We start from the raw sequence: 60,524 nt of genomic DNA, 5'->3' as shown, positions 1-60,524 counted from the left end.
GATCCAAACTTTTGGTCCTCATAATTGCATAGAAGTGTTCTTAACCACAGAGCCATCTCTTGAGAGAGAAAGAGCGAGAGCGCGTGCATGCATGCATGCATGTGTATGTATATATATAATTATTTGTGTGCGTGCATGCTGGAACTCAGAAGACATTGCAGGAGTCAGTTCTTGCCCTCTACCATGTGGGTCCAGGGATCTAACTCAGGTCATCAGCCTTGGTGTCAAATGCCTTTATCTGTGAGCCATCTTAATAGTGCACTCCCTATCCCCCACCCCATGATGGTACTATAAAAGACACCAGGCAAGTAGGCTTAAAGTAGTCAGAAAGGCCTTGGGGACAGATGTGAATGCAGGGACACAGAAGAGGTTTTCTAATTTGCAACTTGGGGAGGAAAAGGTTTATTTGGCTTATAGCTTTCAGTCAGTCATCTAGGAAAGCCAAGGCAAGAACTCAGAGCAGGAGCTTGAAAAACCCACAGAGGAATGCTGCTTACAGGCTTGCTTCCCTGGACTTCGTCTTCTTTCTTTTTGTTTCTGTTTTTGGATTTTGAGACAAGATTTCTCTGTGTAACTTTGGCTGTCTTAGAACTTGTTCTACAGACCAGGCTGACCTCAAACTCTGAGATCTGCCTGCCTCTGCCTCCCAAGTGCTGGGATCAAGGGTATGTGTGCACCACCACTGCCTGGCCAGCCATCATTCTTACACAGCCCAGGACAACCCCAAGGATGGCATGGCTCACAGAGGACTTGGCCCTCCTACATCAGTCACTAATGAAGAAAATGCTGTTAGACGTGCCCACGGGCCAGTATGAAGGAGTCAGTTTCTCAGTTGTGATTCCTTCTTCCCTGGTATGTCTAGGGCTGTGTGAATTGATGGACACTAACGAAAGGGGATCAAGCTGGCCCTATAACCCTCCTAATGACTTCCAAACTCGAGGATTATAGACACAGTCTGTTCTCACTGGAGAGAAATATAACGCTTACTTTTTAGTTGTACTTTTTAAGGAGGGCATTGGCAAAGTTTGGGTTTGGAAAAGTCTGGGTCCGATGGTGCACCAGTAGGAGAATCTCTGAGTTAGAAGCCATCCTGTTCCTGGTAGGAAAATCTGATGTGTTTTCTGGACTTCCTGTTTTCTCTGTGTAGTAGTTCTGTATGACCCATGACCCGGAAGGTTTCAGGTGGTGCCCTCCTGTCCATTCCCTTCATTATACGTGCAGTGGTTGATGCTTCTGAGTGTGTCTTCACAGATCTTGATATTTTCATTTATTAAGTTAAAAGCTTCTTAAATGGATTCCAAGGAGTTTGTAGTGATGATTTATAGTTTTTCAGAATCTCACATAGAAAGAGTAGCTGGCAGGTAGGGGGGCATATGCCTGTCATCCCAGCACTCGTAAGCAGATGAAGGCAGGAGGATCAGAAGGTCTAGGCCATTCTGGGGAACATTCTGGGGAGTGTTGCAAGTAAGAAGCAAGCCTGGGAGACAACTCTTATGTGTGGAGAGACGGAGAAAGAAGCCAGCGAGATCGTTCAGCAGGTAAAGGGACTCACCAAGCTTGGCACCCTGAGTTGTCCTCTGACCTCCACATGTGCACATATGCACACATGAAATAGAGCGGTTACACAGAGTAAAAGGTTTCTGTGGATAACACTGGAAGGCTGTGGCGGGAAACTCACTCGAATCACAAATCCAAGGTGGTAGAGAGAAACCACAAATGCAGGACGTCTGTGATCTTAGTGTCTGCACAGGAAGAGGGAGTGGGAGAAGAGCAGGCATGAGAACGGGAGGAACCCCCAGTCATCAGCAGATGCTCTCCAGAAAGCACTATGGAGCAGTTTGGAAATAGCAGTAAAATTTTGGGGGGTCCCATCAGTGCTGGTTGAACACAGGGGTGGGGGGGCGGGCAGCGAGTGCTTGCAGTGTTCAGGGCTGCCCTCAGAGCTGGTCCAGGGAGTTGTACACCTGTAATCCCAGCATGTGGGAGGTCAAGGTAAAGGCATCTGGAATTTCTGCCCAACACAGGCTTCACAGTGAGGCCCTGTCTCAAAACTAAAGGGGCTAGAGCAGTGACTCTGGTTAAGAATACGAACTGCGGGCTGGTGAGATGCCTTAGCGGTTAAGAGCACTGACTGTTCTTCCAGAGGTCCTGAGTTCAATTCTCCCAGCAACTACATGCTGTCTCATAACCATCTATAATGAGATCTGGTGCCCTCTTCTGGAATAAAAGTGTACATGCAGATAGAACACTCATACACATAAATAAATCTTAAAAAAACAACTGCTTGCGGGGGTGGGGGGGTGGCGCACGCCTTTAATCCCAGCACTCGGGAGGCAGAGCCAGGTGGATCTCTGTGAGTTCGAGGACAGCCTGGGCTACCAAGTGAGTTCTAGGACAAGCTCCAAAGCTACACAGAGAAACCCTGTCTCGAAAAACAAAAAGAATAAATAAATAAAAATTAAAAAAAAAACTGCTCTTGCAGAGGACGTGAGTTCATTTCCCAGCAGGCATGTCAGGCAGCCCACTACCAACTGTAACTCCAGCTCCAGGAGATCCAACACCCTCTTCTGACCTCTGTGGGTACATTTGCAAACATGTGTCCGTACACAGACACACACATTAAAAATGAGCAGCCTGCCCTTAGGCTGAGTGTCTTGCTGGGACACAGAACTCAGGAAAGCTGCTGTTGTGTTGAGGACATGGCCTGGTGAACAGAAGTGCTTGTCAGGTGATGATGACCTGATTTCAAATTCCCAGAACCCGTGGTAAAGCCAAATGTAAACACCTGTTGTTATCCAGGGCCAGCAGAGGAACAAGGAGACCCAGGCTCTAGCAAGGTGTATGGTGGGACTGGCACCTGAGTTTGTCCCGACCTCCACGTTCCCTCAGGAACGTGTGCCACACGTACTTTGGCCCTGTACACATAGCAGAGCTGTTGAAAGTCGTGGTTTTGATGAAGACTGCAGTCAAATACGAAGAAAATCAGCAACATTGAGGGATCATGTCAGAGAAGCCCTCCCACATCGATCGGCTCCAGTTTGTCTGAGGGCCTCTCTTTCTCTTGACCCTGTGCTTACAGTCAGTATTAAAATGTCTTTGGGGCCAGAGAGTTGGCTCAGCAGTTAAGAGCACTGGCTGCTCTTCCAGAGGACTCCATTTTCAGCACCCACCTGGCAGCATGCAGCCGTCTGTAACTCCAGTTCTAGGAGATCCGATGCCCACTTCTGGCCTCCTTGTGCACCAGACGTACATGGCATAGGCAAGCATTCCTACCCATAAAAGTAATAAGATACCCTAAATAAATCCCAGTTCCACAACTCTGGCCAGGCAGTGATAGCACACACTTGTAATCCTAAGTACTTAGGAGGCAGAGCCTGGGGGGATCTCTGTGAGTTCAATGCCAGCCTGGGCTACACAAAGAAATAATTCAAACAAACAGCAAAAGATGCAGAAAACAAACAAAAAACAATGGTGGGATCAAGAGGGACCAGGTACCTTCCAGTTAGTGTCTGTTGTCTTTCATTCAGTTTGATCATTCTAGGCATTGATAAGAAAATGAAGTTTCTACCGATATGTGGACATTTGGCTGGTCACGGTGATGGAATCTCAGCCCCAGAGGCTGAGCCTGCCTGGCTCCTTAGCCACGTTCTGTCTGAACTAACCAGAGAAGCTAGAGAGATGGCTCAGTTGGTAAAGTGTGACCACGAGGACCCGAGTTTGATTCTCAGCCTCGTGTGAGAGCCTGGCATGGTGGTACCTGGAACTACAGCATCATGGAGACAGAAAGGATCCCCAGAGCTCATTGGCCAGCCAGTCAGCAAGACACTATACCTTAAAAAAAAAAAAAAAAAAGCCGGGCAGTGGTGGCGCACGCCTTTAATCCCAGCACTCGGGAGGCAGAGCCAGGCGGATCTCTGTGAGTTCGAGGCCAGCCTGGGCTACCAAGTGAGTTCCAGGAAAGGCGCAAAGCTACACAGAGAAACCCTGTCTCGAAAAACCAAAAAAAAAAAAAAAAGATAATAGTTGAGGAAGATACCTGGTGTCCACCTTTTTTCACATGTATGTACACACATTTTTACATGGACACGTAAACAACAAAAAGTAAATAAATGGCCACTTTTTAGTTATAAGACTCTAGACCATACTCAATCTTTGCCGTGTGTGTGTGTGTGTGTGTGTGTGTGTGTGTGTGTGTGTGTGTGTGTACACTCACCCACCTGTGCATCTGGAAGCCAGACTGTGTGTCTGGAAACCAGGGGAATGAGTGTTGGATGTCCTCTATCATTTTCTGCCTTATTCCGTTGAGGTAGATTCCCACCCTGAACCAGAAGACTCAGTGATCCCTGTCCAGACCCTCACTGCCTCACTGCCTCAGGCACAGGAGGCCACACAGGCCTTGTTATGTGGGTGCTGGGATCCACCCTGGAGTCTTCAGGGTTGTGTAGCAATCACTCTCAACCACTGGACATCTCTAGCCCCACTTATTAAATCTCTTTGCTGCTGACATTCAGTCGGGCCTGCAGTAGGGGAAGTGTTAGGGAAGGGAAGGCCTGCCTGTTCCTGATAGGGAAGTCTAGCTCGCCCTCAGTGGCCAGGCTTGGGAGGTCAGGGCCGTGCAGCTGTGGGCTGTGTGTAGCTTTGCTGACACTGCCGTAGAGATGGGCTGGCTGCTAGGCCACAGGTAAAGTACTATCAGGCGTCTTCTACAAGACACCATGATGGGTCCTGGATTCCGGACTGGGGTGCAAGTCCAGCCCCATGCGCCTTCATTGGTATTGCTAGGCTGTTACTCACTGCCTGCAGATTGCCAGTCCTGATTCTGAGCTGGGCTGTCATTCGTCAGGAGAAACTACTAGTATATGAAAGGGCTGTGTGTAACCCTCACCATCATACAAAAAAAAAAAACCCTCGGAGCTGGAGAGATGGCTCAGCTGTTAAGAACACTGACTGCCCTTACAGAGGTCTTGAGTTCAATTCCCAGCACCCACATAGCTCACAATCATCTAATGAGATCTGGCACCCTCTTCTGGCCTGCAGATATACATGCAGACAGAATACTGTAAAATAAATAAATAAATAAATAAATAAATAAATAAATAAATAGTATTTTTTAAAAAAAAAAAAACCTCTTTAATACCATTCTGACAGATCTGTTAAGCACACTTCAGTGTCTTTTCTTTTTAAAGAGAACTAGAGAGATGGCTCAGCAGTTAAGAGCACTTGCTGCATTTCCAGAGGACCTGGATTCAATTCCCAGCACCCATATGGTAGCTCACAACCATCTGTAATTTCAGGTCCAGGGTGGAGATCCAACAGCATTTTCTGGCCTCTTTGGGCAACCAGGCATGAGTATGGTGTATTGAAGAGAAGGCACAACAGCATCCTGTGACTCAAGCTCCGAGGGACCCTGGTCCTATTTCTAGACTGTAGACACCTGTATGTGCATGGCATACGTTATGCTACCACATACACATGATTAAAATTTGTTTGTTTGTTTGTTTTGTTTTTTTCAAAACGAGTTTCTCTGTGTAGCTTTTGGAGCCTGTCCTGGAACTTGCTCTGTAGAAAAGGCTGGCCTCAAACTCACAGAGATCCACCTGGATTTGTCTCCTGAGTGCTGGGATTAAAGGCATGGGCTACCATCACCTGGCAATTAAAAATCTTTTTTTTTTTTAAAAAAAAAAAAAAAGATTTATTGTGTATACAGTGTTCTGCCTGCATGTGTCCCTGCAAGCCAGAAGAGGGCACCAGATCTCATTACAGATGGTTGTGAGCCACCCTGTGATTGCTGGGAATTGAACTCAGGACCTCTGGAAGAGTAGTCAGTGCTCTTAACCACTGAGCCATCTCTCCAGCCCTAAAAATCTTTTAAAGCAATCACACAGTAGTGGCTGTCCATTGACACCTTTCAGAGGTAGGTTTGTTTGTTTGTTTGAAGACAGGGTTTCTATGTAGCAGTTCTGGCTGTCCTGGAACTTGCTTTGTAGACCAGGGACATTGTCCTTATTATGTGATCTACCTGTTGTGTGCATGTTGCTGCTTGACTATCTGGTCTCATGAGTATGTATTGTGTGGCTGGAGAGAGCATTAATAGCACTGGCCGTTATGCCCAGATTACGGGGACCCCCAAAAGATCACCACGGAGACCAAATCCCATATGTAAAAGCAAAAAGCCTTTATTTTCGAGCTCCGAGCTTGGTCTCTCTGTCTGTCCAATATAGCGGTGAGAGCAGAGAACCCTGAGCTCAGGCAGGGTAGTTTTAATCATGGCAGAGATTGGGGTGAGGGGATTCCCAGGGTTCAGGCCCCTGACTGGCTGACATTTGTCTAGTGGTATCTGTAAAACAAAAACAGGTGTGTGCTAGACTCAGGGACATCTGGCCACCTTATCGAATGGTCGGAATGTTTGAGATGTCAGGTAATTCCCTTTACAACTAGGCCCTCCCTGGGTGGGGTCAGCTTATGGCTTTTCCTGGGTCTGGGTGTTGCCTACCAGTAAGCCTGTCCCAGAAGCTGTGTCTGGGCCAGAAAGCCTGTCATGGCAGCTGTGTGGTCAAACTGTTTTGGGCCCCCCACACCCAGCACTCCCATGGCAGCCGACAACTCTCTGTAATTCTAGTTTCATGGAATCCAACACCTGCCTTCTGACCTCTGTGGCCACTGCACACATGTGGTACACACACATAAATATATGTTATGTAAACTCAAACATAAATTTTCTTTTTTTTTTTTTTTTTTTTTTAAGTTTTCTGAGACAAGGTTTCTCTATATAACAATCCTGGCTGTCCTGGAACTCACTCCATAGACCAGGCTGTCTTCAAACTCAGAGATCTGCCTGGCTCTGCCTCCAGAGTGCTGGGACTAAAGGCGTGCGCCACCACTGCCTGGCTTGGCCTGTTTTTATATGTTGTTTTTTTCTCATTGGAACTCCTTATTGTGAATCTTCTCATCATTTTAAGCTGGTATAATGCCACTCAGCTGCTGCCTTTCTGGATGTTTGTGATACCTGTGTAAAGCAGGGCATTGTAATGCTTTGAGGCCTTTCTCTTAGGGAAGTTGTTCTCACCAGGCTGCACTTCACAATCACCTGGAGAGCTCTTTAAGCAAGAAATTCTTTTTAATTGGTCTCCTGAGGATGTCCCCATCCACTTCCCCCTTTTTTCCCTTTAAGAAACTAGATGATTCTATTGTGAGGATCAATTTAGGAGTTAACTTGTTCTAAAGCAAACATTTCCATAGAGAATTTTTTGTTGTAACCCTAATTACTATATTTAAAGAGTATGTATTAGTACCCATCTTGCTTCTTTTGCATTGCTCTTTTACAGAGTAATCTGTAGATGATAGGTTACTTTTGTATGACAAAGACTAAGCTATTATGTATTTAAAATTATGGAAACAGGGTCATCATGGCTCAGCAGGTATATGCACTTGCTGCTGGTCCCCTTAGGCCTAGTTGGATTTGGTTCCTGGAGAGGCCCCAAAACTTGACCTTAGGGGCCTAGACACAGCTTCTGGGACAGGCTTACTGGCAGCTAACACCCAGATCCAGAAAAAGCCTTAAGCTGATACCACCCAGGGATCCACCCAGGAGTAAGTACCTGACATCCCAAACATTCCAACCACTAGATAAGGTGTCCAGATGTCCTTGAGTCTAGCACACACCTATTTTTTGTTTTACAGATACCCTAGACAATTGTCAGTCAGTCAGGGTCCTGGACCCTGGAAATCCCCTCACCCCAACCTCTGCTGATAAAAACTCTGCCCCCAGCTCAGGGATCTCTGCTCTCACCGCTGTGTCAAAGCTTGAAATAAAGGCTCTTTGCTTTTACATGCGGGATTCAGTCTGGTGGTCTTTTGGGGGTCCCCGAGATCTGGGCATAACAGCACAGACAAGTTGTCCTCTGACCTTCACACGTGCACAGTAGCACACAAGAAATGGAATAAAGCTATTTTTTTTTTAAAGATTTATTTATTTATTATGTATACAGTGTTCTGTCTGCACATATCCCTGCAGGCCAGAAGAGGGCACCAGATCTCATTACAGATGGCTGTGAGCCACCATGTGGTTGCTGGGAATTGAACTCAGGACCTTTGGAAGAGCAAGCAGTGCTCTTAACCTCTGAGCCATCTCTCCAGCCCCGGAATAAAGCTATTTTAATTTATACATTTTTGCTGGTTTGTGAGGGTCAAAGGTATGGGACATACCTACCTCTCTAGGTATACCGATAACTGATAAATAGTTCTAAGACTTTAGCTTTACTTTCTTTTTCCTAATAGTCTTGTCATGTAGCCCAGGCTCACCTTGAATCCACTATGCAGCCTCTGGTGGTTTTGAATTCCGGACCCTCCTGCTTCCACCTGCTAAGTTCTGCAATGCAGGTTTTTTTTTTTTTTTTTTTTTTTCCCTTTCTTAGTTTGGATGAGGATACATTTCAATAAAGCCATCCTTGAGCTGAAAAATCTCAAAAGGAAAACATTTATCACAGCCAACCAGTATTAGGAAGAGCGCACTACTGACTGGCAATTACCAACATGAATAAGTGGCTGCATGGAGACTTAGTGCCATCTATCACCAGCCCAGGAAAAGGTAAGAGGAGTCCATATGAATTCATTCTATCAGTTTTACACCATGCTAAAGTAGACACCACTGTAAACCAATCATTTGCTTATGTTATTTACCTGAATTCCTACTCTCTAATGTTTTTGAAGGCCAAGATAAATACAATTTTTTTTTTTTTGTTGTTTTTTGTTTTTGTTTTTCAAGACAAGGTTTCTCTGTGTAGCTTTGCGCCTTTCCTGGAGCTCACTTGGTAGCCCAGGCTGGCCTCGAACTCACAGAAATCCGCCTGGCTCTGCCTCCCAAGTGCTGGGATTAAAGGCGTGCGCCACCACCGCCCGGCGATAAATACAATTTTTATTAGAAACACTGGAAGAAGTTGCCAGACATGGTAGTGCATACCTTTGATTCCAACACTCTGGAGGCAGAGGCAGAGGCAGGTGGATCTCTGAGTTCCAGGCCAAGCCTGGGACAGCCAAGGATACAGAGAAACTCATTCTTGGAAAACAAAGTATTTTTTAAAAGTCATGTGTGGGACTGCATACCTTTAGTCTCAGCACTCTGGAGGCAGAGGCAAGTAGGTTTTTCAAGGCCAACCTGGTCTACAGAGTGAGTTCCAGGACAGCCAGGGCTACACTGAGAGAAACCCTGTCTCAAAACAATAACAAAAGGACACACAAGACAAAGCACACACACACACACACACACACACACAAAATCTACACCTAAAGATGCCAGTGTGGTTTACTGGCTTTGCTCTGCACCACATACTTAGAAAACAATTTGGGGCCAATAATTTTTCTTTTTTTTTTTTTCCATTTAACTTTTTTTTTTTTTTTTTTTTTTGGTTTTTTAAGACAGGGTTTCTCTGTGTAGTTTTGCGCCTTTCCTGGAACTCGCTTTGGAGACCAGGCTGGCCTCGAACTCACAGAGATCCGCCTGGCTCTGCCTCCCAAGTGCTGGGATTAAAGGCGTGCGCCACCACCGCCTCAATAGAGATTAACAGCACAGGCAAGGCTCCAGTTCCACACCATGCTCAGCACATACAGAATCACTGTCAATGACAGTCTATTGCCTGTGAACGTTGACAGCAGGTTTTTTTTTCTTTCCCGATTCCCTTATTAGCTCTTCCATCAACCCAATATACTTTTCTGGATCCTTCCTAAGCTATCTAAGCAAAAATCTAAATGTACACATGCAGACCATGAATGAAGAAAAGCAGAATACAGCTTTATATTATTGAACTTTATGTACAAAATCATTTGATTTCAAATAAACATTTAATGTAAAAACAAACGTTTCTTTTAAACTGAATTTTTTTTACATCTATTGTACCATTCAAATGCTTTATCATCTTACATGATTTCTTCAAAATCTGTTATCAAGGGTACATATAGAAAAGCTTTTTTTTTTTTATAAATAGAAACAAAGGGATTTTTCAGCTTTTATTATAAGATGACATAAAAAGTTTACTCAACAGAAGTAATTTCATTACTATTCGGGGAGGGAAATCACCAATTTTTTTGTGCAAACAATGCTAGCCTTCTTTTAAGCATTAAGAGCATAACTGCTTAAGAAATGACATAAGCAATAATTCTACATCTACATCTTCCCTAAAATAATCTATTTTTTTTTAACAAATGTGCACAGCTTTAGCAAATTAAAGCCCAAGAGAAATGCTCAGAACCCACACCCAGAGGCCGAACGAGAGCTCAGTGAAGTCAGGAGGAGAGCTTCCCAGCCAGGGAGTCCACAGTGAACACTGCAGTTCCCCTCTTCCCTAGATTTTAAACACAGAAACCAGTAACTAAGAACTTAGACTGGATGACAAACCACATCCACACTATTTAAATAGCCTCACAGTTAAACACATCGTAAAGACCAGCCAATCAGTATTTACATTTATAAATCTCTGAAGACACCATAAGAAAGCTTGTGTCCCTTTACTAAACAAAACAGGGAACTGCATCTGATGGTGGTGGAATGAAATTAAAACATTAAAAATACCAGTATTTACAGCAGCATTGATCCTTTATAAATAAAGAATATGAAAATGCAATATCTTTAAAGGATAATAAAAAATTGAGGTGATGTCATTCAACCACAGTGCTTGGAGTTGGAATAAAAATCTATTGGTGCCTATTAACAATATGCCAGTAGTGAAACCACTTTCTGTTGGAGTAAATCCAACCGCAAATAATGTGCATAAAACACACAACACAGGAAAAATTTCTCAAAACAATTCAAGTCAGCTTATTGGCATTGGGTAAATCATAAAGTACATCACAAGAAGGTAAGGTATAATGTCTGGTTCATTCTCAGGGATAACCCCCCCCAAAGTGGCATCTTATAAAATCTCCAACTGTTTTCTTGCTTTACAATCCCACTGCAAAGATGTGCACAGGAGAATTTTCCATGGGATTACCTAATTGAAAAAGAAAAACTAAAAAACGTGTTCAAGTAAAAAAATAGAGTGGGTAAGCGAGCACTAAAATTATCCACTTGAAAAACAAATGGTAACTTCATCAATGCACATGACACCGAATGGTCTACCTGGAGAGTTAATGTCATTTGCAATAGGCAGATGAATAGGCGCTACTTTAAAATTGCAACATGAACTGATGCAGAACTTGCATTGTAACTTTCCATTCCAAATGTAGAAATGATTTCAGAATCAAGGGTCAACTTCTGGGAAAAAGTGGCAACGTAACAATTTGACAAAAATCCTCCATTTCTAAGAGGGAATGATACCCCAACCTCCCTGCCCCAGAAAACATCTCATAATTACAAAGCCGAAAAACAGCCAGTCACAAATACAAAAAGCATTATAATTTAGGTGTAAAATTTCTAGATTAACCCAATGTATTTCATAAGATGACTGTTACAGCTGACATCACTAAAGCTGATGAGCATGTGAGATGAAGTGAAGCCAACCCACAGACCCTCCACGCTGAAATCACTGACTTCTTCTAACACTGCCTGTCCCGAATCCATGATTAAAAACCAACCAACCTAAAACCACAGCTCTTCTCAGAGGCTGAGTTCCCAGAAGCCATTTCAGTGTCTGTCCACAACATGGGGCTAGACCTCAGAGTTTTTGTTTCTTGCTCTGTTTTGGAACCCCTGAGACACCATCTGTTTCCAAAGCTTTCTCTTTTGAGTTAGTTTCACTGAATCCATTTGCTGTCCCGTTTTGTTCCTCAGTTATTTCTTCATTTGCAGGGGTTGCAGATTCTCCTTTTTCTAGTTTTTGCTGCATTTCCCGGAGCTTGGTAACCGCTTTATCTATTGACATTATGCTAATAAGATTAAAGTCATGCATGCTGACTAGATGAAGCATGAAGTTTCGACATAAATTCTTCTTAATTATTTTCTGTCCATAATTTTCTACAAACAGCATACAGGCATGATTCATTTGATTGTCAGCAATAAATCTATTCAAGAAAAACAAAGCATTAATAGTGATACAGATCTTTTGTGAAAACAGAGATAAGCAAAGTGTAACATGACAAACACACCCAAGCTTAGCAAATGACTTAGTACAGAGTCACCAGCAAGACATGACATTTTCAACCATGATTGAGCCAGGTATTTTAGAATATAAAGAAACATGATCTAAATAGACTTTAACCAGCCTCAGTGGCTGTCATACTTACAGGTTTGGGTCAGGGAACTGAAACATAAATCAAGGTAACCTGACTAGAACCATGACTTCTGTGGTGTGAGGGATGAGCCTTGTATATTCTACACAAGCCATCTACTTAAGATCATTTTCTACATTTCCCAGTCTAAAATTACATTTTGAAATGGGCATATCAAGAAAAAAGGAAAATACATTTAATCCAATTTCTATTTTCTTAAATGTATATGGATGCTTTGCCTGCACGTGCACCCTGTATGTACCTGGAATTACAGACAGCTGTGATCCACCATGTGGGTGATGGGAATTAATCCCGGATGTTCTGCTCTTAGTCACTGAGTCATTTCTCTACTTCTTCATTTCTAAAAAAACATTTCTAGCATTGCATATGTACGTGTGTGGGTCAGGCCATCTTTGGGGAGTGGGTTCTTTCCTTTCATGTTTTTATCAATTTCAGAGATTGATCTCAGGTTAGCGGGCTTGTACCCTATACCTTACAATTTTTAAGCATATATTATTTTTGTATTCACTGGCAATAAAAAGGAAAAAAGGAATCAAGGATGGTGGCACATGCCCATAGTTTTAGCTATCTGGGATGCTGAGTCAAGAGGATGGGATAAGGCGCTCAGTGGTTTAAGAGCATTTGCTGCTCCTCCAGAGGACTTGAGTTTGGTTCCCAGCACCATGTGAGGTGGATCACAACCACAGGTAACTCAGCTCCAGGGATCTGATCTTTTGGCCTCTAGAGGCAAACACACACATGAACGCCCAAAAAAAAAAAAAAAAGAAAGAAAAAAAAAAGGGGGTGGGGGGTGGGGGTGGGGGAGAGAATGGGTTGAACCCACAAGTTTAAGATCACCCAGGGAAAAGTACTGAGATCCTGTGTCTGGAAAAATGTAAAAAAGCTGAGCAAAGTGGTACACACCCATGATCCCAGAGTATAGGAGGAACATGAGTTCAGGTCCAGCCTCTAGTACATGAGCCCCCACCTCAATAAACAACTAAACAAGGTAATAACACATTGTGTTAAGCTTTTAGGAATTATTATGTCTGCACAGAAAGTCACAGTATATTAGTGTTCAACTCAACTAGTATTAAACTGATGCATCAAAAATAAATACTTAAAAGAGTCCCAAGGCCCCTTATGCAGTTCTCTAAGCATCATTAGATAATTCACACAGTCAATATATTTTTGGATGAGGGTAATATTTAAGACACATGTCTAAAGTAATAGTTTAAAATTCTGGGAGGTGATTCACCTATCATTACCACATCCCTGCAATCTTTGCAGGGCACTAAAGAAAAAATGATCTTTGATGGTGTGATGGTACACGCCTCTAATCCCAGCCCTTGGGAAGCTGAGGCAGGCAAATCTTTTGTGAGTTTGAGGATAGCCTGATCTACAAAGTGAGTTACAGGACAGCCAGGGGTATGTGTGTAGAGACCTTGTCTCAAAAAGAAAACAAAACCCAAAAAATTTATCTTCTTGTCTACTCAAAAAAGGGGATAGGAGAAGGCTCAGTGGAAAAGCACTTGTGCTATGCTCTTTGAATCTACAATAGGAGACAATCAATTCCCAAAGAATCTTCACATGTGAACAGTGCATCCTGTGTGTGTTAACATCAACATAATAGTAATAATAATCATAAAAGGGGAGCCACACATGATACTGCACACCTATAGTTGTAGCATGGAGGCAGGAGTGTAAGGATTAAAGGTCATCCTAGCTTGATAGGGAGTTCAAACCTCACCTAAGCTACATGAGGCATTGCCTCAAAACAAAAGGGAGATGAGTATTGAAGAGGTTTTTCAGTGGCTAAGAGCACTTATTGTTCTTCTAGAGAACCTGGGTTCAATTCCCAGCACCCACAAGGCAGTTTACAACCATCTAAACTCCAGTTCCAAGGGGCCAGACACCCTCTTTTGGCTTCTGGAGGCATTGGGCACACAGGGGTACACAGACATACATACTGACAAAACAGCCATACACATAAAACAATAACTAACTAAAAAAACTGGACAGACTCAGAATGAGAAGCAGCAAAACGAACGAAGTAATGGAACAGAAACACTCTACCCATGCTTCATGACATGGAGATTCCACAGTTTCATTACTTCTTTCTCTCCTTCATTCACATCAGAAAACTCTTCAATTTGCTGAAAGAGAAAGAAAAATACCTATTAAACATGTAACATGTATTTCTAAGAAAAACAGGCTGTCAAACTAGAATAATATTTTGGAACTGAAAAATAGCAGACAGGGTTTCTGCATAGCCCTGGATTTTCTGAAACTCATTCTGCAGACCAGGTCGGCCTCCCCAGTGCTGGGATTAAAGGCGTTGCCACTACTGTCAGAAAGTCTCTCTCCTCAGTCCTGGCTGTCCTACAACTATGCAGCAGACAAGGCTGTCCTCAAATTTAACCCACCTGCCTCTACCTATCACATCTGGCAGCATTTCTGTTTTTGGTTTTTTGAGACAGGGTTTCTCTGTGTAGGTCTGCTCCTTTCCTGGAACTCACTCGGTGCCACCAATGCCTGGCTCCTGGCAGCATCTTTTTTTTTTGTTTTTTGGAGGCAGGGTTTCTCTGTGTAGCTTTACGCCTTTCCTGAAACTCACTCTTTAGCCCAGGCTGGCTTCAAACTCACAAAGATTCACCTGGCTCTGCCTCCCAAGTGCTGGGATTAAAGGCGTGCACCACCACCGCCAGGCCTGGCAGCACCTCTTAAAACCAACTTTTCTAAGTTTCAAAATAGGAATAAAACAAAAACAAAAACAAAGTACCCAATACGAACTCACACAAGGAAAATAAAATTTTAAACATTCAAATAACTTTTTAAATGAAATAGTTACAAAACTTGTATGAACACTGCTGAGAAGGAGGAAAACAGTGGTAATTACAGTAATCGTTTTCTCTCTCAGCCATTCAGGATCTTTTTCATCTTCACTATCTACTTCCATTTCTTGTGGCCGGAGAGGTAAGCAGGTATCACTGTGGAAATAGAGACGATTGTGGCCACTACTGTATGTTCTTTGCTGTTCTACTTCTCCATCTTCAGATTCAAGAAACTCCGACATGCTTGCTTTTGTTCGTTTTGGCCTAGTGAAAAGAAATCAATGCTGATACAAGACAACTTCTATACCCATATAATACTAAACATATGCCAAGATCTAAAATATTCTATTTTGTAAAACAAAAATCATTAACATTTGAGGCAGCATCCCTTTATACTGGTTTTTTTTTTAATTTTTATTTTATATATGCATTAGTATTTTTTGCTTTCCTGTATGTCTGTGTGAGGGTGTTGGATCTCCTAGAACTGGAGTCACAGACAGTTGTGAGCTTGGATGCTTGTAAATGAACGAGGGCCTCTGGAAGAGCAGTCAGCTCCTTAACCACTGAGCCATCTCTCCAGCGTGTTTTCTTTCAATATACAATGCAAAATGGACAAAGACACTTTTCCCCACAAGAATTAGAGATCAAAGCCTAAACTATAGCCCCCATACTATATATTAAACATCAAAGTTTCAAAGAGCAGCAGCCACTAGAGAGACTTACCTCTAGGAATCCTGACTGGGATTGGGCTGAAATGGCTGGGGATCCTGTCTCCACCCACTTTATATTCCTGTCTCTACCTCTCTAGTGCGGGGATTAGGGCGTGCGCCACCCCCCCCCCCCCCCCAGCTTAGTTTATCTTTTAGACTGGTTAAATCTTGTATAGCCAAGGGTGGCCTTGAACTCCTGGTCTTCCTGCTTCTTCCTCCCAAGTCTCTCTAGTGGCTGGCTGCTCTGCTTCTCTGATCTCCAGGCAAGCTTTATTTGTCAAAACACAAACAAAAATATCATACAACAGACAAAAGTATGTTTCTGGGTCTGAAAAATAAACTTAAAGAAAAAAAGGAGTTAAAAATGTATACAGGGGCCAGGTGGATCTCTGTGAGTTCTTCCAGGCCAGCCTGGTCTAGACTGTGAGTTTCAGGACAGCCAGGGCTACACAGAGAAACCCCATCTTTAAAAACAAAAATAAAAACAAAACAATAAAAAAAACCCAGCCACAACAAAACAACAACAAAAAACATTTGAGTGAGAAGTAGACATGGTTCAGTGGTTAAATGTACGCACAAAAGATCCAAGATCAGCTCCCAACATCTACATCTAGATCACAACTATGTATTTCTAGATCCAGGGGACCGGACACCCCCTTCTGGGGTCTTGGGCATCCACATTTACCTGGCATTTACTTAGACATAAATTCGAGGGTAATACATAGCAAAACTGTCTCAAAAATAAATATTATGTATCAAAACTGTTGAGTATAATATTTATATTGTTTTGGTTGTGAGCCTAGTCTTTGATGGCTGAGCCAAGTATTTATTCTAAACTCATTATGTAGACCAGGCTGGCCTTGAACTCACGAGATCCACTTGCCTCTGCCTCCCAAGTGCTTGGGAGTAAAGGCATGCACCACTAATGCCTGATTGTTTTTTAGGTTTTATGAAGATGAATTTTTCATCACTGTAGTGAAATCTGCTGTTTCAAACTCACCACTACTATGTGTTTATAATGCTCAATGAAGGGAGAAATAATGTCAGTTCTCTTAGGATAGCATCATATGGGACCTTAGGTAACAGGGATATAGAATCATTTACATTTCATACTATCCCTTTTCGGCAGGTTCCTATGTATGTACACACAGATCTGGGTCCTCTGCAAGTGCAACTGATTTTAACCATCGAGCCATCTCTCCATTCCCAATGTAGAGAATTCTCTAAGTCCACAATACAATGAAGGAGTAGCAACATTAGTAAATAAATGCCAGTCACTATTGTGGTGCACGTCTTCAATCTCAGCACTTGGGAGGCAGAGGCAGGAAGATCTCTGAGTTCAAGGACAACTTGGTCTACAAAATGAGTTCCAAAACAGTCAGGGCTACACAGCTGTCTTGGGAAAAAAATGAAAATCTCTCTAGATAGATTTATTAAATGCTAAAAACTTGAAAGACAGGTTACATCAATAGAGTGCTGTCTAGTATGTACACAGCCCCGAGCTTAATCCTCAGCAGCACACAAACGATAAAACTTGGGAAAGTTCAAAGTTAAAAAAGGAAAAACCTGGTAGGAACAGGGTCTAAAAGGGTTATGAAATAGTGCACTACTTCAGAGACTTAATACTGACACATTCCTACCCAAACACCAGCTTTTCCTGGATCCTCTGCTATTCTACATCAATAAAAGCAAGGCATAAACTGCCAATCCTGACTGCCTAAATTAATCCCTTGGACCCACACAGTGGGAGGAAAACCCCCCTTCACCCCGCAACACACACACACACACACACACAGAATCAATAACAAATAAAAGTCTGAGTATAAGCTTTCTGCCTACCTGCACACAAGAATGTGTGTGATAGGTGTTCTCTTTACTGGTCCATTTCGACTAAAAGCAAATCCAGGTTGGCGATGAATATCCTGAGGATTTCCTGCATAGGAGCCATCATAACACTCATTGATAGAGACATCTATCCTAGCACCTTTTGGATGATACTATAAAAAACAAACAAACAAACAAACAAAACAGGGTGTTTAAGGAAAGAAAATATTAATAACCCTATTCTAAACATATTCTTCCAATTTAATTAAAATACAGCTATTAGGTTCTTAACGTTTTGAAAACTAAAATAAGACAAACATTATCAGGTTGATAGAAAACATACCATAAGACAAAAAAAAAAAAAAAAAGGCAGGACAGGCATGGTGGCTTCACATGCAATCCCCAGAGGAAGGAAGACAGGGCAATCTAGCTACAGATAAGGCCTGGTTTCAAAAAACAAAAACAAAACCCTACAAAAAGTAAATTAAGCCAGGTGTATCTCCGTGAGTTCGAAGCCAGCCTGGTCTAGAGTGAGTTCCAGGAAAGGTGCCAAAGCTACAAAGAAAAACCCAGTCTGGAAAAACAAAACAAAACAAAACAAACACAAAAAAAGTAAATTAAAATCTTACATAACTCATTTTATGGCATATACAAATATTTACTATTATTCAACATAAATAAAATAAATAAATCACCCAATGTGATCTAGGCAGACGCTCCACCATTTACATGCAAAGTGCACTTTCTTTAAGGTGGTCCTAGGTGTGATGTGTACTATTGGTAAGCAAGCAAAAAACCTACTTACTACATAATTGAAGATAAACCTGCTGTGGCAGAGTTTTAGATGCTTGAGTAGACTATATAGCTTACGGCAGTTGAGAGTGCACCAAGGGCAGTGCAGGTCATCTCTGGCTTCCGTCTGTTGTCTTGTATTATTATTATAGAGGAACTAAAAACAAAAAACATCAAGCTCACAACTTGCACATTTCTAAGCACTGTTTCATTATCATCTCTAAAAACAGTTTAACGTGAAAAATATTCAGATATAACATACAAAACTGTATTTCACAATTACTTAAAATGAACCAGTCAGTTGTGTTTACCTGATAAAATATTCTTAATTTCTGGCGATTTTCATTTGAAGTATCCTTTTCTTTCCTTGTCTGCAGCTCTGTAGTTGTTGTCTCCTTAACAGCTGAAAATATAAACCTGCTTATTTGATGAAAAGACTCTCTTCTATAAAGTATCTTGGCAATATTATTGAACAAATAATATTGTATTTCTTTTGTTGTTTGTTTGTTTGGTTTTTCGAGATAGGGTTTCTCTGTGTAGCTTTGGTGACTTTTCCTGGAACTCCCTTTGGAGACCAGGTTGGCCTGAAACTCACAGAGATCCTCCTGCCTCTGCCTCCCGAATGCTGGGATTAAAGGTGTGCACCACCACCGCCTGGCTAGTATTTCTGTTCTTAACTTCAACTGATAATGAAAGATGTATTAGGAAAACATTATTTAATATTTGATCAATACTCAGGTATTACTCTGTTGACCAGGACGGCCTCAACCTCAGAGAGTTTGTCACCACCCATTAAGGACTCCTTTTTTTTCCTTAAAAAACAAACAAACAAACAAACAAATAAACAAACATCCACAAAACCCTCAGAGAACTTCTCTGCTGTCTTTTTGCTTTGTTTTAATAATTTCAAGACAAGTTTCTCTGTGTAACAAGAGTCCTGGCTATCCTTGAACCCACTCAGACCAGACTGGACTTTTAACTCACAAAGGATCTGCCTGTCTCTGCCACCCAAGTGCTGGGATTAAAAGTGTGCACCACCACACGTGGCCCATCCTCCGTTATCTTAAGCCATAATAAAAACAACCCCATGGTATGCAGTCACCACAAAGTTTTTAAATACTTCAAAGTTAAGGTTTTGTTTTGTTTTGTTTTAGGTGGTGCTGTGGTTGAATTCAGGCCCTCCCTCACACATGTCATTCACCTGATGTCACAGAGCTATACAAACCTAGCCCTGACTGGTTGTTGGTGCAAAATAGCAAGAAGTCATCCTCTAAGAGCTTGCTTATTAGAAAGTGAAAACTGATGGTTTTATATTCAATCCAAACTCCAAAAATAATCATCCTTCAAGATTTTAGCATATTTCTTCAGACTTAATGGAAAATTAATTTAGTATGTTTGTGTAATAAACGAATGATCCCACACACACAATTCTGTCATAAAGTTTTGTTTTAGTTTCCCTGTGATTTTTTTAAATTATTTTTTATGTTTACTGGTGTTTTCTGCATGTATGTCTGTGTGAGGGTGTCAGATCTTGAAGTTACAGACAGTTGTGAGCTGCCATGTGGGTGCCAGGAATTGAACTTAAGTTCTCTATAAGAGCAGTCAGTGTTCTTAACCACTAAGCCATCTCTCTTGTGATTCTTTTACCCATTTCACTAGCTTAAGAATATTTTGAAAAGTGCTCAAATTACAAATTACTCAGGAAATGTTTTCCATGGCACAGGTCATTTCTTTTTACCTTATAAGTTCTATTTATTATCTTTGTGTACAGTGAGTGTAACACTCAAGTACCAGGGTACATATGTAGAAGCCAGAGGACAACTCTCACGAGTCCTTTTTCCTCTCACCACGTGGGATCTGAGAATCAATCCAGGTTGACAGGCTTGCATAGCAAGCAGACAGGGGCTCACTATGAACCCCTGGAAGGCCTCCCAAGTGCTGGGATTAAAGGCATTAATTAGAACAAGTCACTTCTATCTCTCATCTTTTACAGTCACCTGCACATAACAGATGCACATGATCGTGCAATGTCAGAGAGAAACTTTCCCTCCTCAGATAAAAATAACTAGATGCTCTAACATCAGGGGCAGTGTTCTTATTAAACAGATCTAAACACCTGAAGTCAGGACTGAATATAGCAGAGCTCTGGTTCTATCTGGACCCATTCTTTAATTATAGTACCAGGGATTAAACCCAGGGCCTTGTGTATGCTAGGCAAATACTCTATGCAACCCAACACTTTTACATTTTAATAATGCATTGAAAACCAATCATTTTCTTATCTGAGGCAAATTAGTGGAAAATTTTGTTCTAAATTGACACAAGGATCTTTACAGACCCACCCTAAGGTGTTATATATGATAAACATACTATCTATCATACTTCTGAAATGTTAAAGACAAAGTGGAATTCCCAAAACATCCACCACAATGGCTCTCGAAAACGGATCAATCAGTACTTTTATCATAACTAATAATATAACAACTTAATAAGCCAAATAGTATTTCCTGAATAATACATGAAACAAAAATACAACTGAGTTACTCTAAAGCATAAAACATTGAAACCACTATTTGGAGAGCAATGGTATTTTACCAATAGTTTGTGCAGGTTTAACAGAACCAGGTTTATTTTCCTGATTGAGGCTCTCTGAATTTCTAGTGGCAAGAGGCTTGGCAACAGGAGCTGTAGACTTATCATTGGTTTCTCCTGTCCAACGAAGAGTGAATTGCAATGTAGGTCCCTGAGAAAACGTTTCAAATGGAGGCAGCCTCTAAACAAAGAAACAAACAAAAGAACATGGGAAGAGTTATGATGACTTCAAAGATATTGCAGGAATGAGAACTATTCATTGTAATATATCAATGTGAATTTATTTAAAACCAATACAACGTTTTAAATTATGTATATGCACATATGCACACCCGTGCAAACGGGCTTCAGTGCAGTGCCAAAGAAAGCCAGAGTACGAGACACCCTGGAGTTGGGAGTCCTGAGCCCAACATTGGTGCTGAGAACTGAAAGCAGATTCTCTGAAACAGTACACGCCCTTTACCTCTGGACCATCTCTGCACCATCCAAATACATTTACTTTTAAATTCCAAAACCCACCAAGCATAGCCAAATAATGTATGGGGTAAGTCATCACCGGGGAAATGGAAAGCTCAGGCAGCATGAAGTGGCAGTTACTTACAACAAATGCTGAATTATTACTATATGGAAACAATGACACATAACAGTCAGAATTCCAGATTTGTCAGCCAGGCAGTGGTGGTTCACACTTGTAAACTCAGTACTTGCAAGGCAGAGGCAGGCAGATCTCTTTGAGTTCAAGGCCAGCCTGGTCTACAGAGCAAGTCTCCAAAACAACACTGAGAAATCCTGTCTTGAAAAAAACAAACAACAAAAAGGCACTTCACACCAAACCTTTTAAATTCCAAAACCCACCAAGAGCACACCATGGTGTTTAGGTAAGTGTCGAATGTGGTAGTGCAATGTATTTAATCCATCATTTGGTGGAAGGCAGAGGGATCTTTGTGCCTTTGAGACCAACATAGTCTACAGAGAGCTCTAGGAAAGTCAGAGCTATATAGTAACAGCTTGTCTCACAAAAAACTAAAATAATTGCTTATCGTAAAAAAACAAAAACAAAGACTCCTTATTTCCAATAAAATTTGCATTTAGGGAAGAAAACATCAATCAAAATAAGAGTTGATGGCCGGGTGGTGGTGGTGGTGGTGGTGATGGTGGTGATGGTGGTGGTGGTGGTGGTGGTGGTGGTGGTGGTGGTGGTGGTGGTGGTGGTGGTGGTGGTGGCGGCAGCCGCCGCCTTTAATCCCAGCACTCAGGAGGCAGAGCCAGGAGGATCTCTGTGAGTTCAAGGCCAGCCTGGTCTACAGATTGAGATCCAGGAAAGGCACCAAAACTACATAAAGAAACCTTGTCTGGAAAAACAAACAAACAAACAAACTAGTTGACAACTGACAACTAAAGTGTGCTCAACCTTCAAAACATGCATACCTTCCCATCCAGAATAGTCTCCCATGTTGCTCTTTTCTTGCTTATTGGACATTCTTCCATTTCCTGCATGGCTACTTCATATTCCCCATCTAAAAGCTGTAAACGCCTGTAAGATAAACACATACATTTAAAAAAGTAACCTGTGTATTATTATTGTAAGGACACAAAGTCTACACTCCAGATACACTAAAAAGCTTTATATTTGTATACTACCTTACACACACAGCAGGATTTAAAATTTCTACATTCCAGCTCTGATAAAAAGAACATTAACAAAAAGCAATTATAACTATATAAATAGAGAATTCTATTACTGTAGCTACAGACATTACTTTTAACCATTTGAAATATAATATTCCTGAAGTCTCAAAACCTAGTTAATTTTATACGTTAAGTATAAACCGGCTCTGTGGGTTTTATATTTTTGAAATCAGGACAACAGCAGTGTTAAAATTCATTCCTTGGTGAATCATTAGAAAGTATGCTCGTCAGCCGGGCGGTGGTGGCGCACGCCTTTGATCCCAGCACTTGGGAGGCAGAGGCAGGCGGATCTCTGTGAGTTCGAGGCCAACCTGGGCTAACTACCAAGTGAGTCCCAGGAAAGGCGCAAAGCTACACAGAGAAACCCTGTCTCGAAAAACCAAAGAAAGTATGCTCGTCCGTGTTAGAACTGAAATCTTTATGTTTGCTTGGGAAACTAATGATTCAAATGACAAACCTGTGACCTACAGGTACCCATGGGAACCTGGCACATATAGATGCTCAGTAAATATTTCATGGATGAAGGAATGAATCAAACAATCAAGAAAGTTATACACCATAGTTTTAACATGTGTGGACATATGCATGTGTTGTATGGTTTATATATCATTTCCATGCTTAAACACTGGCATTCACTACTATTCTAAAAACCTTTCATTTATCATGCTAACAAATGATTTCACATAGGAAGAACATAGCTTCTCTTCAGTCTTCAAGGTCCCATTAGATGATGATGGCCAAGATGTACTGTGTGCCAGCCACTGGCACTATACATTGCCATGTTAACCTCCCACATCCTTATTCCCCAGATGCTGCTGTTTGTAGCAAAGGAGAGCAAGACCCAGCAACAGTAAGGGCCCTGTCTTAAGAGTACCACCAATAACCAGGCCTAGCAAGTAAAACCAACCACTGAAGTCTAACTCCTAGCATCAAATACATTTAGATTTAAGAGGGATTTTTGGTGTGTGTTGTCTCCGTGATCTATTACTTGAATTGACCCTTTGATAGTGTAACAAGTTAGTTCAGTTTTTTGTTTTTTTTTTAATTAACTTTGTTTGGCCTTTGAAAAATTTTTAGTTTAGTGGAAAATACAATTCTCTACTATTAAATTTAAAATGTGTCTCCTTCATGCTTTTATATGGCTAAATGATGTTCCACATTATGGCTGTGCATTTGACAACTACAATCCAATGCACTCACCTCCCTGTAATATGCTTGGAGGCCCTTCCCCCCACAGCCTCAGGAACAATGCTTTATCAACTTTTTTGACTGTCAATCTGATAAGTGAAAAAAATGACATCTTAATGTACTTTTAATTCAGATGTCTTACCTTTTTAATTGTTTAAGAACCACATATACTCTCTTTAACAATTTATTACATCCTTTGTTGTTTTACTGGAGTATGGGGTTTTATTTGTTACTGTTACTGTTTTGAGATGGGATCTTTTACGAAGCTTGGGCTGGCATGTGACTTGAGATCTACTTCACTCTCCTGAGGCTGCAGTCCTTCAGAGCTGCACAACCGTTTTATATCAGAGAAGTAAGAACGCTGAGCACAGGATTGCAAAGTAACTTCCCCATTTGTCACATGTTTGGAGCCTGCTGTTTTAGCCTCTGTAGTAGTTGGGATTATAGGCACGTGACACCACATCTGTACTGTATCATTTCACTCTGATTATGGTGGCCTTTGTTCTCTGAAAGCCTTAGGTTTCTCTTTTTTTCCAATATTTCAAACTTCCTCTGTGTTTTTTACATTTGGGTATTCTTTTAGAAAACTTTAATGTAAGATTAAAAGAAAAAATTTTGATACATCTAACTTCAAAATTGTGGTTCATAAATATAATTCTTTACTAAAAGCAATACCAGGACTTCTGAAAGAAAAGATAATCCCAGAAGTATGAGGAAAAGGAGATTTTGAGTACTGAATAAGGAAAACCTAAAAATACGAAAAAGATGTTAGGATCCAAAGCTATAAAGACAAACTCTGTATAGAAAAAAACAAAAACAACAACAACAAAAAGAGATACTGGAATCTGCTTCAAAGGGCTCATTATAACCAATCTTTGTATAATTTGAGCATTAATATGAGTAACAACATGAACAGATGAAAACAAACTCACTAAAAATATACGCTAATCCACACTGGTTTAAAAAAAAAAAAACTAAAAAAATGAGGAAAGGAATCCTCTTCACAGAAAAATGCCAATGAATACATCATGGAGAAATAAGGGGGGAAAAAAGCATACACAAGGCCCTTAGTTCAATATCTAATATTACTAAAAATAAAATTAACAAAAAGAGCTCAACATAGTGATACTTGTCTGCTTATATTCCCAGCATTCAGGACACTGAGGCGGTGGTGGCGCACACCTTTAATCCCAGCACACAGGAGGCAGAGGCAGGCCTCCCTGTGAGTTCTGTACTTTTAATTCAGATGTCTTACCTTTTTAATTGTTTAACATCTCTGTGAGTTTGAGGCCAGCCTGCGCCACAAAGCCAGTTCTAGGAAAAGTGCAAAAACTACACAGAGAAACCCTGTCTTGAAAAACCAAAAAAAGGGGTGGGGTGGGGATTTAGTTCAGTAGTAGAGCAAGGCGCTGGGTTCAGTCCTCAGCTGGGGGAGGGGTTGGGGAGGTAAAGAGTTTGAGACCAGGGCTGGAGATACGGCTCAGAGGTTAAGAGCACATACTGTTCTTGCAAGGAACTACTCTTCCAGAGGTCCTAAGTTCAATTCCCAGCAACCACATGGTGGCTCACAACCATCTGTAAATGAGATCTGGTTCCCTCTTCTGGCCTGCAGGTACACACGCAAGCAGAACACTGGATACATAAGTAAATAAATAATTTTAAAAAAAAGTTTGAGACCAGCCTGATCTAAATAATAGTAAGACTATTCCAAACAAAAAGACATTACTAGATGAACAGGAAGCCACTGTTAGACATGCTTAGTGCAGGTAAGTGGCTATCAGGCTGAAGCACAGCAAGGTGGAGATGAAGTACAAAAATGAAACACACAAAGCTAGCCAATGAGATAAAATGGTAAAAAAATAAAGGTAAAGGGTGTGTGGATATTACCCAAATATTCTTTGAACTTTTCTACGTATTTAAAATTTTTCACAATTAAACCATGAGGAAAAATTCATTTAGTTTCTTCTTAGCATTTTTCTTCATTAAAACAAAGACAAGTTCATTTCATACAAAAAATATATTAGCGTGTACGTGAGATACATAGAATGAAACAGAAAACACACGTGCCCCGAGCTGCCCACAACACAGTATGAGCATGAGGGAAGCCTAGTGCAGGCAGGCCATATTGTTTACCACTAGACTCACTACTGCGCCCAGGGTTTTGTTTTGTTTTTTCTTTTCTTTTTTTTTTTTTTTTGGTTTTTCAAGACAGGGTTTCTCTGTGTAGTTTTGGTGCCTTTCCTGGAACTCACTCTATAGCCCAGGCTGGCCTCGAACTCACAGAGATCTGCCTGCCTCTGCCTCCCGAGTGCTGGGATTAAACGCTTGCATCACCACTGCCCGGCTTGAATAAAAAATTTTAACTGAGTTAACTCATAGTTCCTTATCTCTGCTTACTGCTCACTGTATGATAAATAGAAAAATTCAGTATTTGCAAATTTGTTCTTCCACTTATTAGAAGAAAACAAACAAAAGCAACATCACCTTACTCTGCTTCAGAATGAAAACATTTGCAGACCATTATGGAAGCCTCATTTGACCATCAATATTACCTGTTTTTGTCAAACACTGTCATTTGTGCAACAAATGTTTTTTCCCCATCCTCACGATTTCGTTTTCTTCTGGCTGGAACTTCTTCATTGACATCTGAATTAAATAAAATTTCTTGTAAAACAATTACTTGAAAAAAAACTGTGTCACCTGCAATATATGGTCCCTTTTAAAGCTGCAAAGTAAAATGTGCCTCATTTACCCAAATGAGGTACACATTACAATGTTTCAATATTTAGATTCATTTGTGTCAACTTTGGATTTTTAACATGTATTATGTCCATCTTTATTTTTCTACAACATGATCTAATAATATAGCTCAGACTGGTCTGGAAATGGCCATGCATTGGGTGGCTTTCAACTCCAATTGCTGTACTGGGTGAGGGAGTCTATAGGTCTGCACAACTCAGCTGGGTTTGACCTTACTTCCTGACATCATTGACCATCAGGACTCATATTTGCAAATACTAACTTGCTCGGGATGACTCATGCTAGGCAAGCTTCTCATTACTACTCAGAGTTCCATTATAAGAATTTAAAAGAGATTTGTTTATATTTTATGAGTGCTTTGGGCAGCATTTATGTTTGTGTACCATGTGCATACAGTGCCCATGGAAGCCAGATGTCAGATCCTTTAGAATTGGAGTTATAGACAGCAGTTAACTGCCACGTGGGTGAGGGGAACCAAACCTGGATCATCTAGGAGAGCAACAAGTATTTACAAGAGTGTTTACAATGAGCTATCGCTCCAGCTCCTTATAACTTTGAAACAGTATTTCACATATACCTGTTATGCCACTGCAAATTTCAATGCAATTATTTATTCCACATCTCTCTCCCTAACTAGGCTGTAAGCCTTCTGAGAATAGTACTGCAAATTATCTTTGTATTGTAGATATCTATACATCAACTGAATGATTACCTCAAAGATGAATTCTGATTTGCTAGAATAAAGGAATGGGTATAGGAATCAATGTGATATGTATTATACTGCTCATGTTCAAGATAGTAAAATGGCATGCACTAGTCCCCAGCACTTTGAAAGCTGAGCTGGAAGGATCACAAGTCCAGTTTAAAGACCAGCCTAGGAAATGGTGAGACCATATATCAAGAGAAAAAGGAAAAAAGCAAGAAAATAAGAAGTAAGAGAAAAATAAAGAAAGGGAAAGAGACGCAGGGAGAGTAGAAAAGAGGGGAAGAAAAAAAGCAGGTAGGCAGAGAGACAGAAGACAAAAAGGGAAAGGTCAGGTTTAACCTAAGCAGTGAGCAGAAACCCAGCATGAGGAAGGCCCTAGGTCAATCTCCAGCATAACAAATTAACAATAGAATAACAATCTTTCCAATTTTGGAAAGAAACAAGGTTGTATGGGTTGTGTTATTTATTTTACTATTATTTTTAGGTTTGTTTTTGAGATAGGGTCTTGCTACATTACAGCCAAGGCTAGCCTCAAACTCATGTTCTACTGACTCAGTCTTCTGAGCACTAGATTAGAGGCACAAACTACCACACCCAGCAGAAAGTCAAAGTTATTTAAAAAAAAGGAAATACTTTATACACAATTCTAAATATTATGAAGAAATATTAATTCAAATATTTTCACTGACTACTTTAACATCCAATAATAAAATTTAGTGAAATTATAGAAATAAAATTACCAATATTTTCATTGGTTTCTCCATTAATCATTCCATTAAATTCTCTTCTTCCTGGACGAGTTACTCTAAACAGTAATGAGTAAGACTTCACCATATGGCTGTTACTAGGTTCAAATTCATTACTGGAAACTGCCAGGGATGGGAAATTTCCTGGTTTTGTTTGATTGAGGTCAGGATTCAAAGGCACCTGCTTTTTACCAGTAGGAACTTGCCTTATTGGACAACTTACATCCTGCAAAGAGTAAAGATTCATAAGTTACATTTATACACAAGCAATGGTTAATTACACTAAAACTTCTAATCGCAATTATAGGAAACATGGTGTAAGTCATGATTATCAAATGGCATGTTAAAATAATCATACTGCTGAAAATTGTGAAGCAAAAATAAAACTGGAACAAGCAGATTCCCAATATTAAAGCAATTGAAGATTACTACAATATAATGAGCAGAGAGAAAAGTATATCCAGTATCCAGCTGTTAGTTATTTGCAAGATTTGTATTACAAATGTGGAATACATGGGCTTAGAACGGAGGTATGGGGCCTGAAAGTACACAACAGTGGTGAAAGCACGTGTCTACTCTGTGCAAGGCTTTGCTTCAACTACAAGCAGTAAGGAAAACAATATAGTTAAAAAAAAAAAAAAAGACTGGGGATGTTGTAGTGCACTGGTAGAGAATTTCCCCTGTATGCACAAAGGCATGAGTGCTGGGTTCAATCCCAAGCACTATATTGACAGGTATGGTGGTACAAGTGGAGGATCACAAATTCAAGCTCATATTGGACAATATAGTGAGTTGGAGCAGCAATGACTACTTTAAGACTCTTCCTCAAAATAAGTAAATAAAATAAAAACCTAAAATATAAACAAAATAACTGGAAATATAAGAAAAAAGAAACAGAATTAAAGGGCTGGTGATAAAGTCAGTAGTAGAGCATGAGTCCCTGGGTTCCCAGCACTCAGCAGACAGAAAGATCTCCATGAGTCAAAGGCCAGCCTAGTCTACAAAACTGAGTTCCAGGACAGCCAGGGCTATTACACAGAGAAACCCTTTGTCTTGGGGGGGGGGGGGGGGGGGGAGAAAAGAAAAAGAAAAAACAAACTAAACAAAAAACCCCAAACAAACAAAAAACCTGGGCAGTAGTGGCGCAAGCCCTAGGAGGTAGAGGAAGGTGGATCTCTGTGAATTGCAGGCCAGCCTGGTCTACATACTGAGTTCCAGGACAGCCAGGACTACACAGAGAAACCCTGTCTCTAAAAAAATTAAAACACTAAAAAAAGAGAGAGAGAGAAATTAGTAGCATGCTTAAAATATTAAAATCCCCTAACTTCAACATTTCCTTTAAATTTTGACGTAAGAAATGGGAGCATCAGAAAGAGAAGATACCTATAAACCCCATTGTTACAAAACAGTAAATCCGTATCTATTTTATATATTCTTTAACAGGAAAGACAGCATTCATCTGAGAACTAGTCATTCCATAAGTAATTATGCTGAGAGCACAGTAGAAAAAATAGTGCATCTCATGTGGTAACTATGGAGACAGGACAGTCCAGGAGGTTGGCCTCATAGCTCTGATGCTTCTGATGTAACCTCCCTTGTCATAGAACATAGGCATGTGCTTCCAACAACCAACTTAGTAACTTCTTTAAAAGAAATAAAACAGGCTGGAGATGGCTCAGCACAAACTTAACACTGGCTGATCTTCCAGAAGACCCAGGTTTGATTCCCAGCACCTACATGGCGGTTCACAAGATCTAGGGATGCCTCTTAAGGCATCAGGCATGCATATGGTGCACAGATATGCAGGCAGTCAAAATAACTATAAATAATAATAGTAATAATAAATCTGTATTTACAGATTAAAAGAAAATTCTACTCCACATGAGAAATCTAAGTCTCACCCACATCCTAAGCCTTACATTTCACAAATGACTAAAACCAACAATTGGGTATATATGTCCTTTAAAGATGCTTACAACTGTTATTTTTTCTGAAACACAAACAGGACACACACTTTTTTTTTTTTTTTTTTTTTTGGCCGAATGCCATTTATTGAAGGAGGGAGGAGGTCTTAAATACAGGCTTACAGCACAATGGGAGAACCCCAGAGGGCAGAAGTTCGCTACTGATTTTTACAATCTTTCATCTAAGCTGTTAATACCCATTATGCAGGATACACAGACAAGGAACTTCCCTTAAGCATTCAGGAGGGTGGAACAGTTCCAGCAGGGAATTAGCATAGGGAGGCTATCAAGGTCAAGGTAGCAAGTAAGGCAACAGTTACCCAAAACGGGGGCCAGGACCCTACAGGTCCCCCTTGTACTAGAAAACGAGGTTCTGACTTAAGGTGCATGGGACGTCAGCAGGTCACCTTACCCGTCATGGAGACGCCTGCCCAGCCCACAGAGGCACTCTGTCTTAGGTTGGTGAGCGCCCCCAGGCATTACTTGCAGGACACACTCTTATAACTACAGTTTTTCCTCATAAATAATGTATTTTAAAATTTCACTTTACTGCCTATCATAAATTTTATGGGAGTTGAATAACTTTACATATACCACTTTTAAATATGTTATGTGTCTCCTATCATCCAGTCTGCTTCTTGTTATGACTCTGGCAGCTTTAAGTCTCTCATCACTTTAAACCATATGGAACAAATCCCAGCAGGAGTTCTATATAGTTTAACTCCTGTTTAAGATGTAATGATACATAGGTGCACTCGAAAAAATAGGAACAAAAAAACCCTCTATCACCCTTTCTTGTGCTTACTGGACATACTTACATCCACTTTGGAAAGAAATACCCATTCCTATCATGTAGCCATTATTAATTTTGTTGCCTTAAATAAAAGAGAGACTCAAGGACTTAAATTCACTAGAAGTACATGCTGTTGGTTTTGGTGGGTTGCTCAGGAAATGTATATTGCCATTATGGCAGCTGTTTTTATGATGAAATGATTTAATCTTCTAAATACAATCTGATGGAATGTATTAAGTCAATGGTTGATAATGCTGACAGTAAATTTTTTTCCATCATTGTACTATAAAAGAAATAATCTTGCTGGGTGATGATGGCGCACCCCTTTAGTCCTAGCACTTGGGAGGCAAAGGCAGGCGGATCTGAGTGAGTTTGAGGCCAGCTAGGACTGTTACACAGAGCAACCTTGCCTCTAACAACCTACATAAATAAATAAATAAATAAATAAATAAACAAACAAACAATCTGGGCTGGAGAGATGGCTCAGCCATTAAAGCAAAAATCTAAGAAATAATCTTTTGGGGAAAAACTCTCTCAGCTCTTATTTAATACTGTAAAGATTACATCCATATCAATGCACTAGTAGCTAAGGAACAATCTGAGACTAAATGATAGAAGCAACTGAATCTGTCCTAAAACTACAGCTTCTGCCTGTGACTTCTACTTGACAGTTTTGTACAGATGCTCAGCTCAGGGGAAAATTAGGAAGGGTGGCAACAGGTTATAAAAGGAGTAAGTCAGCCACCAATGTAGCTGTCTCCCTGTCCCTCTCTGAGACACCATCTCATTATGTAGCTCTGGTAGGCCTGGCTTGTTCCTGCCTCCCAATTGCTGGAACTAAAGGTGTGTGTTACCAAGCCCAGCCTCAACAGTCTTCATTTCTGAGGTTTTAAAACTGGCTCACAATAATAGGAGATATGCAGAAACATGTTCAATTAAAGATTATTCTACTTCATCTACTAGTATTTTATACATTACCTTTCTTTTTTTGTGGCAAACTTTCACAAGCAGGACTTCCAGGGTAACAAAATTTTGTTCATTTTCTGAGTTTTGTGATGGCTTATCTAAATAGAAAAACCAATGTCTTAAAAATCTTTTTAATGTATACATGAGAAAAAAAATAAAAAATATTTTCCTAAGTTAAGGAATCTCAAAAGACTTCCTATAATGAAAACATATCACAAGCTTTATTTTTCTTTTTTCTTCCCAGTTCAGTTCCAGACTTGCAGCATTCTTTTTAAAATAAACTTTTAAAAATAAACTTTTCATAAGACAAATACATGTATCTGCCTAAGATTTTTCTCCCAATTTGAGTAAGATGGCTCAGTTGTTTTAATTATACTTAACCTATTTACTTCTCACTTGAAAATTTAACGTTTATGATAATACAGAAAATGTGTTCTTCAAAAGTGACAAATGCAGGCAAAGCTTCTTGGCAGGAAGCTTGAGTAAAATAGTTCTAGAGGATTAAAAAACAAAACAAAACAACAACAACAACAAAAACAATTCTTTTTCCTTCTCCCAAAATCCATTACTAGAAAATTTATTTAGTGAGACATGGTGGTACACATCTTTATTCCCAGCACCTGGGAGGTCGAGGCCGGTACATCTCTGTGAATGTGAGGCCAGCCTGATATACATAATAAGATCTTGTCGTAAAAAGAGAAAGAGAAAGAGAAAGGGTCTAAGTGGCAAGAGCAAAAATATTATTTACCACGTAGGCATGCTTTGGCTTAGAAAACTTAAAAAAAATTTAGTTTTAAGTATCAGAGTCCATACTTTCTGACTAAATAACAAAAACTTTTGCAAGCCAAGGCTCCAAAGTACTGTCTATTATTTACTGATCTTTAAAATTCTGAAGTTATTAATAGTTCAAACCTAAATATTTAAATACTAAACTTCAATAATATACAGAACTATTCCTAGATCATTAATATACCTATATATACTGAAAACAATATTCTTTTCCCTTCTTAGATTTTTAAGTAACTTTCTTTCCTACAGAAAATCAACCTTCTTGGGCTATGGGCATTATTGCTCAGGGGTAGACTGCTTCCCTAGTATGCTGAAGGATAGGTGTTTGGTATCTAGCCCCCAAACCAAAATAAAACCAGTAATAAAAAGCACTAAAACCAAAAAACAAAACAAATCCACCTCAATCTATTTATGCAAAGTATACTGAGAGAAGATGGCTGAATCTTTGAAAATTATAATCATGATGAAAATATTCTAAGATGGCAAAAATAATCCAAAGTCCAAATCAGAAAGATTGTCAAAACAATGCTTACCATGAGAATGGAACCCTAACAACGTACATAAATTCATTTTCAGATCTCTCATGTAATTTCTCCTATTCTGGGCCTTTTGTCTGTCTGAAACAGGCAAACTGACCTAGGTCTTGCAAGAATTAACGATCCTTTGGCCTTGGCCTCCCAGGTGCTGGAGTTACATACAGAAGCACATGCCACCACATCCAACAATGTTAGGAACCTTGAAGCTGGTTCTCTATTCTGGTTTTTAAGTGTTTTTTTTTTCAAAAAACAAAAAAAAATTTTTTTTTTTTTTTTAAAATATTTATTTGTGCTGGTCGGCGGTGGCACACACCTTTAATCCCAGCACTCGGGAGGCAGAGCCAGGTGGATCTCTGTGAGGTCAAGGCCAGCCTGGTCTACAGAGCGAGATCCAGGACAGGCACCAAAACGACACAGAGAAACCCTGTCTCGAATAACAAAACAAACAAACAAAAACCACTAAATATTTATTTATTACGTAATGTTTGGCTTGCATGTATCCCAACAGGCCAAAAGGAGGCATCAGATCTCATTTATAGATGGTTGTGAGCCACCATGTGGGTGCTGGGAATTGAACTCAGGACGTGTGGAAGAACAGCCCATGCTCCTAACCTCTGAGCCATCTCTCTAGCCCAACAAAAAATTCTTAATTCTCTCAAACTTCCATTAATTTTATTTTCTTTGAGATAGGGGCTTATGGAGCTCTGGCCAGTCTGGAACTCTTAAGAGATCCATCTGCCTCCTAAGTGCTGGGATCAAAGTTGTGTGCCTCTACACTTACTTGGCAAGGAAAATTTTTTTTATCAGATAGTTCTCAAAGATACCATTTTAGTATCAATATATTTATGTTTTAAAAAGTCCCTGGAAACAAAGCTAATGAATCCATAAAGGTTAAATTATGACTTCTAAAATGAGTTCATATATGAGTACTATAGAAAACAAATACAGATGTATTTAAAGAGAACAGAAATTGTTATTTGGGTTACCTCTATATTCAAAAGAGGCCAGCTCTTAAAGTAAGGCGTAAACACTGTTAGTGGACAATATACATATGATCAGATTTGAAGTTTCTAATATAAAAACCATGACTCACTTATCAAGAGGTTACCACACTATTTGATTATCATCCCCACCTGTCTGTTATTGCAAGGCTGCAGACAGAACGCAGGACCTGGCCTATGTTGGGCACCCACATCACCACTCTCTACGCCTCAGGCCCTTAAACTTTGTTACTTATTCAACTATTTGAGGAAAAACTTAAGCTTTGTTTCTGGTAAAAAATTTTATTCCACTGAGTAAGAGGATATATAAACTTAAGATGGACAAGCTGACAGGCATTATTTATTCTTTTTTTATAATCACTATTTACTTTAAATGTGTTTGTATATGAGCATGTATGAATATAGAGATATAGGACTACGTACAGTAGTCTGTTCTCTCCTCTACCATGTGAGTTCTGGAGATCAAACTCAGGTCATTAGGCTTGGTCTCATGTTATCTACTAAGCCACTTCAATAATTCCCTAATTATTTTTGGGTTGTTTTTTGTTTCGTTGTTCTTTGAGTCAGGGTCTCACTGTCTGTAGCCCTGGCTGGCCTGGAACTCACTATGTAGACCAGGATGGCTTTGAATACAGAGAACTCTCTGCCTCCTCATGCATGCACCACCATGCCTGGCCCTTACCACTCTTGGCCCTTATTCATTTTTAAAACAACTCAACTTCCCCAACATACTTTTAGCGTTTGCTGAAACGAACACAAAATACCATATATTTTCTTGGTACTAACTGACATTCTGATAGTATCTCATTAGTAGTAGTGGTTATTTCAGCTTTTTATTGTTCTCTTTGAAAACATCAAAACAATACCAATGACGTAGTACCAACTCAACAAATAATATGTAGATGGGTCATACTAAGATCCTTGGCCTCTTGAACTTCTGAGATAACTATTTAAACTTTTTTCTCATTACATTTTAAGCTTAAAATTGAAAAGCATCAGATGGCTATGGGTATAGCTCAGTGGTAACACAGTTGGCTTGAGAGGGACATTGTGTTTAATACCCAGCACACACAAAAAAATAAAAACAAGAAATTCCAAACAAATGAAAATTAGCAAAACAAAACAGAAAAAGAACACAAATAATTCAGAATGAAGAATTTTTCCATTATAATACTTACCATTTTTGTAGAAGAAACCGGTAAATGTAAGTTGCAAATGAGCAGACAAGCTAAATAAAACAAAAAGTTACCACTTTAATATTCTGTAATAAATGTAGTACAGACCTTAAAATACTCTGAGAGCAAAGGTATTCCAAGTAGTTATGAACGTTTGATTTTCTCACTCTTAACTACGCAGGCTCAGATCTCGATGTGCTTTTGCTAACTGTTAACAATCAAAACAGTATGTCTACTTTCATTACAGCACATGCAGACACATAGAGGCTAGTGCAATCTCTGTAATCTCTGCAGCTCAGCAGACAAAGATATTAGTTAGCTATCCAGATCAAGGACAACCTAAGCTACATGGCGAAACCCTATTCAAAAACACAATCACAACAACCACAACCAACTCCTCTCACACACAACTGACAAAAATACAAGTAAAAACACCAAAGGAATAGGCCAAAAAGAGCAGACCACCAAATGATGCCCCATAACCACAGTGTTGCTTTATTGTCTTTGCTATAAAGGGGAAGGTTTCCTATCATTTAATGTTAGAAATATTTGACAATGGAATCTAATTCAATGTAGAAGTATTTAATATGTTTCCCATGATGCTAGGACTTCCCATGTTAGGCAAATACACTACCTCTGAGTTCCCAGCCCAGCTCTTCAAATACATCAAAGCAATGGAAATTCATACATCTTAACAGATGTGGAGCCACTACTTTATTCTACAATTAAGAGTGAAACACGCAATCCCAAATCCATTATAAATGTATATTTACTTTTTGTTTTTTAAATAATATAACTTTATTTTAAGGTAGGAAGGTGTCAGATTCCCTGGAACTGGAGTTACAGATAGTTGTGAAGTGCCATGTGGGTGCTGGGAATTGAATCAGGTCCTCTGGAAGAGCAGCCAGTGCTCTTAACCACTGAACCATCTCTCCAGCCCCATATAATTTACTTCTTTAATATGTCATTTTTCACGTAAGAATTAGAAGCTCTACAATAAGAAAAGGAAGCAAGCCAGGAGGTGGTGGCACACACCTTTAATCCCAGCACTCAGGAGATAGAGACAGGCGGATCTCTGAGTTTGAGGACAGCCTAGTCTTAGATAGAGTTCCAGGACAGCCAGGGCTACACAGAAAAATCCTATCTTGGGAAAAAAAACAAAAGCAAACAAACAAAGCATGAAAAAAACAGCTAACAGAAACACCAACCGGCTCTTGTAAATACATTTAAATGAGAAAAAAGAATGAACATTCGTTGCAGTTTCTATGGTGACAAAGAACCAGGATTACAGAGGACTCAAAAGAAAAGACGACAGATAAGAACAAGGTATTTTTATAGAGAAGAACTAAAGTGAACAGAGGAACAAACCTCAGTAAAGGAAAGGCTATAAAAGCTGGTTAGGAATCCTAACACTAGAAAAACACACTTCTAGATGTGGCTAGGATGACATTTCCAGAGCAGCTAATGAAGACTGGGAGCCAATGCACAGATTCACAACTGTGAAGAAGACATTACTGGGACATGTCGAAGAATTGGAGGTAGGTCTGCTTGTAGGAAGGAGGCCCTTCCTCTATGTTGTTTCTCTGCTTCCTAGCTGACACACTATGGAGTTCACTCCCACTATGTGTTTACCAACCCAATGGACTGACACTTCTAAAACCATGAGCCAAGACAAGTGTCTTCTCCCTATCTCCTGTATTTTGGTGACAGCTATGCAGAAACTCTATAATCCAGTACATGTGTAGTTTTCTTAAAATGGTGGTAACACTCTAGGTGTGTGTATAGAAAGAAATGGGAGTTACAGAGAGTGAAGCAGGCTGCAAAGTGTTACATAAGTAATGACTAGAAATGAGAAGATAGCAAAGAGGTTGACCTAGAAAAATCTTCCCAGAACTTCTATTTTTTTATTTGTTTGTTTTCTGGAGCTGAGGACTGAACCCAGGGCCTTCCGCTTGCTAGACAAGCGCTTTACCACTGGGCTAAATCCCCAACCCCTATTTTTTTTTTTTTTGAGAGAAATTAAAGGGAAGTAAGTTTCCTCCCCCCAGTAACAGATATGAGGATACCTTTATCCTTAGTAGAATATTCCATAAAATCTGCTAGAACATTATAGGGTAGGGCTACTGAGGTAGCATTTCAAGAACAATGCTAAGAATGCAAGAGGAAGCCTGGTCTATAAAATGAGTTCTAGAACAGCCAGAGCTACAGAAGAGTCCCTGTCTCCAAAAACCAAAAAGTATCAGTAAAAAAACAAAATGACTATGGAAATGCAGTAAAGGTAGAAGCAAAGTTAGAAAGCATAAAATATGAAGGAAAAACTAAGAGCAACAACCATAACTAAAGTATCAACAAAACTGTTATACAATGGGATTGGTATTAAAACAAACAAACAAAAAAAAACCCATAATGTTTATGGGTGTTTTGCCCTCAATCATGTCTGTATACCACTTGCATGCCTGGTGCCTACAGAGGAAGACCAAAGAGAGTGTTGGAGTTCCTGGAACTGAAATTACTGATGGTTCAGAGTTGCCTTGTTGGTGCTGGGAATTGGGTCTAGTAGTATGTGCTTGTAATCACAATAATCAAGGAAGAAGCAGGAGGATCAGCAATTCAATGCCATCACCAGCTACATAGCAAATTTGACTACATAGTAAGTTCAAGGCCAGCCTGGCTAAATGAAATCTGTCTTTGATTGTTTTTGGAGAGTTTCTCTGTGTAGCCCTGGCTGTAGACCAGGCTAGCCTAGAACAAGAGATCTGCCTGCCTCTGCCTCATAAGTGCTAGGGAGAAGCATCCCTACTCAAACAAAGAGTCGAACAAAGAAAAAAAAATTGGTCTGGTGAGATGGTTTAACAGTTAAGAGTACTGGCTTCTCTTTCAGATGATCTGGGTGCAATTCCCAGCACCTACAAGGAAACTCTCAACCATCAGTAATTTCAGTTCCAGGAACTTCAACACTCTCTTTCGTCTTCCTCTGTAAGCACCAGACATAAAAGTGGTATACAGACATATACGAGGGCAAAACAACCATAAGCATTATTTAAAAAAAAATAAATAAATAAAAAATAAAAGAATATAAAGGGCTATTCAAAAAAAGGAAAAAAGAACAGAGCACAATGGCAAAGACAATCATGGCAGTCTGGAGGCTGAGACAAGACGACAAATTCAAGATCAACCCAAGCTACATAGAGATTATCTCAAAAAACAAAAGCAGAAAATGATTCATATGTTGCAAACACTTTCACATTACTCACTTTCTAACTCAACTCAGGTACTTTCAAAAACACAGGGTTAAACTGGGTGGCGGCAGTGGTGCACACCTTTAGTCCCAGCACTCGGGAGTCAGAGGCAGCTGTATCTCTGAGTTTGAGGTCAGCCTTGTCAACAGAGAAGAGTTCCAGGACAGCCAGGGCTACACAGAGAAACCCTGTTTCCAAAAAACAAAACAAAAAACAAACCAGAAAGAAACTTTAGGGCTGGCATGATAGTTAATTAGGTAAAGGCACTTGCCATAAAGTCTGGTGACATGAGTTTGATCCCTGGGACCCATAGGTAGAGAAAAATGACTCCTACAAGCTGTTCTCTGACCTCCACTGCACAAGTGGCACGTGTGCACCTGTACACACACACACTACTAAATAAATAAACCAAGTACCTCATGTATCTCAGGCTTCTTCAAACTTACTATGCAGCCAAGGATCTTTCTGCCTTCACTTCCCCAAGCTGTGGTTACAAGTATACCACCACCATGACTACCACAGACTTCTTCTAAAGAAAAAGGGCAGGTTTTCTTTCCCCTCCTCTCCCCCTATATTTATTGTACCCACATTTGAAGCTGGGTCAGAGAATGAGAAAGAAGAAAACCATGTAAAGTCAGGCATTATTTGATTTCAGGCTAAACAGAATTTAGTTTAAATGACCAGGATAAAACCTAAGGATTAGGCCCAGCATAGCCTATAATTTTAATTCCAGCACTCAGGAGGCAGAAGTAGGTAGATCTTTTTGAGTTCCAACCTAGCTTAGTCTATATAGCCAGCTCCAGGCCAACCAGGGCTATGTAAGTGAAATACTGTCTAGGGATAAAAGAAGACAGAATTGTTATTTATCTATATATTCTCAGGAAATAAGCAATATGATAACAAAACAATGGCTAAAAAATTTGAAATTTTTTTTTAATTTATTTTTTTTTGTTTGTTTTTTTTCGAGACAGGGTTTCTCTGTGTAGCTTTGCGCCTTTCCTGGAACGCACTTGGTAGCCCAGGTTGGCCTCGAACTCACAGAGATCCGCCTGGCTCTGCCTCCCGAGTGCTGGGATTAAAGGCGTGCACCACCACCGCCCGGCAAAAATTTGAAATTTTAAGGTAGTTGATTCTAAGCATAAATACCTGACAATTCTAAAGCAACCTGCAGAAAGAGGTTAAGCAAATCCTTAAGGGACTAACATTCTGAAACACGATCCACATAAAAACCTCAAATCTGAATACTGGATCCTACAAAGGAAACCAAGGAGTTTTCTGTCTTGTTTTTTTTGTTTGTTTGTTTGTTTTGTTTTTTTTTTCTTCAAGAAAGGGTTTCTCGGGCTGGAGAGATGGCTCAGGGGTTAAGAGTGCTGACTCTTCTTCCAGAGGACCCGAGTTCAATTCCCAGCACCCACATGGCAGCTCACACCTGTCTGAAACTTCAGTTTCAGGGGACCCCGACACGTGGCAAAAACACAAATGCACATAAAAATAAAATAAAAATATATTTAAAAAAAAAAAAGAAAAATAAAACAACCCTGGTTGTCCTGGAACTCGCTTTGTAGATCAGCTGGTCTTGAACTCACAGAGATCCACCTGCTTCTACCTCCTCGATGCTGGGACTAAAGGTGTGGGCCACCACACCCAGCTGGAAACCAAGTTATGCTGAAAAGACTGTGAAAACTGCTTTAAATTTATATACATTACTAATAGTACTGGTACAAAGCTTTATAACTATATTACCTCAAAATAAGAAAAACTAGCCGGGTGGTGGTGGCACCTTTAATCCCAACACTCAGGAGGCATTGGCAGGTGGATCACAGTGAGTTCAAGGCCAGCCTGGTCTATAGAGTTCCAGAATAGTTACACAGAGAAACCCTGCCTCAAAACAAAACAAAGCAAAACAGGAATAGTTCATATGCTAGCATCTAGACTGCGCAAGGATAGCTACTTCTCTTTTACACATTCACTTATTTATTCTGTTTTGTGTGGGTACACACAATACATGTGTCAAGGTAGAAATCAAAGGGACAATTTTTGGGAATCAGTTCTTTCCTCCAACCATGCTAGTTCTGGGAAACAAACCCGGGTCATTAGGCTTTGAAGCCAGTGCCTTTAGCAGCTGAGCCATCTCACTGGCTTACCTTTCCTTATGCATGTTATCATATAAAGCTAAAAATATGACGATTACACTATAGAATTCATTCTTCTAGAACCCAAGGTCTCAAATATAGCATTTGAGACATACAGATAGGGAAGACTTTGAATTGGGAGATGGTGTATGTCTATTACACAGAAACAAATCTTTCAAAACTATAGAGTGCTTAAGTAGGGCTGGTGGCATATATCTATAATCCCTGTACTTAGAGGAGGTGGAACAAGAGGATCATTGTAAATTCAACCTCAGGTACATAAAGAGTTCAAGACCATACAGGACTACAAGAGTCCTCATCTCGAAGAACACAAAACACAGACAAAAACAACTTAAAAACGAAAGATATTAGAGGAAAATATACAATAAATCAAAGAAGCCTAAACATTATCTACAAAATAGAAGGGCAAAGAAGAGCTATTAATATAATGGTACTGTTTAAAATAATTTCATTGGTTGTGTAGTTCAGTGATAGAGCAACTGTCTAGCAAGTACACGGTCTTAGGTTCCATCCCTAGAACTACAAAGATACATATGTACAAAGAATGATTTAACAGCATTCCTATGATAAAGACCATATCTTTTATTTATTTATTTGTTTGTTTGTTTGTTTGTTTTTCAGGCAGCGTCTTACTACGTAGCTCTGTCTCTATCCTGGAACTCACTATGTAGACCAGAATGGCCTCGAACTCAGAGATCCACCTGCCTCCTGAGAGCTGGGGTTAAAGGTGTGCACCACTACGCCCAGCAAGACCATGTCTTCATATAGCCTCTAAAACCCTAAATTGACTGGTCATAGGCACCTTTTCCAGGCTCCTCATATCACTCTTCCTGCTCTCTCTACTCAGACACCTTGGTCTCAAAGGCTGTTTACATAATGTTCATTTTTCCAGAACCACCTGCTGCTCATCCTCCCTCACTTTACTCCTATATTCATTTTTCAAGTTTCAGCTTATTTCTCCAGACAAGTTTTCCTTGGCCATTACATTCTATTCAACAACTCAAACAAGAACGGTTCCTCCTGTGGTATACACTCATGTTTTCCTGTACTTTTCTTCCCCACCATTTATTTCCCTCCAAAAAGGCAGATGTGTTTTGCTCACCATTATATCCCTAAAGCTTAAATATAGTGCTTGGAACATGGCGCACTAAGGAAGTGACACACCCCTCTGGCTCCAAATATAGATCCAGACCTTCTCATTGTAGAAAAAGATGCTTACCAAAAGGATGTTTATGAAAGGAAGATAAGTAACTCTAAAGTTTAGGTTTTAACAAAAACAGTGATAAAAGACCCGTTAGGACTAAGGATATCTCTGAAAGGTTAGAGAGCTTACTTAGCAAGCAACAAGGCCCTGAGTTAATTTCCCAGTAAGGCAAACAAAGCAAAATAACTACAAAAACCAACTAATAAAAGCTCTATTCAGCAAGGGATAGTGTCATATGCCTATAATCCCACCATCTGTGAAGCTAAGGCAGGCAGGAGGATGACAGCAAACTGAAGGCCAACCCAGGAAACATAGCAACACCTCTCAAACAATTGAAAAAAAAATTCTAGTTCAGCTAACTTTCCTGGGGATTTATCCAGCAAAGAGACACATCAGAGAAATCTGGGAAGCAGGTGTGACCTCATGAGTCTCTAAAATTTGCTACATGCTTTGAAGTATGCTACTTTTAAAAATGCTACTTTTCCAAATAATTTGTATAAATGACAGTTTTATCATTGTGTTTTAAGATCAAAATAACTTGTTTATTGAGACAAAGTAACATCTTAGAAAAGCAAAAACTGTAGGGCATGGAGGCACACAGCACTCAGGAGGCAGGTGAGCTTGAGAACAGCCAGGACTAAAAATCTTGAAAAACCAGAAAGAGGAAAGAAAAAAAAAAAAAAAAGAGTAAAACCCGTAACATGACTCATGATCCTTTTTCTGTCCATAATTTCTTCTTCTAACAAGTTTCTATAACTAATGTGTAAGACAGCTATAGACCTAAAGTATAAAAAACCATGGAATATCAACTTGTTTTACATAGATGAATGTTAGTATTTTGGTTCTATTTTTACTTGCCATAAATTTCAAAACTAAACTGGGAGTGTTGATCACACCTTTAATCCCAGCACTTGAGGCAGAGGCAGGCAAATTTCTGTGAGTTTGAGGCCAGCCTGGTTTACAAAGTGAGTTTCAGGACAGGCAGGACATACCCTGTCTCAAAAAAAACAAAACAAAAAAACAACAAAAAAAAACTAATTCAGGCATTTATTCTAGATTTTGGGTTGCAGTACTATGATATTCTTGTGAATCTAGAAAATTCTCTTTAGTTCTGGGAAATGAAATATACTGGAAATGGAAATGGTCTAGTCTAATTCTGGGAAGTGTGTGTTGAAAGAACATGAATTCCTACAGAAGACATTTAGACTACTAGAGTTGAACAGACATAGCCGTGATCCAACTGAATGAGGTCCACATGTCTGTGACAATGCAGAGAAGAGAAATGCTCTTGTATATGATTTAAGATTTTAAATGTAATTAATACCGCGGAACAACAAAGACTTGTATTATTCTAACAACAAACTTGACAACAGATTATATAGTTTTTATAGTACCAGCACTGGCATCTAAGATATCTTCCATAAACCCTGTGTAATAAATTAACACTACAACAAGACTACAGTCAATCTGAGATGAGAAGTACACTGAAACACACTACCTCACTGAAATACACTACTGGGGAGTTTGAGGAGAAACTTGAAAAACATTCTCGGATTATCTTAGTACCTTAGGGAACAACACTGAGACAACATTATACAAATCTCAGAGGATTTGATGATGAATTCGCTATACCTAACACGATCTTAAAGATCTAAAATTTGTCTTTCAAAACAGGGGGCAAGAGGCTGGGGAAATGGCTTGACTAACCTGCAGGCATGGGGACCCGTCCAGATCTGCAGCATCCTCATACAAAGCCAGGCACACACTTCAGCACTGGGGTTCAGAGTAATGCTTTGAACTAGCCATCTAGGGCTCCTAATTAGAGTGTTTGTGGTATAGGTGTGTATGTATGTCTGTAGGACCTGATCTAAGAACTTCCAAGAATTTCGTATAGCAAGGCAGGCACAGTGGCACATGCCTTTCATCCCAGCAGAGGCAAGTAAACCTATGAGTTCAAGAACAGCCCGAGCCAAATGGCTAGAACTAGAAAATACCATCCTGAGTGAGCTAACCTAGACTCAGAAGGACAAATATGGTATGTACTCACTCATAGGTGGATACTACATATAAAGCAAAGGACAGTCAGACTGCAATCCACAGAACCAGAGAGGCTACCTAACAGGGAGGACTCTAGGATAACTGTGACTTATAATAAGTTTTGGTTTTGCCTAATCACTGGGCAAGTTTTAGTGAAACATTTCACTATTAAGATAAGAATTTGTACCGTATCAAGCTGATGAAAGAATATGCTGGCTGTACTTCTAGAAGGGGAGGCTAAAAATCTTTTTAGATTATGGATTAGCCTATAGAAAAATGTCTGCCATAAATCAAACAGTGAAGGGGGAAGATGAATAGGAATCTCACCTACACAACTTAAGTAAAACATAGCTCTCTGAACAGATGAAGACAGGTTTCTTCTGTATCCCAGAATCTAATCAATATTTTTATTTATGTATAATTCAGCTATTATTTGGATTAAAAGGGCTTATTGGGAAATGTTATTTTTACTATTTTCTACAGAGAAAATATTTTCCAGTTTCAAATAACCCTGGACTTTTGAATTATAACCTGTTTTTATGTTAAAAAAAAAAAAAAGTCTGTATGAGAGAAAAAAAACCAAAAACCATCCTGAGCTACATAGTGCATTCTAGGCCACTCAGAGTTACATAGCAAGACCACCTAAAAACACAAAAAAAAGATTTATACAGCTATAGTAATTAAGACACTGAAGAATTAGGCAGAGCCAGGCGGATCTCTGTGAGTTCGAGGCCAGCCTGGGCTACCAAGTGAGTTCCAGGAGAGGCGCAAAGCTACACAGAGAAACCCTATCTCGAAAAACCAAAAAAGACACTGAAGAATTGATGTCGTGTGCAAAAAATAGAGAACAAAAAAAGATAAAGTCTAAAAAAAGAATTTTATATAATCTACTGATATTTCTATGAATTGCAGTTCAAACCACTGGGTTAAAAGGAAGAAAATTACCAGAGGGCAACTGATCAGAAAGAACTGATCATTTCACATCAATACAACTCACAATTCCTTATAATACACATTCTTAGAGAAATGCTGTTATATTTATCAAAGACACTGCCACAGTGAGATAGTAGTAGGGTTTATTATCTATGGAACTCAATTCTGGTAAGGAAGATAAAGAGATCAAACTTTTTTTTTTCTTTTTCAAGACAGGTTTTCTGTGTAGCCTTGGCTGTCCTGGAACTCACTCTGTAGACCAGGCTGCCCCTGAACTCACAAATCTGACTGCCTCTTGCTAGGATTAAAGGCATTAGCCACCACTGCCCAACAAGATCAAAAATTTTTATTGTCTCATTATTCTTATAACCTTGAAATGACTAGAGGGCAAATTATGAAGGTAATCAGAAGAAAAAAGTTGGGTCATCAGATGAGGTTCTAACTAGACTATGAGGCACTAACACAGGAGATGTAGGCATGTGGTAGCACTACCACCACATATTAATATTAAAAATCCCTTAGGGCCCCCAGAGTTTTGTCAAGGGCAAGTGACCAGGTAAGCATCTGAAATAAAAATATAAGCAAAAACTAAGTGTGCAGGCACTGAGAATATTCCCGGTTCTATCTTGCACATTATACAAACTTGATAAAGATTTAGGATCTCAGTTTTTAGAACTTACAAGTTTAAACTGGCCTAGATACAAATGGAATACAAACTACACTTCAATTATACAATTGTAAGATATAAATAAAGATGTAGTTTAAGCAACAAAACCCAATTTTTGTAGTGGCTTGTATTTTACCCAAGCCACAGGTAAAATACAAGCCACTACAAAAATGGGTGGGTGGGGATTAAGATGTTAAAAAAAATTACTAAATGAAAAGATATAAATTAAGTATATTATCTGTATTTGCTAGTTTTATGTTAACTGGACATAGCTAGTCATCTTAGAGAAGAGGGAACCCCACTGGGCGTGGTGGCACATGCCTTAAGTCCCAGCACTCAGAACTAGGGAGGTAGAGGCAGATGGATATCTAAGTTCGAGACCAGTTTGGTCTATAGAGTGAGGTCCAAGACAGCCAGGGCTACACGGAAAAAAATAAAACAAAAAACAAAAAACAACCCTATCTTGAAAAATCAAATAAATAAAGGAAGGAAAAAGAGGGAACTTCAATCCAGAAATGTCCACACCAGATTTACCTATAAGGAATTTTCTTGATTGATGAATGATGTGGGAGGGCCCAGGTCTGTGGATAGTACCACCCCTGGGCTGGTGGTCACCAGTGAAAATAGGCCAAGCAAGCCTTGGGGAGCAAACCAGTTAACAGCACTCCTCCCCAGCTTCTGCTTCAGTTCCTGCTTTCAGGGTCTTTCCCTTCTTCACTTCCTGCTCTGATTTCTTCAGTGATGGACTATGATGTGGAACTAAGCTAAAATAAACCCTTTCCTTCCCAAGATGCTTTGTTTCATGGTATTTTTATCACAGCACTAGAAATCCTTACTAAGACAATATCCTACGTTGATTGGAAAGATATTAAATGGCACATGCTTGTTCTATACTTGGGAGGGTAATGCAAGAAAAAGGGTCCTAAGTGAGGCCAGACTGAATATATAAAAAACAAGACCCTTTCTCCACAACAAAAACTTAGAGAAAAAGAAAATATACCACCACAATTTTTCTATATAAAGTTTTTTTGAAGAGACAGAATATATAGCTAACTAGAGCACTTGCTTAACATTCACAAAAAACTGTATTCAATCTCAAACACAGAAGCTGAGGGATAGGTGGACGGAGAGTTATCCAGAATTTCCAGTTTCTACATTCTCCCTAAAAGTAGTCAATAAATAAACAGCACCTTAGTTCCCGGAATATTCAAAAAGAACAATGAGTTTTTTTTTCTTTTTTGGTTTTTCAAGACAGGGTTTCTCTTTGTAACAGCCCTGGCGGTCCTGGACCTCATTTTGTACAGAAGGCTGGCCTGGAATTCACAGAGATCCTCTGCTTCCCGAGGTTTGGGATTAAAGGAATTTGCCACCATGCCCAGCTAAAATTATGAATATTTTGTACTAAAAGATAAATAAGGAGATAGAAAAAAGGAATCCCTCTTTCATATTTAAGGGTAATTACTTAGAGCAGTGGTTTTCAACCTTTGGGTTTCAACCTTTCACAGCAGTCACCTAAGACCACTGGAAAACACAGATATTAAGAATCATACCTGGGCCAGGTGGTGGTGGTGTGCACCTTTAATCTCAGCACTTGGAAGGCAGAGGCAGGCGGATCTCTGTGAGTTTGAAGCCAGCTTGGTCTACAGAGCGAGTTCTAGGACAGCCAGGACTACAAGAGAAACTCTGTTTCAAAAAGAAGAAAAAATAAAAAAAATCTTAACAGTAGTAAAATTACAGTTATGAAGTAGCAAGGAAAATAATTTTTATGGTTGAGGGTCACCATAATACAAGGAACTATATTAAAGGCTTCCTAAAGCATTAGGAAGGCTGAGAACCACTGACTTAGGGGAAACACAATAACTTCAAAACACCTAGCACAAAGTATGTATACCATAAATTCTAGTTGCCAAATCTCCGCATGTGAGGTAGTAGGATTAAGACCAAGCCTAAATTAAAATGTCAGAAATTAGTAAGAGATAGATGATGACTTATGTCCTAGAAAACAGTTTCTAACATTAGAGATGGTCAGTCAGTCAGTCTTGAGAAATCTCTGCCAGACATGCTACAGAAATTAATTCCTGACTCATACATGTACCTGGAGCAATTAATTCTAAGGTTTTTTTAAACTCCTAACAATCCTGTGTGATCACTAGGGAAATGGTCACTCTAATTGTCTCTTTCCTCAAATGTATCACTTAATGTAAACTGACAGATTATCTTACCTATGAGATTCTTGCTCTCCTTTCATTTTCTCTACTTTTGATAACATATCATCAACTTTAAATGTTTTCCTGGAAAAAACAGATAAACATAATAATCACTTCTCAACTGGGGAAAATACAAAATTATACTGTAATAAGCAAAGTAGAAATTCAATTTTGATTATTTCAAGATAAACTAGATGGCTAGTTCATAACAATGCACACACTATTGAAACAATTTTTTATAATATAATAGACACTCCTTCAAGTTCAACTGTAAATGTTATTTTTCATGAAACCTCCTATAATTATCTCCAAGTCATGAGTAATTGTCCTTACCCATGGCATTTAATTTTACTTATTTTTAAAGTCTCCTACATGTAAAACCTCTCTTAAGAATTTTATTTCTAATAGTCTGTAAGTTCCTGAAGGGCAGTGATTACTTTTTGTAATAAGGCCTTAATTTTTTTTTTTCCAAGACAGGATTTCTCTGTGTAGTTTTGGAGCCTGTCCTGGAACACTCTCTGTAGATCAGGCTGGCCTGGAATTTACACAGATCCACCTGGTTCTGCCTCCCAAGTGCTGGGATTAAAGGCATGTGCCACTGCTGCCTGGCTGGCCTTAATCTTAACAGGTATTTAAGTGCCTATCAAGTTGAGCCAAGCAAATGCAAAGTAAGCATATTTTTGGAACATCTTTTTTTTTTTTAAGAGACGGGTTTCTCTCTGGTTATCCTGGAACTCCTGAACTCAAGAGATGTGTCTCTGCCTCACAGTGTTAGGTTTAAAGGCGTGTGCCACTACGCCCTGTTAGAACATTCAGTATCTATTAAGCAACCTAACAAATATATACCAGCTCCATGGTTATTCTTTTTTATCTTTTTTGAAATAGTGTCTCACTCTGTAGCCCAAGCTAGACTTGAACTCAAGACAACCCTCCTACCTCAGCTATTCAAATCCTGGGATTACAGTATGAACCATCACACCAGACTATAAAAAACATAACTGAAAACCATAAAACATCCTCAAAGGTTACTGGCAAATTTTCAGCTGAATGATATGCTACAACAAAAAGATTAAATAGCAGAAACCAGTAACAATAAAGTTAGGGCACATTCCATTCAATGATAAAATTATGTATGCACCTTTAACCTGACACTTAATTCTCTGGGTTTGTTCTTTTTGTTTTTTGGTTTTTTTTTTTTGAGACATGGTTTCTCTGTGTAACAGTCTTAGCTGTCCTGGAACTCAGAGATCCGCCTGCCTCTGCCTCCCAAGTGCTGGAAGTAAAGGCGTACCCTACCACTGCCCAGCTACACTTGATGTTCATTCTCTCTCCCTCTCCCTCCCTCTCTCTCCCTCTCAATTCCGAGCTGAGGACCAAACCCAGTGCCTTGCGCTTGTACATTTGATTCTCGATAGAGGGCCTTGTTATACAGCTTGAGCTGGCCTAACACTTATTATGTAAGCTTGAGCTGGCCTCAAACACAAGGCAATTCTTAGTCTTGAGGACTGGGTTACAGGCATACCTCACCACACCTGGCTTAACCTGCTTAAGAAAAAACAAATTCCACCAGCCCCTCCAAAAATAAAAGCTTAAATAAAATCTTCCAAAGCAATGAAAGTTGAATGGATTACAAAACATGCCTCATCTTAGTTCTCAAAGTGAGCTATGTTCTAGAGATAGAAGTTAAAAATGAACTTCCAGTAATTTGTTAATCAGAAACAAATGTTTCTCTTTATACAGAGATATTTTCAAAATCAGGACTTAAAAAACTCAATGTAGTACACATTCAGTTATAGTTTTTAAAAAAAGATGTATTGATGTATTTGATGTATGAGTACTCTATTTGCATGTATTTGCATGACAGAAGAAGGCAACAGACAGAAGAGGCCATCAGATCCGACTACAGATGGTTGTAAGTAAGCATCATGTGGTTTCAGAGAACTGAACTCAGGTCCTCTGGAAGAGCAGCCAGTACTCTTAACCACTGACCCATTTCTCCAGTACCTTAGTTAGTTTTTTAATACTTATGTGTAGATAATAGAAATTACAGACATACAGAAGGCTTATTCTTTAAAAACAACCCCCCCTTCAAACAGGCTTTTGACAAGTAGCCAAAAACTTGAGATCCTCCCTTCCGTGCCCTTCAATACCTTATACTACAAACAGGTACCATTGGGTCAGGCCAAATACTCAACTACTCTAATAAAAAGTATCTAAAGGAAAGTGATAGTAAGAACACATTACAGTAAAACATTGACAGAACAGTATTAAGTGTCTGTATTTTAGGTGAACAAGAACATTCCCCATTAATGAAAGATATTTTTTTTAAATCTCTATCTCTAAAATAACAAAAAAAAAATCAATTTTAAAGTTTTATCATAGAGCCTAGTAGTAGTTTAGAAAAAAGTCTATTTTCAATCTACAAATAAGAGAATCTACAAATAAAAGAAGAAAACTGAAGGATCGTTTAGGCTAATTACAAAGAACTGTTCAGTATAAATATTAAAGGAAGGTTTTTTTAATTACTAGAAATATTTAATAGTAATTTTTCTATAACTAAGAAAAAATTTTAATTTTGTCTGCAGAAAGAAAGGTAAGACTGAAAAAATCCAAGTGTTTCTTCCAACATTGAGTTCATGTAGGCGAAACCAATAGAACTGAACAGTAGCAAATGTTTCAAATAGGTAAGAACAATCCAGCCTTTCACAGAGAAAAAGGAAGCAACCATAGAAAAACAGCACCTCTCCAACTCCAAGTACTTCTTTAGAAAAGCAACATCATACTACAGGTGAGATTAACAAATAAAATGGTACCATAAGGTCACCAGTAAATGGAATGATTAAAATTACACGAACTTTGGGGGTGTGGGGGAGGAGACATACTGGGAGGGTTCAGAATAACTTAAAAGATATCTAATAAAATAGATTAAATAAAAAGACCTTTCTTGAGTCAGGTGTGTAGTTGCATGCCTGTATCATAGTACCCTAGAATCTGAGGCAGGAGGATTATAACTTCTAGCACCGGCTTGGGATACACTGTGAAATCACTTCCCAAAATGAATGAATGAACGCACAAAAGCATTTACCTCATCTTTAACCCTATTATGTCATAGTAGGGTAAGCCTACAGTATATGAATAAAAACTTAAAATCTATGAAGTAAGACTGAAGTCTGAGTCTAACAAATACACCAGAAAAAATATCATAACCGATGGCATGACCTCAAAGAGAGTAATATGGGCTAAAGATGTAGCTAAGAGGTAACAGCATTTGTCTAGAATGCCTAAAATCCTGTATTCAATTCCCAAGAGTGCCCTTCCCCACAAAATACTGTTATACAAATAGTACATATTATACATAAATGCAAATGTAGCTATTTACTGTGCAACATAAACCTTCAGTCACTGATGGCAAAGACCACTCATCTAAAGGTCCTATTCCTAAAGTCCTAAAATCAGATGTAACAAAAGAATTAAGTAATCTCTATGTATTTTGTGAGAAAATAATCTAAATGAGATTTAAATGTTTCTACGCTAGTAAATTTGCTTCAAAAATCTCCCAAAAACAGTTCTTAAAATCCAAAGGGTGATAATCAGAAAACTGGTTTCTATTACCAAAATTTTGCTTTGTTTTTGAGACAGAATCTCATTATGTAGTCTTGGCTATCCTGGAACTTGCTATGTAGACCAGGCTTGCCTTAAACTCACAGAAACCTACCTGCTAGGATTAAAGGCATATGCCAACCATGCCCAGCACAACCCAACTTTTTTATTTTAAAGATTTATTTATTTATTATGTATACAGTGTTCTGCCTGCACACATCCCTGCAGGCCAGAAGAGGGCACCAGATCTCATTACAGATGGTTGTGAGCCACCATGTGGTTGCTGGGAATTGAACTCAGGACCCCTGGAAGAGCAGCCAGTGCTCTTAACCTCTGAGCCATCTCTCCAGCCCAACCAAACTTTTTTTTTTTTTTTTTTTTTTTGTTTTGTTTTGTTTTTTGAGACAGGGTTTCTCTGTGAAGCTCTGCGCCTTTCCTGGAACTCACTTGATAGCCCAGGCTGGCCTCGAACTCACAGAAATTCACCTGGCTCTGCCTCCTGAGTGCTGGGATTAAAGGCGTGCGCCACCACCGCCCGGCCCAACCAAACTTTTTTTTTTTTTTTTTTTTTTTTTTTTTTTTTGGTTTTTCGAGACAGGGTTTCTCTGTGTAGCTTTGCGCCTTTCCTGGAACTCACTTGGTAGTCCAAGCTGGCCTTGAACTCACAGAGATCCGCCTGGCTCTGCCTCCCAAGTGCTGGGATTAAAGGCGTGCGCCACCACCGCCCGGCTCCAACCAAACTTTTTATGCTGTCTCTATTGGCACATAATACATCCCATGAGACAGTCTAATAAGAAAACATCATGAAAATGATGTGTATTCAATCTACTTATAAATTAATCCAAATTTAGGGTTTTTTTTTTGTTTTTTGTTTTTGTTTTTTTCCCTAGACAGGGTTTCTCCATGTAGTTTTGGTGCCTGTCCTGGATCTCGCTCTGTAGACCAGGCTGGCCTCAACCTCACAGAGATCCGCCTGGCTCTGCCTCCTGAGTGCTGGGATTAAAGGCATGTGCCGCCACTGCCTGGCCAAATTTAGTTTTTAAAAACTTTATCACTTTTAAAATCAAAACCAGGTCATATCCTAAATAAGTATATTAAAAAACTTTAATAAAAAAGTTAAGTTCATAAAGTCCTACGGAATGAATCAAGAATAATGGAACTACAGACCACAATCAAATCTGGCTTACTGTTTTTGTATAAGCCCATAGGCCAAGAATGGGTAAATAGCTAATATGATAGAAACAGACTGTGAATCCTTAAAATTAAGTAAGTTTTTCTTTACTCGCCAAAACCAAAAAAGATTCTATATTTCTATTAGGCTTGTTTACAAAACAGTGTACATTGTACCCTTATACAGACAATTTCATTTATAAACACTTTTCTCTTTATATTAACTACCTAGAAAATATTCTTTTGTTTGTTTGTTTTTTGGAGACAGGTTTTCTCTGTGCAGCTTTGAAGCCTGTCCTGGAACTCGCTCTGTAGACCAGACTGGCCTTGAACTCACAGAGATCTGCCTGCACCTGCCTGTACCTCCTCTGCTGGGATTAAAGGCGTGCACCACCCGGGCAACCTAGATAATATTCTTGATTTTGTCTTCTGGCCACAGGACCCTAAAATATTTACTATTCCTTTAACAGAAAAATTTGGTGAATCTTGGCACATATCAAATAATGTAGAAGACAGACAAAAAGTAGACAATCTAATTCTGTTGCCTAATTTGTTATCTTCTTCCTAGTTATGAGTGCTTAGCAACTTTTATCTATTAAATGCAATTCATTTCTCTTACATTTCAATTATTTGTAGTAAACTATGATGCATTTACAAACTATATCTTGTCCTAGAAATGCCTTCACAGTAACCAAGATTTTCCCAAGCAGTTAAGTTTTTTTTTCTTTTTCTTTCTTTTTTTTTTTTTTTTTGGTTTTTCAAGACCTATTTAGTTTCTAATGTATTGAAGTAGCTGAATGGTTTCATTAAGTCAAGACTATTAAAATAGATAGGTATGGTGGGTGGCTCATACCTATAATCCCAGTACTGGGATGGAGGCTGAGGCAGAATAGTCACAAGTTTGGGGCCAGTCTAGGTTATGTAGGGAGTTATCAGGCCATGTCTACCTAACAAGACCCTGACTCAACAGACAAACAGTAAGACTATATAGATACGGAAAGTTTAATGGAAGGTCTTTCTTTTCAATTGAAAGTTGTTCATTTTGATATACTTAACAGGTAGACCTTGCACATAAATCAAGAAACTTGACTTCCGTTATTACCTTTACTAAATATCACACAAAGTTCCAACAGTAAAAATAAGTTCTGTACAACATACCCAGGCTCTGCTTTAAGACCAGATGATCAAAACATCTTATTTTTAGAGACCCTTCTATAAACTTCCAAAGTATCAAAGACAGATAGTTGCCCTGAGCCCTTGAGGAATCATTTAAGTCCTAGCAACCAAACTTGAAAATAACTAACAGCGAAGAGTAAAAAATAAGAGTCAGTAAAATCACTTCACTAAATAATTTCCATTAGAGAAAAAAACTAATTATAAAAATGATACTTTTAAAAGATGATTCCAAATTCAACTAGTTGCTCTTTCAATTTTCATAATATTTAACTAGAACTTTTAAGACAAATTTTTTAAGAACTCTCTCCTGAGAATCTCTCCCCCACTCTAAGATAAAACTTTCTAGTAGTTCAATCAGCTCGAAATAAGATTCATAAAATGTACCTTTTGATGCTTGTTCTGGAGTTTCGATGAGACATGTAAGTAAGAGTTCTGTGCAAAAATATTGGCTATAAAAAATTAAAAATATTAAAATTACAGATGAAGTTATAAGAATGAAATAATATTGGTGAATTTCATTGACTACTTACTGCTATAAGATTTCGTGTTCGAAGAAATCTATAGATCTGTGTTGGTTCTGGGTAACAGGAAACAAAATCCAAACATTATCTTTTTAATGAACTTGTCAGTAAACCATCAACCCAGTCCACGCAACCCACACTATAACCAGCACAAAACAATCTTCTTCGTGAAAATAGTGTACTACCTGTTTATAACCAGGAAATTAGCAAGCACTAAAGGTCATTCAGTCTTCTAAAGCATAAAATCCTCTTCCCTCCCCCTGCCACCCTGTCTCCCTAGATACAATCTACAATTTCAAACTAACCCTAAGGTAGCCAGCCGACATTACTATGCAGAAGCAAAGAACAGTAAATTCATTTGATGACTTACTCCATTCCCTCCTCCAAAGTACCTTGAGATAGCTCTATTCCACAAAAACTTATTAAAGCCAAACACGATGAAAATTTCATTCTAACTGGCCATCACAAAAACTTGTAGTAACTAGCCAAAATTAAATAAAACTCTTTCCAAACATTCTAATACAGGTATGATCAAAATCAGTATTATAAAATTCACTATATTTTAAACTCATAATTGATAGGTTCCCAGAACCATCTTTTTAATACTTAAATTTTAGATTTTTATAAAATACAGGTTAAAGTTAAAAATATATTTTCATACCTCCATTCCAGTGATATTAGTGAGCTACCAGAATCACATTTTCTTTAAAGAGTATTAACCTAATTATGACTACCTAAATTAATAAGTATATTAAGAACTTAAACGTCCAGAAACTGAAATCAGTATCAGGAAAAAAAAAAAAAAAAAAAGACTTAATTCTTAATGAGAAATAATTTCTCGCAGGTGGACTCCTCTGAAAACAATTAGTTAAAACCTTCCTAGAGGATTGATTTTCTCCTAACATTTACAAAGTTTTCAATTTCCACTTAATCTCCAGTTTAGTTTTAGTTTCAAATTAAACTAAAAGGAGATGAGATATTTTAGAAGAGGTACAAACAAGCATGTTTATTTTTATGACTGTCCTTCAGTTCCGTTTCCACTTAAAAGCTTTTCAGATTTTTTAAAAAGTACATTAAGCAAAAGAATAATGATCTCAGCCGGGCGGTGGTGGCGCACGCCTTTAATCCCAGCACTCGGGAGGCAGAGCCAGGCGGATCTCTGTGAGTTCGAGGCCAGCCTGGTCTCCAAAGCGAGTTCCAGGAAAGGCGCAAAGCTACACAGAGAAACCCTGTCTCGAAAAACCAAAAAAAAAAAAAAAAAAAAAAAAAAAAAAAAAGAATAATGATCTCTGAAGCAGGTTCAATATTTGTCTCAATAAAAATCGAAATTATTTGTATTAAATTCCAATTAGAATTTCATGAAGCACTAATGAGAATGAAGGACAGTATTAAACAATGTAAAACGTCTTTCCAAGCACAGCTGATACCATGCCCATAACATATGCCACGGTAATATTGTAAAAAAAGACATTCGAAGGTAAAGCTGAGTTTATTCAAGTTGCCGTTAAATAATACTTAGCTAGAAGACTGCCCAAAAGCGAAGCAAAACAACCAGGATAGAATATCTATTAAGTAGAAATTTTATTTGCAGTCATAATGTTGTTTAGAAATTCTATTGTTTGTTTCCAGACACTGTGCTCCCCTTTCCAAGTAAGTCATAGTTTCGCCCTCCACGCATCTTTTAAAACAGAAAACTGAGAGAAGAAAATGTTCTGGAATTAAGACACAGTTCCGAGGTTATGCCCGGAGAAGACGCTTGCCCATTCTGTCTCAGTCTACGTATCCATAAAATGGGCGGATAGGTTTGAAAGGCTTAAGGCTTCCAAAGGTGCCGTGTTAACCCGCAGCCCGAAGGGGTACGAAGGCATTTCGGACCAGTGACAATTTCCTCGCCTTTACTGCACTCGCGCCCGCACAGGATGCTTCTTGTCCCCCCCGAAACCTACAACTGGAACCCCGGTACTTGTAGAGTAGGGAAGGCATAAAAGAAAACACGAACTCGTCTCGGGCTCCGGCTGCATTCAGTTCAACCGTCACGTCCTCACCTAAAAGGCTGCTCCGAACGTGGGGGCCCCGGGGCGAACCTTCCGGGCGTCAAGGACCTGCCCCGGACCCGGGGCGCCGGGCCGTCCCCCTCATTCCTCCCTCCACTCCCAAACCAAGTGCACTCTCCGAGAGCCCCGGCGGAGTGCCCCGCGCCCCGAACGCTCGAGAGGGGCATTCGTCCTCTCCAAGCCTCTCTCACACTCACTCTCGAAGGCCTGGAGGAAAAGCTCGTGGTCAGCCTGGACGTGCTCCATTTTCGGCTTCTTCACCGGTAACACCGCGGCCCCCGCCGCCGCCGCCGCCGCCGCCGCCGCCGAGGAGGAGGAGGAGGCCGAGTAACTGCCGCCGCCGCCGCCGCCGCCTCCACAGCCCCCGCCGCCGGATTTGCCGCCCGAAGCCGTCGCCGCCGCCGCCGCCGCCGCCGCCGCCGCCGCCGCCGAAGCCCCGAAGCCGCCTCCCCCGGACCCCGCGCTGGGCCCCGAGCCGCCCCCTCCCCCACCGCCGTGCTTCTGAGGCGCCATCGCGGTTCCTGCCTCCTCCCCCCGCCAGCTACCCGCCGGGCGGCCCCGGAGAGTGAGCGCCCGCTACACCAACCGCTCGCCCCAGCAGGCTCCGGCGGACCGAGGGGGGAAGGAGGAGAGAGGGGAGGAGAGGGGAAGGGAAGGGAGGAGGAGAGGAGGGAAGGAGGGAGGAGAAAAAAAAAAAAAAAAAAAAAAGTGTCTCCTCCGAGCCCCGCTCCGCTTCGGAGGCCGCTCACCCTACCCTGGCCTCGCTCCGCCCACCTCCCCGCCCGGCGCGCTGATTGGCCGACGGGAGCGCGCGCCGCCCGGCCGCCCAGCCCGTTGGTCCGCAGATTCCCCCGTCAGTCACGCGGAGGCGCTTCTCGCGGAGGCGCGGCTTGGTTGGCCCGTGCGCGCTGCCGACCGCGGGCCCGGCCGCCTCTTTGAACTGAATTCGCGGGAAAATTAGGGGTCGGAGCGGCCTTCCTGCTGGTCCCGGTGCATTGTGGGCAGAGGGGGACCGGGGAGCGGATTAGAGAGCCGTTTCTCGCCTGGAGAGCGTCGTCAGTCGCCGCCCCCAGGGGGTAGAAGACCCCCCGAAGAGAGGCGGGTGTCTGAGGAACCCAGGGCGAAGGGGCCTTGGAAAGGAGCTGAGGTCCTCGGCCGATCCCCAGACTGTGTGGTCTTTAGGAAGTGGCCGGCCCCGGGCTGGATGTGTGCTCACAGTCCCTTCTCAGCGGAGGCGGCAGGGAACCCGAGCCCCTGTCCCCTCGCCGCCACGTGCCCCCAGTCACCCGTGGCCGAAATCCACGAGCGCAGCCACAGGCTTGTCTCGGCGGCCGGCTCGCTCCACGAAAGGGAGCGATCTGTTTTGTGGCGGCGTGTCTCAAGAAATAAGGAGACCTTTTTTTTTTTTTTTTTAGGTGCTGGGAGGCTTCAGGATCCTTCCTGATTAAGATTGTGGTTTCTCCACGTGATGCGAGCGAAGTAGATACTAATTTTCTCCTCCAAGACGAAGTGGGGACACTTCTTGAGACTCTTCATTTGTACTGTCAAAAGCTTGTGAGGGAGTCCGTGTTTGGAGCGGCTTGCTTGGAAAGTTGGATGCACAGGCCCGACTAAGTCTTGTAGTACAAATTGGCTTACAGTTGAGCTAATACTCTGAACGACTTGAATTTCAAGTTGGACAAAATCAGCAGCCAATATTTTTAAATTTAAAAAGATGTATTTTATGTGTGTGATTGTGCCTTCATGTAAGTCAATACCACGACTATGTGCTGTCCTTGTGGGCCAAGAGAGGACGTTGGATTCCCTGGAACTGGAGTTGGAGATGGTTGTGAGCCTCCAAGTGGGTGCTGGGAATCGAACCTAGGTCTTCTGAAAGAGCAGCCAGGGCTCTTAAATGCAGAGTCATATGTCCAGTCCCAGCCTATATATATATATATATATATGTGGAGACCAGCTCCCACATTTTTTTACCCCAGGGACTCTTAAGAAATGAGGAATAAGAGACTTGGGTAGAAATAAAGAGGGGAGAGAAACAAATAGAAACTCAAGATAGCTTCAGGTGGGCCTAGATCCTTATCCACCAGAACTTTATTCCAAAGGGCTATTTATAACAATGCCAAGGGGAGGGGCAAAAGACCTCCCCCTTGCTAGATACAGCCAAGTGTAGACCCTTCTAAACACCTGGTACTCGGCCCCATGGTCTAATCAACCTCGTATGCAGTCCTGATGGGTACAGCCACTAGGAAACCTAGATGGGCTCCAACAATGTGTGTGTGTGTGTGTGTGTGTGTGTGTGTGTGTGTATACTATATGTGTACACACACACGGTTTTCCGAGACGGTGTTTCTCTTTGTAGTTTTGGTGCCTGTCCTTTGTCTCGCTCTGTAGACCAGGCTGGCCTCGAACTCACAGAGCTCCACCTGCCTCTACCTCCGGAGTGCTAGGATTAAAGTGTGCGCCACCACCGCCCTGCCCAGCCTATATTTTATACTCAGACAAAACTTTAGAATGCTCTCAGGTCTTCATACTAGTCTATGTATTTAAAAATATTTCCCCTGCAAAATAGGTTATATAGAACTTTTTCTTTAGAAAAAAGTACATCTCTGATTAATGCCATCCCACTGAGATTTCTGAAGTTTTAGCTTCCCATCTTTCGCTTTATAGTGTTGGGAAATTCAGTCGGAGTCTGGATAATTAAATCATTCTAAGCAAATCCCAAAATATCGAGTTATAAACTAAAGTGCTAATTTAACTAGCCATAAATATAACTGTCAAAATGCTACCTCTTCATCGTTTGTCAGGGTTCTGTTGTAGGGTAGGAAAGGATGCAGGGACAGATACAGTCCAATAACCAAGTGAAAGATTATCATGAATCTTTGATGACAAGAGAAATGGACCTGAGGGATTTGGGGTATTCTTAAAGGAAATGGTAGTATCAGGCATTGATGTGATGGTATACATCGGAGCTAACCAACGTTGATCGTGAAGAAGCCAGCTATCCATGAGAGAGGTGCTGTTGATAGGTTCTCACTTTTACATTCTTTATCTAGAGATAAAGATTCTTTATTTGGAATGCTAAAAAACTTTGATTTCAGACAAATTGGAATTAACTGGGGTCATTTTAGTGACATCGTCATCTTAATCAGATAGGTAAAACATTTACAGACCACCTCTAGGCTGGTCTTGACTGTGGCTGACTTTTTGTGACTTGGGATGTAAGCGTTTTTGAGATTTGTGATGCCAACTCACAGTCAATGATGCGGATGTTTGAGTCCCCTTCCAAACAATGAATCTGGGCTACTTTCTAAATGTTACATTTGTTTTTCCCTTCATGCCATATCTGTGATTGAATGTAAACTACTAAAATCAAAGACCATGCTCCATTTCTCTTACGTGTCTGTAAGGAGAGAATAGTAATTGTTTCATCACTTGCAATTGTCAATATGCTTTTATAGATACTCATTTTTTCATAACGATCCTCTGACCTGGCATTATTTCCATTTTACAACTGACAAAACATGCTGAGGGAGGTGAAATGACTCGTTTATTTAGTGACTCTCTGATTTATGACTTCAATACCATTTCTCTATGCACTTTTTACAATCAAAAGAAAAGTTAGCCTATTTTTAAAATTCCTTTCAGAAAGTCTAAATAGCAAAATAAAAAAAGTGATAAGGTCAGATCCCCAAGTTCGAGGCCAGCCTGGTCTACAGAGTGAGTTCCAGGACAACCAGAGCTACACAGAGAAACTCTGTCTTGAGAAACAAACAAAAAGTGATAAGGTTAAGTTGCATTTTGAAATACTGAGAGAACCACATGAAGCAATACAGAAATAGCTGTTATTAGCTGGGCAGTGGTGCAGGTGGTGCACGCCTTTAATTCCAGCACTCAGGAGGCAGAGGCAGGTGGATCTCAGTGAATTTGAGGCCAACCTGGTCTACAGATTGAGATCCAGGACAGCCAGGGTTACACAGAGAAACCCTGTCTCAAAAACCAAACAAAACAAAAACAGAAGGAAGGGAGGAAGGAAGACCTGTTGTTTCTCTTGATAGCAGAACCACAGAAATGGCTAACACCACTGTGATTTATCATCCATATTAATAATTGAAGGAAATACTAAATTTCACTTAGAGATTAAAGACTCTGTCCCCCCTCATCCAAATTCACAAACGGAATAATTTTCAACTTAATGAGGAACTGGGTGGAGGCTAGCCCCATGCTAGAGCATGTTCTTAGCAAGCCCAAGACCCTGAGTTCAAGTTCCGGCATTAAAAACAAAGTAAACACCTCTGAGGTACAA

General features: G+C 40.1%; 1 protein-coding gene across 2 annotated transcripts; it reads right to left on the bottom strand.

Annotated features, from left to right (window-relative positions):
* Positions 1–9,787: 9,787 nt before the first annotated feature.
* Positions 9,788–56,908, bottom strand: Suz12 (SUZ12 polycomb repressive complex 2 subunit). 2 transcript variants are annotated; one of them, XM_059271310.1, is made up of 16 exons: positions 56,422–56,907; positions 54,180–54,226; positions 54,034–54,098; positions 47,719–47,787; positions 35,267–35,316; positions 31,775–31,860; positions 28,034–28,265; positions 26,380–26,473; positions 22,379–22,484; positions 20,954–21,131; positions 18,670–18,761; positions 18,372–18,515; positions 17,582–17,739; positions 15,098–15,296; positions 14,275–14,354; positions 9,788–11,991 (listed from the first exon to the last, which is right to left on the bottom strand). In XM_059271310.1, exons 1-16 carry the CDS (start codon positions 56,735–56,737, stop codon positions 11,646–11,648), a joined length of 2,262 nt encoding a protein of 753 aa, XP_059127293.1. In that variant the 5' UTR covers positions 56,738–56,907; the 3' UTR covers positions 9,788–11,645. The 2 variants fall into 2 exon arrangements, with proteins under 2 accessions (XP_059127293.1, XP_059127294.1); XM_059271311.1 differs by lacking the exon at positions 47,719–47,787 and having other exon boundaries at positions 56,422–56,908.
* Between the last annotated feature and the right edge of the window lie 3,616 nt (positions 56,909–60,524).

This window comes from Peromyscus eremicus, chromosome 8a (genome assembly GCF_949786415.1).
Source record: "Peromyscus eremicus chromosome 8a, PerEre_H2_v1, whole genome shotgun sequence".
Taxonomy (NCBI): Eukaryota; Metazoa; Chordata; class Mammalia; order Rodentia; family Cricetidae; genus Peromyscus; species Peromyscus eremicus.
Note: the sequence above shows the minus strand (reverse complement) of the source record. Positions and strands in the feature narration are given on the sequence as shown.

What these genes read in the sequence shown, in the direction of transcription:
- Suz12 (XM_059271310.1), bottom strand. Translation starts at nt 56,737, where the DNA reads ATGGCGCCTCAGAAGCACGGCGGTGGGGGAGGGGGCGGCTCGGGGCCC. An exon ending in TCCAGAACAAGCATCAAAAG is followed by an intron (nt 47,788 to 54,033) that starts GTACATTTTATG and finishes TGTTTTTTCCAG; the next exon opens with GAAAACATTTAAAGTTGATG. An exon ending in TGAGAGAGAAAACGATTACT is followed by an intron (nt 14,355 to 15,097) that starts GTAATTACCACT and finishes TTTCTCTTTCAG; the next exon opens with CAAATTGAAGAGTTTTCTGA.